The sequence below is a fragment of the Emys orbicularis genome, chromosome 4, assembly GCF_028017835.1.
Source record: "Emys orbicularis isolate rEmyOrb1 chromosome 4, rEmyOrb1.hap1, whole genome shotgun sequence".
In the NCBI taxonomy this organism is placed as follows: Eukaryota; Metazoa; Chordata; order Testudines; family Emydidae; genus Emys; species Emys orbicularis.
In genome coordinates, this window is record NC_088686.1 from 137,155,350 (window position 1) to 137,226,724 (window position 71,375).

Genomic DNA, 71,375 nt, shown 5'->3' on the forward strand with positions numbered 1-71,375 from the left:
GTATGGGTGTAGCTGGGGAGAAAAGGGGTGGGGGTGTGGCCGGGGAGAACGGGGGTGGGGTATGGGTGTGACCAGGGAGAAAAGGGGTGGCGAGTGGCCATGGGGAAAAGGGGTGGGGTGGGGGTGTGGCCAGGGAGAAAAGGGGTGGGGTGGGGTGGTGCTCAGAAGAAAAGGGGTGGGGGTTGGGGGGTGGCTGGGACAGGATTAAGCAGAGTCCTCATCCCCCTAATGAGAGCTCTGTGCTCCCTTTCAGCCTCACTCCTATGGCGGCTGGGTCTCGGCGTCTCATAGATGAAGATTCAGGGAGGCCCTGCACTCCAAGTCCTCCTCATCCCTGCTTACCTCATGTTGATACCCTCTGCACCAGGCAGGTTCAGTCCCTTTCTGGGCTTTGCAGCCAGGGGTAGGGCCTCCCTGAAGGCCACTCGGGATGTTCCAGCCCTTTTTCCTTCTGCTTCCCAACCAAGGATGAAAATACAAAGGTGAGAGGTACAATTTAGCCCCCATGACAGTGCAGGGGAATGCGCAAGAACCAGTCTCCTCTTCTGAGCCGGATCAGGCTCCATCCTCTCACCACAGGGCCCCCATTACCATAGTAACTGAACACCTCATACTCCTTAAGGTATTTATCCTCATCGGGCAGTGCTGTTATCCCCATTTTACAGATGGGAAACTGAGGCACAGAGAGACCAAGGGCCAGATTGCTAAAGGAATTTAGGTGCCTATCTCCCACTCATTTCAATGGGAGTTAGGTGCCTAAAGACCTTTAAAAATCTGGCCCCAAGTGACTTACCCAGTCTCCTGCAGGAAAGCTTGTGGTAGAGCAAGGAATTGAAGCCAGGTATCCTATGTCCCCGCCTATTGCCTCAACTGCTGGACTGTCCTTCCTTTCCTGACCTCGCATTCTGGGTAAATACGGCACCCGGAACCCCACTATCTGCATTGGCCAATTTCGCACCCAAGGTCTGAATTCCTGATGGGAGAATTCCCTGACACTGACTCCTGGCTGACTCCCTGAATAACCTGATTTATAACCTGAGCCAGATCAAGCTGGCCATGGCACGCACGAAGCAGTAGACTGTTGGGGCAGCATGCGAGCATGTTAGCTTACATCCGGGGCTGTAGCCACCACTTGTTCTTTCCCTCTGAATCTGCGTGCTCTGAACAATAGTGAGAGGCACCAGGTGAAAATAAGGGGATGGTGCAGAGAACTGGTACTGGGCTCTGGAGCCTTCACCTCTGGTTATTACTGGATGCCTACTGAACAAAGTGGCATCTGGTGCTGGTGCAAAACCAATGTTCCCAGCCATGCGCCATTCATTCCCCTTTAGCTCTGATGTTGAGTGAAAAGGAGGTCTGACCAGACTGTGCTGCAGTTCAGCAATCTCCAGCTGACATCCAGCCACTTAGGGATATTGCTAGCCAGCATAAATTAGAGCAGACACTAGGCTGCTCTAAGCTATTCTGGAATAGGGTTGACACAGAAGAGGCTGTGAGGATGGCTCTCCCCACAAACATCTTGCATCCAGCAAGATCTCAGTGGAGGAAAGCGATTGCTCTGTGATGTTTGGGGGGGATTTGGGGAAGCATCCAAACTTTTGGACACTTCCCCATTATTCAATCTGAGCTCTTGGCTTTTCATTTGCACCCAGAGCTAAAGAGAAGAAGCAACAAAGAGTTGGGGGCGGGGAGCACCACCAACTGACAGCTGCTATAAACAATGTTTCGCACCAGGGAAAAATGATCTTGCAAAACAAACCAGCCAGGCGGCCCCTCTGTAAGATGAAACTAACTTACCCCACTGTGCTACTTTAGTAAATAAGTGAGGACCACTCATGCCCATAACAATAATGGATGGAGCTGTTCAAACACGGTCTCAAATGCGGCATTGGTTCTGCAGTGAGGTTTGGGCCTGCTCAGAAACACTTTTCTCACTGTGACAGATGAAGGGCTCAGGAAAGAACACTTCAAGAATATCTGCCTTTGTCCTGGGTGCGCCACTTACTATTTTTAAGCTGAGCTGCCTCGTGGTTATCATTGTTGAATGGTGATGGATAGCCACACTGAAATCTCCCTTCCTGCTGAATCAGACAAAGGGCAAATTCCCAGGGAGACATCTCAAAGGCGAGTTCTCCTGGAGGAAACGTATGAAGCTTGCTTCGCCTTTCATCCTCCCTACGTGCTGGTGGATCTCCAGCTACTCCTGATTTACAGCAGAGTGAGTGAGTGGGGAATTAGTCCCAATGCCATTACGCCTGATTTACATTAGGATAATGAGGGGGAATCAGGCTTTTTTAATAAGTATATGACATCAGTCCTCAATCAGGTCTTAATTAACACCCATTGTACGCATCTTTTCTCTTTATATGTAGCTCAATCTTACAAGAACATACGGTCTGATTCAGAGCCCAGTGAAATCAATAGAAAGACATGTGGACCCAGATCCACAAAGGTGCTTAGGTGTCTAAGTCCCCATTAGGGACTTGTAGGTGCTTAAACTCACTCGGCACCTAAGTTTTCAGGGTGACTGTTCCTTTGGTGCCTATGTTTCTGCCTCAGGGCATGCCCACTGCTGCCTCCCTTTAGATGGGTCCTAAACCTGCAGCCATCCGCAGCCTGAAAAGTCTTTCAAAGTTTTTCAAATCTACGCAGGAAAATGCTTTCATCTAGCGGCAAACAAATCTAGGCAAGCGATAAACCCGTTGGTCAGTTTCGTCTCAATCAAGCAATTTAGCAGGCACATTGCATAGAGTTTGCAGTTTATTGGCTAATTTCAAATGAAATGGCTGCATAAAGTCAATTACAACAAGCCCCAAACCACTAAAGACTCACAGCTGGCCTTAGAAAACAGAGGGAAGATTTAGATTGTAAGCACTTAGAGCAGGAGCTTTCTGCTTATTTGGTGTTTGTCCAGCACCTGGCACAATGGGGTCCTGGTCCACCACAGGGACTCCTAGACACTACCACAATACAAATAATACTGATAGCCAGGCTCCCAAAATAGTAAAGCCATAGAAGGTGTTTGATTCACTCCAGGATAGATGTCCTCCAACCTGTGGGCTCCTTAACTGCAGCAGTGAAAACTGTGTAGAAGCCAGATGTGGAGACCCTTATTTGAACAACCTAACAGTTCCTCCAGATGTGGCCAGTTATCTCACTCAAGGAAACACGGGGCCAAGTTCAGAATCTCTTTAGCAGAATCGGTGGGGTGAGAGAGGGAGATGGATGATTTATCATCTGCCGAGATGTGATCGCTGGCCGGGATGAACTAAAAACTCTGACCTCCAAAGCAAACAGCATAAATAACAAGGGGCATGGGACCAAAAATGAAGCCCTGAAGCAAACACCATCAATCCTTCAGTGAGCAATGCCAACAAAACCAAACTGAGCCTACTGAGGATAATGAGGATGGAGGCAAGAGACAGCAGCCCTGGAAACTCCCGCAAAGAGATGCTCCCCTCCTCTCCCCCCCAAATCCAACGGCATCAGATGTACTTGGCAAGAAGAAGAGGATGCAGGGGATGGCAATCAGCTGCAGCTCCCCATTTGGTTGATGTGATCTGTCTCTCTCCATGGCATTGTCTGAATCTGACTGACCTTGGCTGATGCAGCTATTACGCAGACACAGGGACTGGCACTGATTGAACCCCTCACAATCCCATTTGCTCCTGTTCCAGAGTTGTCCGGCTCCCACGCAGCTTGCTGGGAGATTCATAGGGCTGCAGGACGCGAGGGAAGAAAACTCTCCCGCCAGATATTCAACCAGCTGCGATTGCAACCGGGTGACAGTGTAATGCAACAGACACTAGGGGCCAGATCCCCAGAATGTGGTGCAAATCAGTGTTGATCTCTTGATTTGGATGAAGCTCCAGTGATTTACACCTGCTGGGGATATGGCCCCACGGTGGCCCAAATCAGAGAATGGAAGAGGCACTGAGGATTCCTTTTGTAGCTCACGTTCACTTCCACAGAGGCAGTGCAGTCTAGTGGGCAGAGCATTGGCTTGGGAGTCAGGAACCGTAGGTCTATTCCAGGCTCTGCCACTGACTCCTTGGGTGAGTTGACTCCCCGCTCTGTGCCTCATTTCCCCCCCCCCGCCCCATAACACGAGGTAAGATACTGCCTCACCCTAATAAACCACATTGTGATCTACTAGTGAAGCGTGTTCCCATAGGTGTGAGGCCGTAATGAATCACACCCAGCAGTGCTAACTATCTACACCACGGAGTATAGCCATTGTAAGAGGCATCCCAGGAGTGCAATGGGCTAGTAAACTAATTACAGGAAGACAGTTCCGCCCTTGGGTAGGGATAGATTCTAGAAAATATATGGGCCAGGTCCTTGGCTGGTGTAAACTGGCACTGCTCCACTGCAGCCAATGGAGTTATGCTGATTTACACCACCTGAGGATCTGGCCCCATAAGTCCACCTAAGAGAAATAGACCCAGATAGTTAATGGGAGGTAGATCATCACACTCGGAGGGTTTGCCTCAGAATTGAGCTGGGAAGTGCAAGTAGCAGCTTAAGCTTTCTCTCCCTCCGTGGCTATGCGCTGGCAGGTGGGGCTTAGCCCAGTTCCTAGGTGTCCCCACCAACAGAACCACCTCTGCAGCTGACATTTATTCAGAGCTTTGTTGGCAACCTCAGCAGAGAGGCCAAAGATCAAGTGGGCTACGGAGACTGAAGTGTGTGTGCCCACTGCTGGACATCAGTCCCTCACTCCGGTCAGTGTTGAAGTACATTGGCAGGAGGGTGCATGAGAAGGAAATACTTTTTTAAAACAATGCGTTGTTTGGCCTGGGGAACTCACTGCCACAAGGTAGCTTCACCGGCTTGGAAAAGGATTGGATATTTAGATCTGAATACTTATATGGCTAATACTTATATGTGGGTATTTAGGTGGATGATAAGAATATTCAGAGTTAGGAGAGTAAGATTACAAAACACAAGAGGTTTGGAAGGGCTATAAACCCTCCTGCTTCAGGGCATGAGCTGACCTCTAACCAATGGGGGTCAGGAGGAAACTTCCCCTGGAGCAAGTTAGCCCATCACTGTTTATTGAAGGGTTCCTGAAACCTTCCTCTGAAGCAGCAGGTGCTGGCTCCTATTGGAGACAGGATCCTCATGGGCTAGATGGACCCCGATCTGATCTTGATAGTCCCCGTGTTCATACTGATCTGGCACTGCTAGTACTTGCCCTGTGGTTAAACGTAAGGCCGTCAGTCAGTGATCACCTGGTACCTTCCACCGCCACTGAATTCAAATGGTCACCTGGCCACAGAGGCATATGAAGGTGGGAGCATGTGAGACGCTGTGTAACCGTCCTGCCTCTGTAGCATCCTATTTCGAAGATGCAGTTATGCAACTGCTGTGCAGCCTGGAAGCAATCATGCAGGATAAGGAGCACGGTGATGCCAGATACTGCAGGCGCATGATGAAAAGCATGAGGGCTCCCCACACCCCCTTCCCTGAGAGCATCTAGCTGCCCTTCCTGGTGTGCGTGGTATAGCTTTCAGAAAACATTCACTGCTGGCTAATGAAGCCGCATAATTACATCGTCAGCCAGGTTCCTAATGGGCATTTGAGAAGGGTGGCGGGGATTTTATCCCGCTGCTTTCAGAGAGATTGCAAAAAGACTAATAAAAATCTGCATTTAAGGGACAAAGAGAGCTCAGGGCAACCAACACGCCTGGCAGGGTATGTGAACCACCAGCTAAATCAATGGGCATTCAAGGACATGCAAGGCTCCCCCTCGTTCTCTTCTTGTGTACAAGGGGGGCGGGGGGTTGTCATGGGTGAATCTCGCAGCTTTGGCTGGCATCTAGTGGGGAGTCTTAGTATTGTCTTATGAAGTAAGCAGAGCAGGCTGGGAGCTGTTCTCTATCTCAGACGCCATCCGATGGTCCAGGGACATCTACATCGAGCACATCACTGGCCACCGACAGTACCAGGAGGCGTGAGCTAGAGTGACATCGTTCTACCACTACGAGAAAGGGACCAAGTGACCTTCTCCGTTGGATCATATGAACTGGAACCATAAACTCCCTAAACATTAAATCTCACCAAATGAGGGTCAATCCATCCTCATCATCATATCCACTCATTATACTCCACACCCGAACACAACCACTCTGTGAACTTCATACCCTCATATCTCAATGTCTGTACTTTGACCCATCAACCTTTTACCCCCAATTGGGGATATTGCAGATTATGTATTCCTCATGCCACCTGATCTTAAACCAAACTTTGCACCCTCGATAATCTGTATGTTATTCCCTGATAACCAGAAACTTCTATGCTCAAACTCTGTTCACTATTTTTTTTAACATCATCTTAATAAAATTTTTAAATCTTGTCTTACGAAGTAAGCAGAGCAGGCTGGGAGCTGTTCTGTATCAACAATGGGCCAGATCCTCTGCTGGTTTAAATCAGTGCAGCCCTGTTGATTTCTATGCGGACACGGGTTCACACCAGCTGAACTGGTCCTGCATTCTCTACCAGTTTAGATTTACACATGATCCTGATTGACTTTGTTTCTGTTGCTGAGTAGTTTTGGAGGAACTTGTTGTCAGCCTGGGATGCGGTAGGTGTTCCCAGCTGCAATGGGAGAGCTTAAAAGATCTCCAAGAGCTACGTGACTGGAAATGGAGCGTGCACAGCTCGAAATACTCAATGAGGACGTCAGAATCCACATCGGCATTGCCAAACACCTTCCTGCTGTAGGTGTGGAGAAGGATCGGTCGACCTGGAGATGTTTAAATCACCTCCAGCCAAGAACTGGCAGGTCAAGAGTCCGCATGCAGAAATGGGGCTATTCCCACGGTCCAAACACATGTGATTATGGTGAAACACAAACCATGCAATATCTGCCGGTCTGCCAGCTCCTGGAGGAACCGTGCACCATGGAAGATCTTGCCAGGGCTACAGACCCTCTGGGCCATATCATGTACCCAACACTGGAAAAAAATATGATTGTGATGGAAGGACATAGAATCATAGAAACTCAGGGTTGGAAGGGATCTCAGGAGGTCATCTAGTCCAACCCCCTGCTCAAAGCAGGACCAATCCCCAACTAAATCATCCCAGCCAGGGCTTTGTCAAGCCCAGTGGTTCCCAAACTGGGGTTCACGAACCGTTACAGGGGGTTCTCGGGAAAAAATTCCCTAATGGCGGACAGAGCTGTCCCTAGGGACCCCGGGCAGCATGGGACCAGCAGCCCGGAGCCCCTGGACTTCCAAGAACTAAGCAGATCAAAGCAAGCATCTCTATCACACTGAGGAGATTTAAACGTCAAGACTCCTTATAAGAAATGGAAAGGGAGGTGGATATTTTTTGCTATTTTTAAAATTAAATAGACAGCTAGTATTGTTTTTAAAATTATTATGAAGAACAAGTTTAAGCTTTGTTGTAACGTGTGTTGTTTACCTGAACTGCTCACGACCTGAATGCTTGTGTAAGAGGAACTCTTTGAGTTGGCTTCTTAGATACCTTCATGCTGTTTCACATCTGATACTTCTTGATGAAACATAGGAGCCTTGTCTTATAACAGGCTTATTCAAAGTGAAACAAGCTACAAAAGTGAGATCTTGGAAGAGTGTTGCTGTTTTCATAATGTAATAAAAATAGTGTAATGATAAATAATAATTAATAATAGTGTGTAATAAGCATGTCATAAAACAAATTTTATATTTCCAAGATCACTGCTTTTATAATTTATACTTGGGTAAAAGAGAAAATCCCTGGAAATATTCATTTTTAGGAGGGGCTTCGCGAGACTTGACATTTTGGTGAAAGGGGTTCACAGGTTGTTAAAGTTTGGGAACCACTGGTCAAGCCTGACCTTAAAAACCTCTAAGGAAGGAGATTCCACCACATGAGAAGAAGAAGAAGCCTATGATGTAATAAATGGATGACACACAGGCATGCTGGGAAGAACCTGGATTTATCTCCCGAACCCAGTCACCTCCTATGGATCAGAGTTACAAAGGGTTGATAATGCCCATGGTCCATAATGGTGATCAGTATTCACTGACTCCAGTAGCTGTTAACACAGCTGACAGCCTTGCTACAGTGAAATGTGCAAAACTAGGGCCAAATCCCAGTGACTGACAGCAAACTGCAGGTAGCAATTGGGAGACAGATAGCATATCTGGGAGCCATGTGGGAGTGACTGCGCCACCAATGTGATGGAGGAGAGATCGGAACACAGAGGTGCTTTCTACTCCAGCATCTGAAATAGGGCAGAGTGTGACTGATTCCCACAAATGACCACCACAGTCAAAAACACATCTCATCAAAACCAAACAAACACGATAAGGAACAACGGTGATTAGACCAAAGGGACTGAGCGTCGGGATTTTAGAATTCTGTTCCTGACTACGTGGCCTTGATGCAGTCACCTCGCCACTCTGTGCCTCAGTTTCCCCAATGTGTAAAATGTGAATGATGGCACTGACTTTCCTTTGTAAAGTGCTTTGATAGCTGCATGGTCGGGAATGGACAATACTGGGCACAGGGGACTGGACCCCATGCACAGTATGTAGCCTCCTCCTATTTGGTTTGGACATACATGAGACGACTGTCTCTGTTTGTTTGTTTTTTACGCTTATCAGCATGGCCAAGGCCAAGCATTCAAAAATCATCATTCAAGCTCCCAAAAAAATCGTGAGATTTAAAAAAAAAAACACCACATCTGGGGACCTTTTGGTTTCTGTGCTTTAGGGTGCACTTGGGACATGTGTTCAAAGTTTTTCCCTGCAATCAGGAGGGCTAGAAATGAACTTATTTTTTTAATGAAAGCTGAGAGTTTCCTGGACCCACCTGACTCCAGGAGCTGGTGCATTAAGAAGTATGCCAAATATTGCAAGACTCACCATTGCAAGACTTGCCCAGCGTGGCATGCCAAGAAACTCTCACTGAACTGCATTATAATGCGTCTGGAACCACCACCTTCTCAGACTCATTTTCTTGCCCTTGAAAGCATCATTGTTAGAAACAGAATAATTTAAGAGTTCCTGAAAGGCCTTACTTAATTGCAGCCTATGTGGGTATCATAGAACCTGTGAAGTATGCGTTTGCACACCAGTGTGCGCACATCCATCACTGCCCACTGCATGGCATGTGCCAGACCTGCCCAAGTGCTCATTGGTTTGTATTGCTCTCACCTCCTGGGAGCTGGAAGCCTGAAACGAGGACATGAGCCAAGATTTTCAAAAGCTACTCGTGATTTGGGGAGCCTCTATTTTTTTTTTTTTTTTTTTTGGTGCTCACCTGGAGACTCGCTAAAGGGGCTGGATTATGCAGGAAGTGCTGAGCCAGGAAATCCAGCCCTTTTAAGGAGTCTCAAATTGGGCTCCAAAAATCGAGTCACCCAAAGTCATTTTTGTAGTGACTCTCTGCTGCTGAGACCTGCTACCAGATCCCCTTCGTTGGTAGCTCCGGTGTTGAGGCCTGTGTCTGGGGATCTAGAAGATAGTCGGAGTTCTATCCCCAGTGCTGTATGCTGGGGAGGTGATGATCAGTGTCCAGGCAACGCATATGATACACCTCAGTACAAAAGGAGAGGAAAAGGGGTGGTCACTATTTATGGGCATGCCACATCCTGGAGATTGATGACATGCGCTCGTACTACCCAGTGCTGTGACATCTGGCTGCCCAGGCCAGTTGGTCCCTGTGCTGTTCTGCTTCTTTGAGATGGCAGCAGTGAGTAATTGCTGTCCTTGAGTGAGTTGTCCGGCACCCCTGTTGCTCAAGTGCCCGTTGAACATGTGTGTGCCTTGGGGGATGATGGATGGAGGCCGGGGAAGAATGTCTGTGCACGGAGGGAAAGGGGATTTAATGGGACTCGTCAATAACTGAGCATGTGTGTATGCCCATTGAGGCCAGGGTAACCACTTTTGTAAACTGACTTTATGGATGGTTATAAGGGAAGATGGATTTTCTCTTCAAGAAGAGTCTTGCCTAGTGGTTAGCACACTGGAGTGGGAATCAAAAGGCCTGGCTTGGCCAAAGGCCTACTGGGTAACCTCGGGCAAGTCACTGCCCCGCTCGGTGCCTCAGTTTTCCTGTCTGTAAAATAGGGACAATGATGCTGACCTGCTTTGTACAGTGCTATGGGATCTGCTGATGCCGAGCTCGGTATTATTATTTTTTAGCTCTAGCTATGAATCGTCTATCATCAAGCACATGACCTCAGTGCTTATTTTGTAACACAACTGCAGTCTCCCCCTGGTGGTCACTAGGTGATGCTCCAAGACAAACAACGGCATTGCGAGTGCTTTGCTAACATTGATTCCCATAGAGATGAAAGCCCAACTCTCGGAGTCAAGATGAGGAATCGGATCCCGTTCTGGGCGTTTGTTCTTGGTGCTCTGGCTTGGGCTAGTCTCCAGATCCTGACCTCCCCAACGCTCCGCGCTGTGACGCGCCCATCGCGGGTGCTGGGAATGCAGCTGAGCACATGCACTAACACAACACAACCCAGCTTTTGAGTGGACTTTGACCCAGAGGAAAGGCTCGGGCTGAGGTGGAGAGCCCTTAGGAAGCACGGGGGAGTGGGTTAGCCCACAAATTAGGGGCTTCCCCTCCCCCTCCTCCGCTCTGCACCCCAGTCACTGATCTCCCTTCACACACACTTTGGAGTCCTTACACTTGGCCACCTCCGTCCGTCCCCAGACAGCTCCCTCCCTTAGCTCCTGCCACTTCCTAACACTCCATTTTTCCGAGGGAGTTGCCAAAGCCATGCGTCCCACAGAACATACCCCAGGAGGAGAAGGCAATATACAGCATGCTAGGCAGAGGACGTACACTGGGGCCAGCATGGGCTGGAGCAGAGCTCTGTTAATTTTCCCCATGAGCCTTCCTTTTTCCCACTCAAACAGAGCCTTTGTACGTCCCCTTGGCCACCCCCAGCTGCTCTTCCCTTCTTTCTTGTCCTGTTAACGCATCTGCTGATCCATGAAAAGCCCTGCAGCTCAGTGCTCCAGCAAGCATCTTACCACGTTTAGCATTTGCACCATGCGTTCTCTGTGCGTCCTATTTATGTCATCCGCTACCCAATTCACACCCTTTTCAGGTACGGGCCTGCAGTGACTCGATCCACAACCCACTGCCCTGCTGTTGTTAACCTTTGGCTGCCACCTGCATCACGCATCCAGTCCCCGCTATTCATTCTGCAGTGGGATTGCTCTAGCTTTAAATCTGGCCAGGCCTGTGCAGAAGGACAAGAATGTGGGGAGGCATCTTGGCTCTAGAGCGACGTTACTGTACTGCTGTTAAAGCCGCCTTCGCAGCTTGAGCCCCTCTCTCCATCTGAATCCTGCAATTGGAGTCACGCTGGCAGGCTCTTGTGCCAGCCCCGCTGGCTTCAATATGCAAAGGTCCATCTGCATGGCAAGATCGGAGCCCTAGCTGGCCACCGCAGGGGAGTGCCTGGGCTCGGTTTATAGACATCCTAAAGAAGAGGAAGTATCATGATCAAAGCCACTTGCTATGAACTTTTTGGATCCAGACGCTTCCTCAAACCAATTAGCGTTTAAAATAATCTGTCCAAATTAGTCATAATCAAGAGAGTAATAAAGGGGAAGGTTACGGTAAATTCCTTAAACTTTTCCCCTCAAGCAAAATACACTGACTCAGAGGTGGCCAAAAATGAGGAAATGCTGCAATAGGCCAGATTTGACCCTCGGAAGTGAGATCTCGGGCCTAACGGGCCCTGGATTTCCATGCTCCTTGGGCAGCTGGGAAGCAAAATGGAAATACTTTCCATTTCTCAAAGTCCTTCCATTTGAATTTAATCCAAGCACTAAAAGATTGAGCCACACAGCCCCTTCCTGTGAGGATGGGAAGGGTCATGCTTATTTACAGATGGGGAAACTGAGGCATAGAGAGATGGAGTGACTTCGCTGATGATACGCATCCAATCTCTACCAAAGCTTGGAGTAAACCCCACATCTCCAGCATCCTAAGATGCTGCCTCGACCACAGGATCACCTTTCCCCACTGAGCAAGGGTCATAGAAAAGTTCCTTTCTCACAGATGAGCGAAGGCTCTTTCACGTTTTTTCCAGTGGCTTCAGCTCAGCTTGTGGGAGGACTTGCCCTGGGTTTCCTCCTTTGAGCAGCAGGCAAGATCCTTTTTAGGGCCCCATTCTGGTTGGGAATAACCCAGACAGGAGAGAGTTTCAGCTTGTGGAGCTTCCTCCACTGGTGTGTGGACCTGTATATGGTGATGATGGGAGGGGGTTGTCCCATTTCAGAAGAAGCCAAGGGCTGCATTCTCTTAACTTGTAGCTCTTGGGAGTTCCCAGTACTGTCAACCCCAGGTGTTCAAAAATCATGATGCGGGCCTGAAAAGATCATGAGATTGACTTAAACATCATGAGATTTCTTTCATTTTAAATTAATAAATTTGCCTACTAGTTTCAGTGCTTTTAGCTCACACTTGGATCATGTTTCAAGCTTTTCTACACAACCATGAGAGCTAGAAACTTACTTTTTCTTATTAAATGAAAGCTGTGGGTCTCACATAATCATATGACTCCAGGAGCTGGGACTTTAAGGAAACCCCAAATATCAAACTATAAAATCATGAGAGTCAACAACGCTGGGATCCACAAGTGGCAAGGGTCACAATAAATTATTGTTTGCCATTTTATAGAAAGAGAAAAATTATTTTGCTTGTCCAGGAAAGGGGTCCATTAAAGAAAGAGTTCTCAGATACTATGCTGATGAGTACTGTATCAGTACTTTGCTGACTGATAGACAGCATGCTTGGATCAAGGGATGTTGTAGATAGAACAAGAAAAGGAGACTGAAGAGAACAAAGGATGGGGAGAAAGTGTCTCATAAAGCTGCATAGGGCTAATCCCTGATATTTCTCACCATCCCATGGCAGCCCATATTACCCATACATAAGGGTTAGAAAGGTTAGATTTTTATCAGTAAATGTCTGTTTCACCATCCACATACAAACTGACAAAAAAAAAAATCCCACCGATAATCATCTAAATTTACAGGCTGGCAAAGTTAAAAAAAAAAATGCTGCTCGAGAATTTATTAGAGTTTGATTTAAGGATATTTACTTTGTATATCCTGACGTGTGATGTTGACAGTTTGTGTCTTAATGGTTACAAAGGTTGAATCTCAATAATTATTTAACGTCAGTCGATGTTCTCTGACCCCACCCCCCCCCCACCCCCCATAACTGCGTGCAACTGTGAAAACTGAAATCAGTAAAAATCTTTCAATGGCTTAAAAATCAGCATTGATCTTATCTGTCAACATTTATAGATCATATATAGCAAAATCAAATTCGGCCCAGCCTACCCATCATGCAGTCCGGAGCTATGCTGTCATTCTCTGTTTCTGAACTTTCCTGTTCCAGGGCTAGAAATAGCTGGGTTATTAATAGTTAGAGGCTTGTTGCTAGTTTTCAGCCTACGGTCTCTTCCTCTTTATCGCACAGGAAGTCTGCTGGTCTCCAAGGATGAATGGGGCCCCTAGAACAAGCCCAAGACTACATTTGATTAATTCATGGGGTTGATTCCTTGACAAATGAGGGAGCAACAGTCTGGGCTTTTCACTTAAAGGCAGACCTGTGTGTCAGGAGGGAAAGTCGAGGGCCTGGCTGCCCAGACGATCACCTCATGACCAAACCAAAGAAGGAATTCCCCTAATTTCTTTCCCTTTTTCACATAAAACACATTTGTTTGTGGTCTGAAATGTGCTGACACCATCTGTTGAGGAAGCATGCGAAGAGCTGAAGGCATCTACGCTTTAAGACTCTCTCCCCACACGCATTTTCCGCGCACTTCCACCAAACCAATATTAATGGTGTCAGGGTATGTCTACACTGCATTGTAAACTTGCGTCGGCTGATCGGCGGGGCCCATCGGCGGGCGGGAAGCGCTGGGGAAAGGATGGGGGCTGATAGGGGGGCTGCCAGTGGGTGCTCATCCCCGGAGCACCCACAGAGTTGGCGCCTATGCCCTCAGACTCAGTGACTTTCATGCTCAGGCCTGAATGAAGTGCACTCGGTGGAGGACCCAAACTGGGGAGGCAGTATGCTATCTTGGCACTCCCCTGATCCCTGGAGTTCCTGGGGACAGCTCTAAACTGCAGGGTAAGTTAGAGCAGCCTCAGGCCTGCTCTAACTTCCACCCATGTTAATAGGCTCATGGGGGGTTCTTAAAGTATCTGGGGGCCACCAGACTCCAGCCATCCTCTGGCCACATCTCTCCCTCCAGACACACCTCCAATACAGAGGGAGGGGAGGCCAGGCAGGGAGGCATGACACCAGCTATATGCCACCTATGGATTTCCCCATGCCAAAGGCATAGTAAGATGTCCAGTTAGGGCCTCTTTACAGGCTCCAAAACAGTACCAAGAAGTTACAGGTTGCAAAGTGAAGTGCTTACAACTCTGGAAAGCCAAAGTTAAGGCTGCTCACATAACCTTGGCCCTGCCCTTTTGAGCCTGTGCATTACAATAGCTTTTATGGACACAAATGCACATTATTAGAGCTGATTCCACCGAAATGCTTTTCCGTGGAAAAGTACATTCCATTGAAATCAAAATACCTTGTGAAAACAGTTCAGTTGCAATGATTCCGCCCCCCACCCCCAGTGAAAACATTCAAAATTAAAGTAAATTGTTCCTTTCCTTTTGTGCTGCAATTTTCAGTTTGCTTCGGCTTTCGAACATTCAAAGGTTTCCTTTAAACTCGGTCACTAAACAACAGAGAGTTTTTGAAAAGCTTAAAAAGCTGGAGCCTACTGGTGGACACGAGAGAAGAAACTCTATTAACTACTGCAGTGGCTCTCAACCTTTCCAGACGACTGTCCCCCTTTCAGGAGGCTGATTTGTCTTGCGTACTGCCCCCCAAGTTTCATTTAACTTAAAAACTACTTGCTTACAAAATCAGACACCAAAATACAAAAGAGTCACAGCACGTTATTACTGAAAAATGGCTGACTTTCTCATTTTTACCATATCATTATAAAATAAATCCACTATTGTACTTACATTTCAGTGTATAGTATATAGAGCAGTATAAACAAGTCATTGTCTGTATGAAATTTTAGTCTGTACTGACTTCGCTAGTGTTTTTTATGTAGCCTGTTGTAAAACTAGGCGAATATCTAGATGAGTTGATGTACCCCCTGGACGACCTCTGCGCACCCCCACGGGTACATGTACCCCTGGTTGAGACCCACTGATCTACTGTACAATGAGATAGATAAAGTGCTAGCTACTGTACAGAGAGATTAGCAGTCAGACTCCATATAATGAATGTTTCTATAAGAAGGCCCCAGATTTGCGGAAGTAAACGAGGCAATTTCTACCCTATATAAGCCAGTGCCAGCAGTTTGAAGTTCCTTCATGCTTTGGAACCGATGACATATTAACACATCCCAGCAACACCATGAGGAGCAGACCCAGGTGCTTTTTCTGGGGTGAGTACGACACCCAGGGCCAGAGGCCTGGGGAAGGGGATAACATTTTCACTGATCTGTGGGACAATATTTAAAGGTCGTTTTCTCCAGGAATTTTATTGTGTGAAAATTGTTTTTTTAAATCACACTCAATTATTTGATTTTAGGATTATTATAAAATTAGTCTGTTTCTGGGGCCAAAATCTTCTTTTGACCAAAATCTATTTGTCTGTCATCATATGGGACATCTATCTATCTTTCTATCTACATATCCGTCTATAATGACTTAGTCTATTTGTCCATCTGCCTATCTGTCTACCTAGCATCATCATATGAGACATAGTCTTTTATCCCTCTATCAATCCATCTGTCAGGTGGTTATAAATGAATTCAAGAGATTCTAAGATGGGGTCATTTATAATATGCATTTTATTTAAGTTTTTCTAGTCTATAAGGTGATTATAATGTGCTCATCTCCAGAGTATCTGACCACCTTTCAGTAGTTCATTAAGCAATGCAACTAACATCTGTTTCATAATAGCATTGTCTTCCAGCCCCCTCAGCTTGTCAATTACACCAGTTTATACTAGACCCAATTACACCCTTGTAACAGCTTGTGTAACTTACACCTCCTGTTGTGTTAGTGAATATCAGGCCGATTTAACTGATGTCCTGCTCGTGCATGATTCGGATTCCAATACAATACCAGCTCCTTCCCCCCCATTCCCTTCTTTCTAGAACTAAAGCTAAGAGAGCAGCTCCAGAGTGCCTCTGGAATTGCAGCTAGAGACAGCAGCCCAGCAGAGCTTTTCTGGGACCAAAGTTCATTTCAACACACAACACAGCTTTTGTGCAGCTCTTTTCCTACACACCGTTTACTTAAATGCTGCACAGAATAAAAAGGTGTGGTGTAATAAATAACAGCAGAGAGGGGGAGACACTAAAGGGGACAGTATATGCCAGGGAGAAAAGGTGCATTTTCAGGTGCGGTTTGAACACAAATGGAGAACTCATGAGGCAGAAGGAGGCAGGGAGGCGGTTCCAGGCCTCAGAGGTTGCAGAGGAGAAGACTCCTTCACCAGTCGATTGTTCAAAGGGAGTGCGGGGAGGCTGGTAGTAGAGGAGGAGAAGGAACAAAGCAGAGAAGGGAGTACAGAGAAAGACATGAAAATTGGATGGCGTAAGTGGGTTTGAAAAGCAAGGTCAGATTTGAAATGAACGGGGAATAGTGTACAGGACAGAGACTGTGGATAGAATAAAAAGCCCAGTGGTCCTGGAGCTGTCTACAGCAGAGTCCCTTGCCTGCTAAAGTTGGAAGATAGTGAGACTTCCAGTCATTTCAAATGACACATTACCTTTCTTTAAAGAACAAAGGGTCTTGTTGATTAGTACCTAATGGCCCAGCCCCATCAATTGCTCTGGGCCAGGTTAACAAGGGGGAAGCCCTCACAATCTCTGCCCTCATTAACATCTGATTATTATTTAACTGCAGGTCTCGGATTTCTTCTTTTCTGCCGCAAATCAGGTGGGATTATTTTTAACTTTCTGACTTGGGTACATCACCTGAGTTAATTTGCCCATCTATGGGGGAGCTGATCTGGATTTAGCCTGTGCCTATTGGTCTGTACTTGTGGTGAGAAGCAATTATTTTAGCATTTAATCTCTGCTGTGTGCCCAGATACCACCACAATGAGCACAGCATAAATAAAAACCACTCCAGGGCCCGATCTGACCAACATTTATTCACTCCAGAACCAGCTGAAGTTAACAGCACTCCATGTAGGACTAACATGTGGGCTCAGTCCCAAACCCATGGAAGTTTTTCCATTGGCCTCAGTGAGCTTTCCATCAGGCCGTATACAGTACATAGGGCAGCAGCTGTAGGCAGATTTGGGTCCTTAGTTTTGTAAAGCCCTTTTTACTAAGGGCCAGATCCTCAGCTGGTGTTAATCAGTTTAAAGTCAATGGATGGAGCCCAACCCAACTTGCATTGCAATCAATGAGAAAGGGCCCCATTGAGTCCAAGGGGAGTTGAATCAATTGTCCCTTTCATGTCCTTCCCCTGGATGGTTACATATACTCGCAACATGTGCATGTTGCACATTTTATATATGGAGCATCTTAACGTGTACTGGGATTTTTCTTAGCAGCTCTTCCAGGCCATTTACCTTAATGCACTCTGAGATTATTTGCATCCTTTTTCTTTCAACAGCCTTCAGCGGTGATCATTTGACTTGCGACTGTGAGTATGAATTTTAATTCCCTTCAGTTCCTTATTACATTTTAAAAAGAGGGGAAAGGGGCCCAGGCAAACAGCTGGTGGTATTACAAAGGGTCCAACACAAGGTAAAGAGGCAATTCTTAGCACTGAAGTGATACTGGGGATTTGGTAGGCAGTCCCTGTGTGTAGAGCCCAAGAATTCCAGTTGGCAAAGGCTTTTGAGACTTCCAACTCTGGCTCAGTGCCAAATCAGAACAAAAACTGATCATTCTGAAATTCTCCACATAGGAAATTCCAGGAAAAAAAACAACATTTTGGGTCCATCAAAAATGTTTTGTTTGCATTTTGACTTTTTAAAATTGTGTATTGTATTAGAAGCTAATGCATATATCACCTTCTCCTGTTTCCAATGCCAAGCTTCGGTAGGGCTGACTTCTGATGGTTTCTTTGGTACCCAGACTGCCAGCCACCTCAACTCTAGTCTCGTACAAATGAGGAACTGAGGCAGAGAGAGGCTAAGTGAGTTGCCAAAGGTCACGTGGGAAATTCAGTGGCAAAGCAGAGATTTGAACCCTGGTCTCAGGTCATGCCCGAAACCATATATAATAATATATAACACGTTTTTAAAAATTGACATGAAAAGTAATTTCAAAATGAAAAATCAAAATGTTTTGTTCTGAAAACGTCAAATGTTTTGACATTGCCAGGATCTTTTTTTTTCTAGTTTTCTTCCAAAACAAAATTCTGGAATAAATTGACCCAATTTCACAAAGCGTTTTGATGTTGATGGATGTGCATATTCTGAGGAGAACGGAGCCACGGAATGATTGAAGGATTAGAAAACATGCCTTGTAATGAAAATTACAGATACAGACATAAATAGATATTGGCACATGAAGAGAAGGGAGTTACCTTACAAGTGAAGAACCAGTGTTAACAAGGCCAATTCAGTCAGGGTGGATGTGGTCCACTCCCAATAATTGTGACCCAGTGTCAGCAGGCAAATAAAAATAACCCAACATTTATTAGTTTGAAAAATCTCATCGTTTTTCAGTCAATCTCATGATTTTGAGGTGTTTGCTTGCGGTTGGTGATCCCACCCCCACTTACCTACATCGTCCTCTGATGGCTTGGTAGCGTGACCGAGATCAGGTACCTCCTCCCCAGGGCTTTTAAGGGGGTGGTGATAGGCTGCTTCCCCCACATCTTTCCCCCTAATCATAAGTATCTTCCACCACTCATGTCCCAGCCATCATCCTTAACTCTGGACTCTCCTACCCCCACATCATCTGTGTGTGCACATGTCCTGCCCCCTCTGCTCCGCCCAGCTTGAGTCCAGCTCCGCTGCAACCTTCAGCCGGGCCTTCACACCCCTTCCTCTGCAACTTCCTCCTCTGTTCCATGCCCAGCTCCTGGTGTGAGCAGAACACACTGCAGCACAGTGAACTGTGACCACGTTGCCGTTATCCTCGCTCGTCCCTACTGGCTCTCCGTTCCTTTCAGGATCCAGCTCAAAATTGCCCTCTGCCCACCCAAGCTCTGCAAGGAATCTTGCTCCAGTGGGGCAAGGGACAGCAGAACGCTGCCTATGTCCTATCTCTTCCCCCTGCACTGCAGGTGAAAGGGCAGCTGGTCTCGGAGCTCCTCTGCACCAGGGGAATTCCACAGCTGGAGTTCAGCTCCTTGTGTTTTAGACCTTCTCTGGAGTTCCCCCAACCTGCCCCACAGATCTCATCTTCCTCCAGCCCCTCCTCATTCCTGTTCATCTCCTGCTGGCCTCCTCTTTGGCTTGCTCCAGAACCAGGCTACTAACACTGCAAGAACTTTCTTCCCCTCAGCTCCCACCAGTTGAAAGCCCCCCGGAATCTCCCAGCTGAATGCACGCCTTTCCCTCCTGGCCTGCCTCTTTTAATCAAGTCTCCTCTACCTCTGTTTAACTCTGTGAGGGCCTGATCCAAAGCCCATTGGAAAGAGTCTCTAATTGTCCTAGATAGTGCTACATAGCCAGTTGGGATGCACATATCATGAGCTCTAGCAGTCCCCGATCACCGGTGCTGCGGGTGATTCCCTGCCGCTGCCGGCTTCTCCACCAATTCCTCCCCATCGGAGTCTGATCTGGTGCCCGAGAGACAGGGCCAGCAGAACCTGACACTTGTACTGAAACGGGCGGCTTTTTATTGTTCCAGGTTTTCCTCTTGATGATTTTGAAGATGTATATAGCGGGAGTGGCAGCGACCCTGACGTAGACTGTGGCCCCAATGCGGTTCCCTGTAACATCTCTCACTGCATCTGTGAAGACGGGTTCAGGTCCATCTCTGGAAAAGAGCCTTTCCTTGGTACCAGTGAGTCCAGCTGTGAGGGTAAGTGTCACACCAGTACTGTGTCTTTCTGCAGCGTCTTTCATCCAAGGGTCTCCATTCAGGGTGGAATTCACCTCCGTGCAGAGGGCCAGGACAGGTCCATGCATCACTTAAGGCCACGGGACCCTAAATTTGGCTCCAGGGCGTTAGCAGTGAACAAAACCAAAAATCAAGCTGTATTTGTGCTGCACATCGTAACGAGGACAAATGGTCTCACCCTGTTCTTCCCCTGCACAGAAATCCCCCTTCACTGCCGATCAGATTTCATGAGAGAAAATGACTACGTGAAGATGTGTTTGAATGGATCACAGCAGGTAAGTTAGCAATGTCAGGGAGTTAGCATTGTTTCGTGGATGTGAAAATAGCAATGGAGGACACTCGCATGGATAAGACGCCAGTGTGGGACTCACAAAAGCTGAGGTCTGTTTCTGGCTCTGACACTGGCCTACTGGCTGACCTTGGACAAGTCACTGCGCCTCCCCGTGCCTCAGTTTCCCCCTCTGCAAAATAGGTGAATGATGCTGACCTCCTTTGAGATCTATTGATAAAAAGTGCTATATAAGAGCTAGGAATTGTTATCCCCTATTCTAAGTGTCAATGAAGAGCATTGATGATAATTCCCAGGGGTTTCCTGCCCTGACGAGATGAGATAGAAGGGATGGTATAGAATGTATGAGCAATGCAGTTCTTACATTAAAGGTATTTTGTGCCTTCTGCTGATGTAAATCAGTGTAGCTCCACTGGTTTTCATGCAGCTGTATTGATTTACACTAGATTATGTGCACGACTGGCCTTTGCTCCCTGGATGAACCCTAATGACGTGTTTTATCTCTTGTGGTTTCCTAGATTGACTTGGATAATAGGAAAAACAGCTCGTTCTGTTCGCTGGTCAATTCCACCCTCAGCCTCCTGACACCTGCCTGTGAGAACATCAGCTTGACCACTTCCCTAGAGGTCAGAAATGTTCCATTGTTAGAGAGACCCACCTTTAACACTGGGACACCCAGGTCTCTGCCAAGACTGGTGTAGTTCCCTGACTGACACAGGTTGAGCCTGTATAGACTCCTCTTGTAGCACACCACTTTAGGAACAATGGCCCAGAGCCTCAAAGGTATTGAATGCCTAACTCCCATTGACATCAAATTTATCCCTGCGCAGAGGGCCAGCAAAAGGCGTATGTGTCACTTACATCCTGTAGGATTTATAGGAAACTTAAACAAGCCTTGTTCTGGTCTTCTGCACAGGGGTGGCTATCACTCGACAGGACAGTCCCTGTCAGTCTGTCTGTCTGCCTATCCATCTGAATAGATTTTCCCCACAGATTTTTGGACTATCCTTCACTGATTTGGTAGCTCCATAAGTACTTGAATCGTCTCCTAGGACCTGATCCCAAAGGCCACAGAAATCAGTGGGCTGCAACCCACCACACAGCCACTGCTTCCCACCAGGAGTTCCACGCTTAAGTGCGTGGAGCTGGATAGAGGGAACGTAGCCCCCGTTGAAATGCAGGGGAAAGCCGGAGACTTTCCCAACAGTCATGATGCAGGCTCTGATCCCCGAACCCTCTAGGAGACAGCGCCATCCTTCGAACACGTCCTTGCTGACAGCTCCCTCTGGAGCGTCGAAAGCAAGGAGGAAGTTGCTTCTGCTGCGACGCTGTTTCTGCAGAGTTTGGGGTCGGCCGCAGTGACAGCTGCCCTCGCCTCTCCGGAGAACCAAACCCAGACTGTGACCACCAAGCTAATGGGTAAGAAGTAAAGACTGGGCCCGAGCCATGAAATTCACATAGGTGTTGGGGGCCAGGTTTTTAACCACTTACCCCCAGCTTTTTGGGTTGTTCAGTACAGGGTTATGATTAAAGATCAGTCTGGGGATTGGTCCTGCTTTGAGCAGGGGGTTGGACTAGATGACCTCCTGAGGTCCCTTCCAAACCTGATTTTCCATGATTCTATAGAGGCTCTACATTCAGCCCTGGATCCAGGTATGGATTTAGAGGCTGGAGTTGCCCAGAGAAGACAGGAACTAGCTTTTTGACAGGATCCCTTGGGGGCTGGTCCATGAACAGAGATATTGCCGTTGAAGTTACTTTGATTGTAAGAGCACTGGGGCAGGGACTGTCTCCTCCTACATGTCTGTCAGTGTTCAACACCCAGCAGAGTGGGGCCTTGATCCCTAACTGGGGGCCTCTGGGTGCTACTGTAATACAACTAATAAATGTGTATGAGAAATACTGAGTTACCCAAGCCCCTTTCTCTTGGCACCTTTCAGCGATTCAGACGAAGCTCACCGATGAGAACTGTAGTCTGCAGAGCGAGGTACTTGGGTTCCATGCTCACGAAGACAGAATGGATATTCACTGCACTGCCATCACTGACGCTGACATGGAAGGTACCATGGAGACATCCCTGCAACCCACCAATCATAACTACGTTCCTCTCCGGTGCCTTGTAGTTCAGGGCTCATGAATATAAAACTGGCACCCTCATGGAGTAGTAACTTGCCCATGGCAAGTTGGTCCTTACTCTGTGAATGGCGCCATGAGGTCGACAGGACTCCTTGGGGAGCAATTTACTATCCGTTGTCTTCAATGGGTTGACAACAGTGAGTTTGATCCCATATGAGTAAAGGGGCAGTATCCAGCCTGTAGTGTGGGGACCAGCCATGCTGTGCGAGTCCCCTAGTAATGAAATCACAGAAGCAGAGAAATGTAGGGCTGGAAGCGACCTCAAGAGGTCACCTGTCCATCCCTCCACACGGAGGCAGGGTGAAATATACCTAGACCAGCCCTGACAGGTGTTTGTCCAACCTGTTCTTAACCCCCCCCAATGATGGGGATTCCACAACCTCCCTAGGTCACCTGTTCCAGTGCTGAGCCATCCTTAGAGTTAAACAGATTTTCCTAATTTCTGACCTGAAGCTCCCTGGCTGCAAAAGCTGAATCCTTCCTGTCCTGCCCTCGGTGGACGTGGAGAATAATTGATCACCATCCTCTGTATAGCAATCTTGTATATATTGAAAGACTGTTATCAGGTCCCCTCTCAGCCTTCTCTCTGAACTAAATATTCACAATTCTTTCTCATAGGCAGTTTTCTAAATGGGCGTCTCAGTGATTTCTTGGCTCCCGCTGTCCCCAGTGTTAATGCACCGACAACGGGCCCTGATCCTGCTCAGCACCCTCAGCTTTCACTGATTCCTCAGGGTCAGGCCCAGGTCTTCCATTCCTTAAAAGGCCCTTCTTTCCTGTTCTTATAGGATCAAACCCTAAAGTTCCCCACTGCGTTTTTAACTCAGCTCTTCCTCAGGCACTGAGGTCAAGGCAAGTTTGCCCAAGTAAGGACTCAGTGGGTACTTTCAAAGTTCGCTGTGCGGGCAAGAATGTCATATGGGCCTGATCAAAAGCCAGTCCCAGACAGTGGAGAGGCTTTTAAACCATTAAACCTAGCAGAGAAAGGCCTGGCAAGAACAAACAGCTGGGCGTTAAAGCCGGACACATTCAAATTAGAAATAAAGCACAGATTTTTAACAGAGGACAATTAGCCATTGGCACAAACTGCCAAGGGAAGTGGTGGATTTCTCATCTCTTGATAGATCCAGACGGCTACCTTTCTGGAAGAGATGTTTTAGCCAAACCCAAGTGATTGGGCTCAGTACAGGAATAACAGGGTGAAATTCTCTGGCCAAGTCAGACTAGAAGATCTAATGGTCCTTTCTGGTCTTACGGTCTGTGAATATTGTCCAATCGGATTCTATTTGACCCCAGTCCTGTTAACATAAGAACAGCTGTGCTGCATCAGACCAATGTTCCATCTAGCCCAGTATCCTGTCTCTGACAGTGGCCAATGCCAGAGCTTCACAGGGAGTGTAACAAACAGGGCAATTTGGAGAAATCAACCCCTGTCTTCCCCTCCTGGTTTCTGTAACTCAGAGGTTTAGGATAGCCACAAGCTGAGTGTCCCCCTGAAGTTAGTGAAATTTGTGGGCACCTTGCAGAGCTGGGCTCTGTGCTATCTACCTTAAGCAACATGTCCAGGAAATCATTTTTACCTGTTGGTTCAGCCATTTTCTGGAAGCTGTTGGAAACATTTTTTTTCCCTGCAGAAAATGGCTTTTTTGATAAAATGGCATCTTGAGCAAAAAATGTCAGTTGTTGTTGGAAAATTTTCCCTTTTTTGACAAAAACACAAAAAATTGAAGGAAACTGGGGGGAAAGGGTCATTTTCATCACAATTTTTTGCAGGAAGAAAACAAAACTCCCCAACCAGCCCTACCATCTGCCCCTAAGCTGTTCCACCCGCCCCCCCTTTGCTGCTTGCAGGTTCTGCTGCTGTCGCTTTTATCTCCTACGTGGGGCTGGAGTCCCTACTGGGAGGGAGATTTTTGCAGGATGAAAATCCAGGGAGCGAGGCAAGACCAGAACAGGTTCATGTGAACTCCAGAGTGGTGAGCGCCTCCACCAGCACCTGGAAGAAGAAGCTTTCCAGTCCCATCAACCTCACCTTCCAGCACCTCAAGGTGGGTCAACGATGTGTGTCCTCAATATGTAACAGCATGAGTTGGGGAAAAGAGAGTCCGTTATCAACCCATCTTGTCTGTTATGGTCCCTTGCAGAGTATGTCAGGACATAAAGGCCCAAACCATGACCCTGGGTCTCTGAGAGCCCTCAGGGAGTTTTGGAGCTGGATTCGCCTCTAGATCGGAACTCCATGACTTGGGCCCAGCTTTAGATGCTGCAGCAGTTCAGCCAGAGTGGTGGTAATGGGTTTGCCACCTCTCAGGTATGAAAAACCAGGACACGTGGGATGATGCTGTGCCCATACCACTGGGCAGCTGGCCGTGTGCACCGAGCACCCTTACAGATCTCCCAGGGCAGCCACCTCAAAAGGGGGGCGATCCTGAGGAAACCCGGACAGGTGGCAACCCCAGGTGATAGCTCAAGACAAGAATCTCTGTCTTCCTGGCCTCATGCCCTGTGGTGGTGAAAGGCTCAGAGAGGGGGGAGGATACTGGGGAAGTATCATATGATGAAGTGTTCACCACGGCTCCCCCCGGAAATGGCAGGGATGGCTGGCCATGGGATCCCACTGGCGTGGCACTGCAGGTCATGGAATGTATTTGGCAGGGCAAGTCATAGGATCCCATTGGCAAGTCATGTCCTGGGATACCCTCTGCTTGGCATGGAAGCACCTGGGATCCCAACAGTGCGGCAGGAGCTGGGGGAAGGGCACCACCAGACTCACGGTTTATTTTAGCCTGTGGCTAGGCACAGAGCTCCGCCTGCCACTGGCCTTTGTGCAGTCACTGCTGCATCCCTGTATCCCATGGTGCTGCCCAGCTGCCCTAGGCTTCTGTGAGGTCACTGCCTCACCCCCTGGACTGTATCACAGGCCCACTGAGGCTGCTGCCTGGCTCCTCTGTTTCCTGGGGGCTGCTGGCCTGACATGGACTGGGATACAATCAGCACACCCAGCCCTCTCTCCCTCTCCAGCCTCTCAGTCTCTCTCCCACTCCCTGGCCTCCCCATCCCCAGGAACCTATGAGCAGGTGGATGTTTTCATTCTCTTTGCAGTGGGTTTTCGGGGGGGAGGGGCTCTCATTGGGTTGGGTTCATTTAATTTTGCTTGGTCGTGATCCATCATTGAACAATCCCAATTCTAGAGGAGGGGCCAGACCCAAAGCCTGGACCAAATACCCCCAAGTTTTAGGATCCATCCCCAAAAGCTGCGCCTTGGGCCCATTTCTTGCAATGACTATTTGTAACCGCTCTGGGCTGAATACTAAGACTCAAATTCATCCTGGTGTAGCTCAGCTGATGCCATTGGATGAACTAACCCTGTCTTCCCATCACCTTTCCTCCCCCCGGTGTTTGTCCATAGCCCTCATTTGGTCTCTTCTTATGTGTTAAGCTCTTTGGGGCATGGATCCTGTATGTCTCTACCAGGCAGTAGGGAATATAAAAAGCAAGATTTCAGACTGGCACTCCGGAGATGCGGATTCTACTCCAGGGTCTTCTGTGGATTTGCTGGGTGAACTTGGACAAATTACTTAACTGCTCTGTTCCTCAGTTTCCCCATCTGTAAAATCAGGTTAATCCAATTGACCTTCATTTAAGGTCCTTGGATAAAAATAATTATTGCTGGTGCTATAAAAATATGTATTATTAATAATAACAATAACCCTGTGTTTGGCACCACTGCTGTAGTAGAGTGCCAAGATGTGGGTCTTAAGGGTACTTTATGCCAGTCCATTATTTCTGCTGCCTGAAATTAGCCGAGGACTGGTCCCATGGGCTCTCATCCCCTGAGATCTATGAAAGACCAAACACATCAGAGGATCCCAGGGACACATGACTGGCTGTAGCAATTCAGCCCATGTGTCCGTCAAGGCAGCATCCTTCCTGATGAGTCTAGCTGTTTGTGTGATGCAGAGCATGGTGGAGAGAGAGAAACTCCTGCTTGACCCTAATCACCACCTCCTGGAGTGAATCCATGAGCTCAGAACTCATCCCTGTGTTGATTTGCTGTTAAAGGCTCTGCTGTTGCTTAATATGGTCTGAACACCCTTTCTATCCGTGATTGCAAATCCTTGCAGGACAAGACTCTGCTGGATAGGGCCATCTGCGTCCACTGGAACTCTACAGGCCAGGATGGTGGCTGGTCCCCCCAGGGCTGCCAGCACCTTCACTCCAATGTCACTCACACACGGTGCAGCTGTCGCTACCTGGCCAGCTTTGCGGTGCTGATGGCGCCTGGTATCATTCAGGTATTTGGGGCTTTGGGCTTGAAATCAGGTGTCTCTAGAAGTGTCAGTGCATGGGATGCTGGGCTCCCCACTGTGCATAACTATGTCCCTGTGGCCCAAGCAGTTGGCCAATACTCAGGGCCTTGCAGGGTGGAGAAATTGATGCTACTGCTCAGGTCTGTACTTCAGTGTAATCTTGTTTATGTACAAAACATGTACACAAAGTCCTATTTTCCTGAACACAGGACAAACAAAGAACAGGTAGTTTTCTGGCTCATAAATCTCCACGCCTGCCACTCCAGCAAGCTCTGTGCCCAAGAAGTTCTGTCTCTCTGCTGCCTCTCAGAGTCACGCTGACAACTGCTTCTCAGGGCTTTCTACCTCCAACATACACAGGCTGCAAAACCAAACTCCTAGACCCTGCATCTGCAGCCAGTGAAACTCCTCAGCCCACATGGCTCAGCTCTGACCTGCCACGTGCTTTGGGCAGTCCCTCCATTGTTCGTAGCTGTGTCTGCTACATAAACACGATCGGACTTTAACAGCAGCAGCAGCAACAACAGCTCCAGCCCATCTCAACTGACGTCTTCTCTTTTCCCCAGGGACAGCAGGATCAGGCCTCAGGGCAGGGGCCGGCTCTAGGCACCAGCAAAACAAGCTGGTGCTTGGGGCGGCACATTTTTAGGGGCGGCACGGCCGGCGCCAGAATGCCGCCCCTAAAAATGTGCCCCGGCCGCCCTAGCTCACCTCCGCTGCTGCTGCCGCTCGCGCGCCGCTACTCGCCCTCCCTCCCAGGCTTGAGAGCCTGGGAGGGAAGGGGAGCAGCGGCGCGCGAAACAGCTGTTTCGCGCGCCGCGGCCGCTCGGGGTCTCCCCCTCCCTCCCAGGCTCTCAAACCTGGGAGGGAGGGGGAGATCCCGAGCGGCCGCGGCGCGGGCGCCGCTTCTCCCCCTCCCTCCCTCCCTCCTAGGCTTGAGAGCCTGGGGGGAGGAAGCAGGGCTGGGGATTTGGGGAAGGGGAGGAGTTGAGGTGGGGCCGGGGGTGGGGTAATTAAAAAACAGGGGGAGGCGGCCAAAATTGTTTTTGCTTGGGGCGGCAAAAATCCTAGAGCCGGCCCTGCCTCAGGGGCAGAAATCCAAACCTGCATTCATTCCTGTCAAACCCAATCTCCACTGCACCCAACACACCTAGCATTGCCATGCAAACATCACTGCAGGTTTCCTGCTGTCTTGGAGATCTTGGACCCTTTCTGTAGAGTCTGAGAGTTTGGACTGACAGAATTCGATATTTACAACCCAGACTCCTCTGGGCTCACCCACCCTAGTACCACTGACTCACAAAGCAGGGTTGTCCTCTAGCTCAGACAGAGGACTTGGGAGGAAGGATTGTCTCTTACCATGTGCCTGTACATCACCAGCACAATGGGCCCTGATCTTAGTGGGGGCTTCTGGGTGCTGTTGTAATAGAAATTCCTCTTTGCTGCTGCGTCTTCCTCTTTGTGACGAAAATAAGATTGTTTTACTGTTAACCCTACTGAGCCAGTGCGGCTAGATTTGCGTGTGACTCGTGCAGAATCAGCAGAACTGGTCACTAGATTCCAGTAGCAGAATCTTTGCTGTGAGTGATGCACGCTGCAGAAGGAACCCTGCTAGATGCTCTGACCCCAAGCTGAGTTTGCAGGACCGGGAGTTAGACAAATATTTCTTTTGACCCGTCCACTGAGCAGCACGGTTAATAGGGTCACAGAGATGCTAAACATAGCGCCATTTCTGCGTAGACCCACACTTTAGTCGAGGTGATCAGCAGATGATAAGACCCATTCTGGGCACCTTTAATCCTATACACCTTGAAAATCTAAAAACATGAGCAATTTTCTTTGTATAAGGTATAGTTAAAAACAACTCCACGTTGCCATGAACCTGAAATTCTGTTTTTTAGTATTGGGGTTTGTGACAGGGCATTATTCCACTCCTGTCTCTTTTCTAGCCACAAACCGCTTGGAGACCATACACTCCATAGCTCACTCAGCCAAGGGCAGGGGCACAAAGAGATCTTTTCTGGCTCCGACTCTAAAAGCGTAGGATTTGGTGTCATGTCATATCATGTCATGTCCCGTCCCCCACCATCACCCGCACTTTTCTATTTTCTGGGCTAATGGCTTGATTAGCCCTGTAGCTTACTCCAGCCTGTGCCCAATCTATCAATTAGGCACAACTTTGCTCCTTAGATTTAATTGATGATCCAGTGATCAGACTGCTGGTTAAAGACCATAGCGATAACCAAGAGATCATCAACCTCTATTTTCCATTAGGGTTATAATTTTAAATACTGACAGCTAGACATATTAGTATAGGCCAGCTTGTAGGATGTTGTGCATCTTTCCACCAGGGGGCGATGTTGCTTTGGCAAATTCAAAGCAAGCAAATAAAGAGACAAGCAAATCTAGGGAAGAAAGAAACAATTCCCTTCCTTTGAAGGCAGTTAACATTAGGGTGACCAGATGTCCCAATTTTATAGGGACAGTCCTGATATTTGGAGCTTTTTCTTATATAGGTGCCTATTACCTCCCACCCCATCCCGATTTTTCACACTTGCTATCTGGTCACCCTAGTTAACATGTTACAGGAGGGGAGGGCTATGCTCATCATGATGGCAGAGAAAATACTGCATCTAATAATCCAGAAAAATCCCTTGCCATTTTCTCATTATATCTAAAAAATAAAAACAAAAAACAAACCAACCAACCTCTAGGCCAGATCCTCAGCTGGTGTAATCAACATAGCTCCATTGAACTCAGTGAAGTCAGAGTTGTGCCCATTTACACCCGCTGAGGATCCAGGCCTATAAATGAATTGCAATTAACTCACTGGATAAACTGAACTAATGAATTTCTCTCCAAAGGGGCCTTCGCAAACCACTGTAAAATGAGCCAGTCCAGTGTACAGTCTAGTTCTTGCTTCTCTAGTCCTGGGCCGTAATAAAATGTCATGCTAATCCACCCAAGACAGTCAGTGTCCCATGAGAATCCACTGAATTTAGATCATGGCCATCATGCTAATATAGCAGACATAGGGTTGGGGCAATTTACAGCAATTCTCACGTGTCTTACGCAGCGTGTGTAGAGGAATTGCTTCTCTTGCCTCTGAAATGCAGCTGCCTCTTGGGTGGAAGGCATCTCTGAAAATCAAGCCACTAGAACGTCAGCTCCAAAAGCTCAGGCCTCTGCCGCTTTAGCTAAAGGAAAATGTCTGTGGCCACTGTTATACCAGGCCCCTTACGCACGCTTTGGGCAGCCACTAGAAGAGTAGTTTTCAAACTTTTTTTCTGGCGACCCAGTTGAAGAAAATTTTTGACGCCTGTGACCCAACGGAGCTGGGGATGAGGGGTTCAGGGTGTGGGAGGGGGCTCAGGGCTGGGGCAGCGGGTTGGGATGCAAGAGGGGGTCCAGGTTCTGGGCGGGGGTGAAGAGGCTCTGGGGTGGGGCCGGGGATGAGAGCTTTGGGGTGCAGGATGGGGCTCCGGGTTTCGGGGGGGGCTCAGGGTTGGGGTAGGGGATTGGGGCGCGGGGGTGAGGTGCAGGCTTACCTGTGGCAGCTCCCGGTCAGCGGCACAGCGGGGGTGCTAAGGCAGGCTTCCTGCCTGTCCTGGCACTGCGGACCGTGCTGCGCCCTGGAAGTGGCCAGCAGCAGGTCTGGCTCCTAGGCGGAGGCGTGCAAGCGGCTTTGCGCGGCTCTCGCCTGCAGGCACCACCACCCCTCAGCTCCCATTGGCAGTTTCCTGGCCAGTGGGAGTGCAGAGCCAGTGCTTGGGGCTGAGGCAGCGCGTGGAGCCCCATAGCGCTCCCGCCTAGGAGCTGGACCTGCTGCTGGCCGCTTCCGGGGCGCAGTGTGGTGTCAGAACAGGTAGGGACTAGCCTGCCTTAGCCAGGCAGCACCGCCGACGGGACTTTTAACGGCCCAGTCGGTGGTGCTGACCAGATTCAACGCGACCCAGTGCCTTCCATTCCATGACCCAGTACTGCCCTGGAAGGTGAGATGGCTAAGTTGCTCGTGCACCTAAAACCAGCATGATGCAGTGGGAAGGGTATAGTTCCCAGACAGACTAGAAGCACCAAAGGCCTTGCTTAGCAGGGGTGCAGGTGAGTGGGGAGCAACCCATGGCCCTGACTTCAGCTGTTCTGTGTCGCAGGTGGATTTTGCCCTGTTCGTTATCAGCCAAACCGGGCTCATCATCTCCCTGATCTGTCTTGTCCTGGCTATCGTCACCTTCCTCTTCTGCCACCCCATCCGTAACACCAGCAGCACCTTCCTCCACCTGCAGCTCAGCATATGCCTCTTCCTGGCCGATCTCCTCTTCATAGTGGGAATAGACAAGACTTACAACAAGGTACAGTAGGCGCAGAATTCTCCAGGCACTGTTCACAGCTCCCGTCGTGGTTTCTTCACCTACCCGCGTTGGGATCTCACATATGTTGGGCTGACTCCCAACTGGGCCCAGATCTGCTTCCATTTACGCTCCGCTATTTCAGTGGAGTTACTCCTGATTTACACCAGGGTGAGTGAGAGGAGAATCAGGTCAATGGACTGCAGTAGAGACTGCACCACCCAGGGATGATTTTAGACACAACAAATCCTGCATCACGGTAGGGGGTTAGACTAGATGACCCTTGTGGTCCCTTCTACTTCTATGGTTCTATGATTCTGTGACCTATTGTAACTGCGACCTTTTCTGGGTAAAACCTCAATAATCTAACCCGCACCCAGTTGCCCCAGGTTAGAGGCTTCCTTCCAACCCCACAACTGGGCTGAGTTCGGTGAATCTGGGCTGATATTTGGAGCAGGCTGGAACTGATTCCATCCCAATGCAAATCTCAGCAGGTATGAAATAAAGCCAAAGCCTGCTCTGACCCCGCTGAGACAAGATCCCCAGATTTCCACTGGCTGTATCTATAATGAAGCATTGAGCGGGGACAGTGCTTCTCACACCAGGTGTTCGACAGACTTAGGGTCAGTTTCAGTTTCCCACCGTAAGCGTTTGCCTGGCCATAATCTAGGTGCATCCTCCCAAGGCAGGAAGAGAGCTCATCTCATCAAATAACCCTGGACTGACTTTCCATTCCTCCTCCAGCTCATGTGTTCCATCACCGCCGGCTTGCTGCATTACCTCTTCCTGGCTTGCTTTGCCTGGATGTTTCTGGAAGCGGTGAGTCTGTACCTCATCGTCAGGAATCTGAAGGTGAAAAATTATGCAGGCACGGGCAGATGCACAAGAAAATGCATGTACGCCTTTGGCTACGGACTCCCAGCAGTGATTGTGATCACGTCTGCAGCCAGCGCGCCCAGCAGCTATGGAACTCCTTATCAGTAAGTCCTGTGTGGCAAGGCGGAGCTTTGTCTCAGTATGGAGAATCTGTGCCAGAGCCCTGTGCCTAGGAGCACTTGTGCATCCTCCAGGTACTGGGGTGAATTCCATTCACACTGACTGTGTAAAGACCCCCATCTTAGATCAGCAGTGGCAACTCACCTTAGTCCTTCAGGGCAAAAGCCCAGGCCTCTACCACTTGAGCTAAAGGATCAAGTCCATTAGGTGGGAGCAATAGTAGGCTCTTATCCTCTATGTGGACCAGCCACTGGGTGGTGGTGGGGACACAACACATTTAGCTAGCATGTTACAATTGCTCTCGGCAGGTTTCCTGTTCTGCTTGCTGTGTCCTAATCCCTCCTCCATGTGGGGGGCTGGATTAGATGACTTCTTGAGGCGCCTTCCAGCCCTCAGTTTCTATGAATCTTGTTTATAGAGAGTGTGCTGACAGAGAGTGTAAACAGGAAGCAGACAATGCACTGCACATCTTACAGTCCGCATGAGTTGTAAATACCCTGTGTGGAGACATTCGATCCTGCACGCCCCTAACACTACCCGAGCTCACCCCAAATCCCAGACCTCTACCCTCTTCCTTCCAAATCCCAGCCTGGGCCTATACCTACATCTTTCCCCACAGCTCTCAGCCTCCCAGTCTGAATCCAGGCTTGGGGTTCTCTCCACATATGGAAGCCCCTGACTCTTCTCCCTGGGCACACTTCCATCGTCTCTATAACAATACATTCCTTGGTTTCCGTTGGTTACTACCCATCTCTGTTGGGTGCTGCTTGAGCTCCTGAAACCGATGTACTCATTGCCCTGTTCCAAGTCCTGGTGACCAAATGGAACTGGATCTTCCCCTTTCAGTCTCAGCCTTTAAACTGTCCCATTTTTGAACCCTGTTATCCTGAAGTCTGACTGGATTCCACTTGTAGGTCTATTAGCAGAACTGGGGGATGGGGGCATACCTGGCAATGCCAGTGCCACCAGCTCACACGGCAGTGGTGCAGAGGTAGCAAATGCAGGCCGTACAGGTCTTGCCAGGGTTCTGCTAATGGCCTTTCTCTCTTTCTTCGTAGCTGCTGGCTCAATCCTGATAACGGTTTTAGATGGAATTTCCTTGGGCCTGTCTGCGCCGTGGTTGTGGTGGGTACCGCAGGGTCTCGGGTTTCCCAGAGCAGCAGAACCAGAGGGCTGTGGTAGAATCTCTCACAGATGGGAACACCGAAGAGATGGGGCCCAGACCAGAGTTGCTAGGAGGAGGCGGGTCTGAGGCGCCCGTGGTCTGGAGCCTGAAAGCGTACAACCCGACCTGACCAAGGAGATTTTGCAAAATGAATGTATGGCTACCCCATTTTGGGAATGGCAGCCCCCCGAGGAGCAGCTGGCGTAATTCCAGAGCCCTGGCCCCTACACGTCCTCAGTGAGGCTAGCAGTGACAGACACCCCAGAGAGACAAGCCTCCTAAGGAGAGCTATCGCCTATGGTGTGGGTGAGCTGGGGGGATGGGCCGTCTAGAACATAAAGAACAAGATTGTTCAGAGCCGTCTGAGCAACAGAGTGGGCCTGATTCTCCTCACACCCGTCTCCCTCCATTGTCTTCAGTGGAGTTCCTCCTGATTTACACTGGCGTGAGGGAGAGGGGAAACAGGCCCAATGGAGTTACTCCTGGTTTACACCAGGCTGAGGGAGAGGGGAATCAGGCACCACCGTGTATTTATGACATTCATTGATGTTCAATATTCTCACGGTCCAGAACATTTCCTGGCCCGTTTAGGTTCCCCCCCGTATATCATCGATCGGCACAAGGCCTGGGGACTGGAGCAGCAAAGTGCTGGGGCTGCAGGTCAGCTGTAAGGCATTTCTCTGGGACACTAGGCCATCTCAAACCACCGGCCAAAACTAATTCTAACCCCAGGGTCCAATTTAATGTTCCATCCCACAGGCCAGATCCTCAACCGGTTGGTACTTGGTTACAGTCCAGTCAGGCGCTAGGCTGAGTTACACTAGGTGGGGCTCTGGAGCCTGAGGTTGAAATGAAATGTATGAGGGACTCCTTTGGTTTGTCTCTTTACAGGTAAATTTAGTATTTTTCTGCCTTACTCTGAAGCTTTTGCGAGAGCATCTTTCCTCCCTCAATGCAGAGCTGTCTACTCTGAGGAACACCAGGCAAGATTCCTAGGGGGGAAATGGATAATCTCTCTCTAGGTTCTTACGTGGGCCCTGTCACCATAGTGGCTGAACACCTCACAGATGTACTGATAGTTTTAGCCTCTCAACACCTCTGGGCGGTGGGGGAAATACTACTCACCTAGTCCCAGATAGGGAAACTGAGGCATGGACTAGGGTTGCCAACTTTCTACTCTCACAAAACTGAACACCCTTGCCCCACCCCTTAGCCGAGGCCCCGCCCCCTGCTCACTCCATCCCCCCTCCCTCTGTCGCTTGCTCTCCGCACCCTCACTCACTTTCTCATTTTCACCGGGCTGGCTCAGGGGGCGGGAAGGGGTGAGGGCTCCGGCTGAGGGTGCGGGCTTCCAGGGTGGGGCCAGGTCTGCGGGGTTCAGAGTGCAGGAGGGGGCTCTGGGCTGAGGATTGAGGCCCAGGAGGGGGTCAGGAGTACAGGCTTTGGGTGGCGCTTACCTCAAGCAGCTCCCAGAAGCAGCGGCATGTCCCCCCTCTGACTCCCATGTGGAGGCGTGGCCAGGCGGCTCTGGTTCCTTGCCAATGGGAGTTGCGGGGGTGGCGCTTGGGATGGGGGCAGCGCATGGAGCCCCCCTGGCTGCCCCTATGTGTAGGAGCCAGAGGGGGAACATGCCAGCTACATCCCAGGACCTGCATGGCACCGCCAACCGGACAGTCAACGGCCCGGTCAGCAGTGCTGACCGGAGCCGCCAGGATCCCTTTTTGACCAGGTGTTCCAGTCGAAAACTGGACACCTGGTCACCTTAGCATGGAGCAATCACATGATTTGCCCACAGGGAGTCTGTGGCTGAAACAGGACTTGAACCCAGATCACCTGAGTCCAAGTCCTGTGCCTTAGCCACAAGACCTACCTTCCTCCCCTGCTGCCTATGACGTTTTAACCACCCTCCTGGCCCCTGGCGCAGGTTAGTCTATTGTCCCCATTGCCTCCTGTAATAATACTTCGCTCTTTTTTAGCACTTTCCATCTGTAAATCTCAAAGTGCTTCACAAAGGGGAGGTCAGGATCATTATCGCTAGCTTTACAGATGGAGAAACTGAGGCACAGAGAAGGGACGTGACTTGCCCAAGGTCATGCAGCAGGCCAGTGCCAGAGCCGGGAATAGAACCCAGTCCCCGTCGGGTGCTCTGTGCACTAGGCCGTGCTGCCTCCCATACACACTCCACTCCTGGGGCTGGTGGTAACCTCTTTCTTGCTCTTCACTGAGTGTGGGGGATACATTTTCAAGGGATCTGAAATGAAAACTAGGGGGGAGATTCTGCTCTCATGTCCCAGCCCCTCTGCTTTCCCTGCCAGTGCCAATATCCCAGTGGCTGTCACACAGTTGTTTTTCTCCCCATTTCAGGTCACTGACTTTTAAAGCCCTGGCTCATCTCTTAGTCCTGGGCCTCACGTGGGGGCTGGGCACCTTCCAGTTTGGCCCGCTGGCCACGGTGATGGGGTACCTGTTCACCATCACCAACAGCATGCTGGGAACCTTCATCTTCGTGGTGCACTGCCTGCTGAACAGAAAGGTGATGCCTGCATGCCCCCAGCCTACGGGCAGCAGGTGTGGGCTGGATCTGAGCTTTTACTGTGGGTTGCAAAGGGGTGGGGGAAAGAGAGAAATGAAGGGAGAGGAAAAGGGGAGGGGAAGGGAGAGCAGTACGGTGCTGTGAGGCAGCAGTAGGGTGCTGAAATGCAGCCACCTCGGGGCAAAGCATGGTAGCTGTTTAGCAGCATACAGCAACACAGCACAACTCTTTAGCGCCGGAACAGCTGGGCTGGATCCTCCGTGGGGGTATTTGGGATAACGCCTTTGGAGTCAAACATCAGCTGAGGACCTGGCCTGGGGAATGGAATTACCTGCACTGGGATTTGGCCAGCATGCTGGGATTGATTGGTGTGTGTTTGTGGGATTTAGCATGTCAAGATGTGGTCAGGGACTTGTGTTTACATCCCTGCTCAGACCCCGTGAGTGACGGGGGATTTTCAACCCTCAGGTGAGAGAGGAGTATTGGAAATTATTTACCAGGCTTCGACGGTCAAAGGAAGAACCTTCGTCTTCCAATATAACTATGTCTGCTCTCGCCTCCAGCACAGCCACGGTAAGAGAGAATTGAGATGCATGGCTGCCCAGCATGAGCAGCCATGTACTAACCTCGACCCTCCCACCTCTGTCCCTCTCTCTCACTTTAATTAGCTCCATCGATAAGGTATTGCAAGCAGCGCCAACGCTCACACGGTCCATACATCAAGTCTCCTTGTAGAGGGCAGAGTTCCACACTGGTAATGCTCAGCCCTGGGTTTTGCCCCCTTTGTGGTAAAACCGATTGGGTTAGGCCATCGGAAGCAAAATGCAGAACAACCTTTTGCAAAGGTTTTAAAGAAAAATTGTCACCAACATTTTGAATTTCCGAAGCGTTGTGACCACCCAGGAAGTTAGTATAAAAAAAACCCAACAGTCACAAATGTTGGCAAAGTGTTTTGACGCATTTTTGGTGCCAAATTTTTGCTACCTTTCCACCAAAACTAAATTGTGCCAAATTTTTGTCAAAAATATTACGTCACATTTTTGCAAAAGAAAAAAGTGCCAATTTTTTGCCAGAAAAAAATGTTGACAAATGTTTGCACATTTAAAAATGTCCGATCATCTCTAGCCGGCAGATAATTTCAGTAATGGCTTTATTGGAGGACTGAATGTCACCAGTGGCTTTTTAATGCAGAGGATACCTACAGAGCGTTATCATTTTATAGCCAGATTCGCCCGCCCTGATGTCCACATTGTGCTGCTGGTGTGTAAGGCCAGTCCTGCACTCAAGACATCTATCTCCAGTGCCTGATTCATGCTTTGCTTCCTTTTCTTTCTGTTCCAGGATCCTCAGCAAAACAGTGTCCCATCCTACCTGCAGAAGGCGGCGAGGGATTGATCTCTGTCGCCTGGCCTCTCTTTATGGGTTTTCCACTTTGTTCTCCTCCCCTGGTCCCAGATGCAGAGGAAAGGGGTTGGCACAGTCTCATTAAATGCTCCTGCTGTGTCACCAAAGAATGTCTCCATTCTCAAGCCCACGAGCAACAAAGCCGTAAACTGGTGGATTCTGAGCCACCAGGCAAAACTATGATACTTCAGGAGACCAGAGCTACGAAATCCGGGTCTCCAAGCCCTTCTCCCTGTGTTCAGTTCAGGTTTGGCTTAAGGAAGGCTCAGGTTGGAGCTTAAAAATTTAATTGAACCAATTCACCCAGTGGCCCAGTGTGTGCCTTGTTTGAGCCTTATCCTGAAACTGATTCTAAACTAGGATCTAGAGGCTGGCCTTAAGGCCCCAAATTTGGATCCAGATCTGGTTTTTTCCACATCTTGGCATTTGGAAGGGTGTGAGAGATCCAGGGGTTCATCTTAGCCCATCTTTTGTTCTTTGCTTTACGTAATCCTGTATCATTCTCACTGCAATACCGATTCCTTTGTACTAGTCAGGCATGAATCTAGGACCCAGATACTATGGTGGTAGATACATAAGGTGGAATCCTGGCTCCATTGACGTTAATGGCAAAACCCCCATTGGCTTGAGTGGGGTGGGAATTCACCCACAGATTGTATTGTCAGTGGGTTTCTTTTTGTATTATAGCTGGAGATGGAGCCACGGATAAGGTTAAGGTTGCCCAATTGTTTCCATTCCAAGCCCCTGTTTTCAAGTGTTCATTCATAATTTTAAACGTTTCCTTTTCTGAAACATTTACTTTTGGGGCTAACATTTTCCAGGCCTGCTAAATGATTCTGGAAAGTTTGAGCAAAATATATGGTCTAATACGCTATTTGTACTATTTGAGAAACAGTTTGTGATCATGTGATTAAAGATGGTCTTATACAGGTAATGTTTAGACAGAAGGTGTCAGAGTTAAGGTTGCATGTTCAGGCTTAACTTTGCCATTCCCTGACTTTGGAGTGATTAGCTGAGCAGCGTTAATGTTCTCTTGATGTAGTTTTTCTATATGGAATATAGGCCATTATGGGTCTGATTTGATGATGAATAGCAGCTTACATCATAGGCCACGGAGCCTGGGAGGGCCAACCGGGCCATGGCCTGACCACCTTTTGGCAAGGCCAAACCTGAGCAGTGATGTGACCCTGCAGGCCAAGTTGCAACGCCACTCAGATTTGGAAGGGGGTAGCTGTAGGAGCTCCCGGGTTGGAGGGCGTCAGGGGAAGAGGAGAGTCAGGCACTGGGGGGCGGGGAACCAATTCCTCTACACACTTTAAATGACAATCTGCAGGCCCTGCCTTACTTCAGCAGCCATCTTGCTAAGGAAGGGTGGTCCAGTGGTTAGGGCCCTGATGTATGACTTGGGGGAGCTGGGGTCAGGGCCTGGCTCTACACAGATTTTCTGTGTGACCTTGGGCAAGTCACTTAGGACCAGATTTTTAAAGGGAATTAATCCCCTAATTTAATTCCTAACTTGCTTTTGAAAATGAGTTAGGCGTTGCAATGCTGAACAGAACAATGCCTGAATACCTTGAACAATCGGGGCGCTAGCCCTTCTGCGCCTCAGTTCCCCATGTGCAAAAGGTGGATAATAGCACCTAAGATACAGCCAGATTTTCAGGTGATGAAAGGTGGCATCACTCCCTTGACTTCAATGAAGCATTGGTGATTGACAATTGCTGAGGATCCAGCCCATGGACTTCAGTGCATCTGCTTGGAGACTAAGGTGCTACTCAGTGTGAGGGTATCAGCCTCTGGCTGTATAAACTGTTTGAACTTTGGGCTGTTCTATTGCTTACTTTGCATATAAACCAATGTGTCTTTAACAAATTCTAAACTATCGATGCTTTATTTATTTTTTAATATAACTATGTCACCAACTACAGACCAGGCAGAGTGTCCTCAGAGACATCATCACAGGTTACTGCAACCTTATTAGTCGTTAAAATACAATCGTACCACCATTGATTGCATGAGGAATCGCAGCACTCACTGTTTGTTAATGTCACAGTGGTTCCCGTGTGTACAGTGCCCCTCTGCGCTCTTGCATTGCTTGGGGAAAGGTTCCCTCTCGTACCTGGTTTGCATAGGCCAAAGGAATCAGAGGAAACTGCATCCTGTTGATGACAAAGACAACATCAGGCACAGTGGGCAGGTTGCTGCAGGTAATGTCATACTAGAGGGGACAAGAAGGGAATCCTCTTATGAAAGAAACAACGAGCCCACCGTGCTGAGCATAAAAGATGGAGCTGGACAAGCTTCACAGGGTTTGGCTTTAGCCTGAAATCTTCATGATTTGTTTGAACAAAGCTTGAACAGGAACCCATCCCACGCGCTGATGGCAAGTTACAAGAATAAACAATCCAGACAATCGTCAGCACCCCGTCCTGATGGTTGGTAATCCATCGCTGACGGTGACGACAATATTGTCACAGTTCTCATCTATAGCTACGCATACGACTCTGAAGCCCAAACCCTGATACACGGAGGGATTGGGAAGTCCGTATCTGGGACGTTTGATGATGCAACTCTGCGGTGCCTTTCAGCCTGGAGATGATTTTGTCGATGCTGCTCGAACCTGTTACATGCTGATCTTGTCAGAGATGGCCAGTGAGTCCTGTTCTGAGCCATTTGCTCGGGTTCCTGGAGACTGAGCCCAGCCCACTGGAGCCTGCTCTTCAGGTTACCCAATCCTGATAATCATCCCATAAATAACTAAACAACCACAGATATAATGGAGATAACAAAATATACCCAGACCTTCTGGTCCTCAGCTCACCCCCTCGCGCAAAAGCCCAATATTGGACTCAGATCATGTAGTGTTTAAAATATGGTCTGGGGCCAAATTCCTCCCCTAGTTCTACTGGTGTAACCCCAGTGATGTCACTGGTGTAACGGAATGGGGGTGTTACTGTTTTCCCATGCACAGAGACTTATTTGCAAAGGGCTATAAAATACTTCAGAGGCAATTGCTGTTTAAGATGACAGAAAGGAACAAGAAGAGCCCAATGGGGGAGCACCGGGGCAGTAACAGACAGCAGGAGCTCTGAGAACAAACTGAACGCTGAACTCGGCACATAGACTATCCCAAGCTGGCAGACTCTAAGGGCACTGCAATAAAAGCTCCCCGGCACAGCTGCAGCTGGCCTGAGGCAGCTGACTTGGGCTTGAAGGGCTCGGGCTGCAGGGCTATAAAATTGCAGTATAGACGTTTGGACTCGAGTTCGAGCCTGGGCTCTGAGACCCTGCAAGAGAGGAGGGTCTCAAAGCCTGGGTCCACCTGAGTATCTATACTGCCATTTTTAGCCCCACAGGCTGAACCCCATGAGCCTGGGTCAGCTGCCCAGGCTCTGAGGCTTGGTGCAATGTTGTTTTTTTTATTGCAGTGTAGACTTGTGTACCCTTGTGATGGACTGTTCACTCCACACTTCCCCTGAAGGGGTTAAGGTAGCGTGGAAGGGGGTCATTAACTTAGTAGGCTGCACCTGGGGGAGAATTAGGCTGGCTGGCCTAATGGCAGATGAAGTTCAGCTGAGCAGGCGTAGGCTGGGCTGGGATAAAGCTAGAAAGGGCTGTAGGAGAAGTAGCCTGGGAGTTTGAGTTGGGCCAGAACACCGAGAAGGGAAGGCGTGATGAGGTCTGGGAGTAAGCAGACTCTGCTTGCTGGACAGAGAATCCTTGTGCTGGAGCCTGGGGCAACGGGCAGGCCTGTGTTCCCCTACCTGCCATGGGGAAAGTGGCACAGTCTTAGGTTAGAGGATGGCCTGGAGAGACTTTGCTACGCACCACAAGGGAAAGCATGAAGTGACCTGGCTGGAAGACTAAGCCATGAAGAAGGAGCAGCCAAGTCACGCAGAGGGAGCTTGCTGAGTCCTAGTGAGTGAGTGGGGCTGTGGTCAGAGCAAACAAAGGAAGGGGGCATCAGACCTGGATGGAGCCAATCCCCAGAGCAGCCAGAAGGAGGTGCCCTAGCGGTGAGTGAGCCCCGGTTTAGAAATGCTGGACTCTTCTGCTGAGTTGCTCAACTCAGGCACTAAAACCCTGTGTTTCAGTGCAGGGTAACTACTGCTGAGTCACACTGGCTGGAGGGCCCCATTCACTCCAGAGAGAGAATGAGGCCTCGTCTACAGGGAGAGTTCTACTGGTGGAATTATACTGGTATAGTTATATTGGCATAATCCCCAATCCGGACCACTCTCATTCCGGAATAAACTGAACCAACTGACAAACTAAAAAGACACATCCTGGAATAAACGTGTCTACACAGAAGGGTACACTGATACTACTCTATCACTTTACATTTGCATTTTAGCTTCTACTGGTATAACTTTACCATGCAGACCAGCCCTGAGATCCTTTCAATAGGCACGGACTATTAGAAAAGGGGGTGTCACTCCACTGAAGTCAATGGGGGATGCTTAAGCAATGGGTCAGTCACTCCAGGTTTGAAAATCATTCTCTGATCAGAAAGTCAGGAGTAAACGGGCTAGAGTGGAACTAGTGAATAGAGAATAGGCCAATAGACCATTTTGTGGGGCAGGTTCTGCCATGGGACATTCACACATGCAGTAATTTAATAAGGCTACTAAAGGAAGCTCATCTGAGATGCACAGCGACTCGAAGCCCAGACAGTCCCCCATTTATCTGATGGCTGCCACCTTGGCCAACTCCCCTGGGATTGAACCTGGCACCTCCAGAGCTAAAGAAGCAAGATTCTGCAGCTAGGCCTGTAACAGATTCATTGCGACAGATATGGCAATTTCCTGCAATACCTTTGGGAGATGTTACTGAATTGAGTTTAAATAATTTTGGAGTCCACTTTATTATAAATGCGAAGTTTATGTATTGTTCAGGGATTTAATGTAGCTTCTCTAGTGGGGAGATGTGGCCATTATGAACGTTGGGAAGGTCTACGAGCATCATAGGACTATTTAACACAGGCAAGTTTTACAGTCACACTTCTGACTGCAGTGTAGATACAACCTGAGGCTGAGGGCCTGATCCTGTCAGCCCTCCACCAAAGTCAACCAGGTTTGGGCCCAGAATGAACTAAAGCAAGACCAGGTGGATTTCTCTTTTGCTAACTGACTTTTACTGTTACTGGGTTCATCAATTCTTGCAGTGAAGCAAATGCACTCATGATAAAATGCTGAGGCTAATTTACTTGGTGGTTTGAGGCTGGATTTTTTTATATAGATATTACATGCACTGTTTTTGCATCAAATATTAATAACTAGAACATCAATTTATAATGATATGCGGAGCTTTCAGCTTCAATCCCAGGCATGCATTTGATGACTTTCAAAGAGGGAAAACTTTTCTGGTATATCAGAAGCAACCTGGGTTTGCAACGATGGGGCTTCACCTTGGAAAGAGAACATGTGCAGGAGAACTGAGCTTGGCATGTCAATAAACTATGCAATTAACCTCTAGTTAGCAGACTTTGATACCCTTGATGATGAGATTCTATTGATTTCCCTGCCAGGAGGACATGGGTTCTTGCTTCATTGTTTGTTCTTTTTTTCCACACAGAGGATAGATGTGCGTAATTGCTCATCCATCCCTCAGGTTTTCTCTTGGGATCACCAACAAGGTTCTACGTGTCCCCCTCATGTTGTGAAGATAGTGTGATTTCCCAGGTATCCCAGGTGAGCTAGGGAAATGGCTGATAGAAATCTGGCTAAATCTAAACCTGAACAAAATGAAGGTGATGCTGATAGATCAGGGGAAACATCTAGAGAGTATGGTGGAGATGCAGACTTACCCCTACCCCTCTTCACCACAGGCTATAGATGCGTCTGGATCCCTGATTCCTCCTGCAGTCTCAGGTAGCATCGCTTGGGGGTGATAAAGTATCAATTTCCATCTGCGTTTGGTTAGACATTGCTCTCTGATCCAGGCCTTGCCATAATTATTCACGCCTCTCTGAGCCCCAGACAGCGTTACTGCTTTGTGCCCTACTTGTCCTTACACTGTCAGAAGCTGCAGTGTTTGGGACCATCACAGTAGAATACAGAAGCACTTATTTATTAGGCTATTAATATTTATTTATAGCACTTACTTCTGAAGATCATCCAGAGGCTACAGCTACTGCAGAACATGACTCTCCCCATTCAGTGGACCACTGTGTGGGGAGCATATTACACTAATTCTCCCCCAGCTTTACATTCATTTCTGGGTGCATTTCATGGTGTTGATTTTTATCTTCAAAACTCTCCAGGTTTGGGTCCTGACTCGAGCAGGGCGCATAACTGACTTTTAGATTCACTGGCACTCCTGAAAAATTAGGGGGGTGGGAAATCTGTTTGGGTTGAACCAAAACCGTTTGGAATTTTCAGCTAATCAGAAAAGTTTATTTTTTTAAAAATGTAGGTCCGATGAAATGTTTGGGTTTTTTTTTTTAAATATAAGTAAAAGAAATGAAGGGCTAGATTCACAAAACAGCCAGAGGACGTGTCCCCACTTAGAGAGTCCCTCAGGTTTGCAAATCTGAAATGGCCCCAGCATTTGGTACTGCTAGGTGTCTTGAAAAGAGTTACATGGGAGATAATCATTACTAACCTAGGCCAGGTTCAGACAGTGAACTAGAGGGAGAAATGTCTTTATTCATGATGTATTTATACAGCCTTAGTACACTTGACTCTTGTACTGCTTTTCATCGTAAAGGCACCTGTTGCTGAGCATTAGGTTGATGCGCTGGCCAGCTGCTTGCTTACCCACAAAACGGGCAAAGTCTGCAGATCATCTAAAGAGAGCAGGAGATAAAATTGTCTTGGTCCTGTTGCCAAAGATGGGGCAGGGGGCACTTCTCAAAAGAAAGAAGTAACCTCACATCCTGCCATGAGCCACAAATGCTTCTAGTCCCGGGAGGCTGTGCCTGAAATCGATTTATCTGAAACAAACTTAGAAAGCGCTATACAGACACATGCCAATGATTTGCCTCTGGAAAGGAGAGTTCATCTGTCTTGAGTTTCTGATGGAGGGTGGAATCTCATGTGAAAAAAGATTGTTTGTTAAACACACGCTAGTTAAATAATTGAATTAACCAGTTACCTCTCCTAGGTTTTTTCCCCCCACTGTTCTCTGGATCTGTGTTCCTTAGCTAAAGAACAGACTGGAGAATTAATAGAAATGTATGAGTGTCCATAGGGTTACCAGATAGCAACTGTGAAAAAAGGTACAGGGGGTGTGGGGTAATAGGCGCCTATATAAGAAAAAGTCCCCAAAAATGGGACTGTCCCTTTAAAAATGGCACATCTGGTCACCCTAAGTGTCTGTAGCCAAAATAGCTTTATCCTAGTTCTATTCTAATCTGGGCAAGTGATTTACAGTACCCACATGGAAATATGGATCCTAATTTACTTCCAGTCAGGCTTATCTGCCAGTGGAATTATGGGACTGCTTTTGTCTGTTCAACCAAAACAATCTAAAGTAGGAGTTAGACATGTAAACAAGTTACTAGAATGTCAGTTTGGTTCAAAATTACCTTGCCCAACTGATGCTATGAGCCAACCTTTGCCACTTATGCAAGCAAGACTGTCACGTGAAACCCAAAACAAAATATGAAGGTAGTAATTTTGACACTATTCTAAATTCTCTGGAATTTCATCTTTGCTGTAAGCTCTTATGCTGCTCTAATCAAAGATTCAATTAGTGGTAAAATTTTTAGTTTATGAGCCAATTCAAAGCATCTTCCTCTTTTGTCTAAGAAGCTGTTGGTTCCCTTCACCACAATTCTCTTGTGTACATATAACTTAACCACATTTCTATTTAAAATAGGGAGCATGTTCTAAGCTATCTGCAGTATTTTTGTGGTCACGTTGCCTTCCTAGATGACAAAAAAATCCTCAGATTGAGGGGGTTTCTTACAGAACACCTTTAGATAACTTTAATTTTCTGAAACAGTTTCTTAAATATTGACATCTTTCAGATTTCTGTATCTAATAACATTTTACCTTATGATACAGTAGATCAAGCTATACTATTTGATACGGTATCTGTTACAAATTATAAGTTTAAAGCTTGTAAAATTGAAGACAAAGGTAAAAGAGGAAGTTACTTCACAACTTAGCAAGAGTATGTCGTTAAGTCTAACTAGTTAGCAGTTATAGTTACTCAACCTACATCTTCTGTGTGTGAAACACAGACAGCATCTGCTGTCTTACATGTTTTATAGGCTTAGGACTAAATTATGCCAAGGATTTTGACCTATAGGTGGGTGTATATAACACTATTCTTAATAAGCTCCTTAGCTTCTGTATTGTCATGACAACCGGTTTCTTTGAATACAGTTTTTAGTGGCACACCTTTCTGAAAGATGGTGGAGCCAAAATTGCTAGAGACCTGTAAGTTTCTGCTTGATGGGTACCTATTGGAGATGGTCTAGAAAATGCCATATTCTGGGTTCTTTCCAGTCCTAATGTAAATCTGTGACCAGCATGTTCATGTGTCTGTCTTTTTAAGGGTTTATGTAATTCAGTCTCCTCTATGTTAGGTGTCTAAATGCTATAATGTTGCTACTCTATTCAGTTTTCATACATACATACAGGGATGCTCATAAAATGCCATAGATTCAGAGGTGCTGGAACAGTTTTTATAGTGGGGGTGCTGAGAGCCATTTAACCAAACAATAAGCCCTGTATATGATGGAAACCACTTCAAGCCAGGAGGTGCAGCAGCACCCCTAATTCCAGTATCTATGCATAGATTAGCTTTCTGGATAATTCCAAGTTCTCCTAGGTCTTCGCTTCAAAACAGTTGAAGAATAAAGTGCTTCCTCCACTAGGTGGCAAAAGAAACAAGTGTGTGTTAGATAAAGGAAAATGTCTGGAGTAAGATAAGTGACTAAGGATGACCGGTATGTCCACTATGCATGTAGAATAGAGCTAGTCAATGTTTTATGACTGAAAAATGGGGTTTTACAGGAAAATGTTACTTCTGGCTACATTTTTTTTTCAATGGGAAATGTTTAAATGCAACAATGTTTTTGGTTTGAGGTGCACTTTTCATCTTGTTTTTTTTTTCCAAAACTGAAATGAAACAACAATTTCTATTAGAATTGAAATGAAACAAATTTTCAGACTTCCTGTGAAAAGTGTGTGTGGGGATGGGGGAGAAACAAAATAAAAAAACCCTGAAATTTCTTGCAGGGAAAACCCCCCTCAGTTTTACAACCAGTCCTCATGTCTGGTGAAATTCATCCCCGTGCAGAGGGATGGCATGAGACCTAGGTATGATCCTAGTCTCATTTAAGCCCTTAGGGTGACTTTAAAGACCATAATCCCTTATGGGGGTGTATGTCATTGTGAAACTGTATTGCTCTTTTTTTCTGCATAGTGCACTTTTTTAAAATGTCAAAGAACTCCACCTATGTGCAGAGCTAGTGGCCATTTTGTTTTTAGCATTACGGCAGCTTGTTTGAGGGGGGCTCACACACTGTGCTCTCTCTCACCTGCACCCCAAACTTTACTTCTGTTCATTCTTGTTGTTGTTTTCTTTAATTTTAAGTCATTCTGACTAAATGCAAAATTCTACAGGGGTAAGTGGATAGCACTCCCTTGAATTCAATGGAGTTGCTTTCATTTACACCAGCATAGAATCTGGCCCTGAAAGTGTATCTTGGTGTGCAAAACAAAATAAGAAACTCAGAGCAGAACGTGACAACACATACCCTGCTAGTAACAGCTGGTACATCATAGGGTAACAACCTACTTCTGCTACAGTCTAATGGTCTTACTCCTTTAGCTCAAGCACAGCCCTTTAGTTCAAGCCCTACTAACCATACATACAGGGAATCATTCTACTAACACTTATTTTATTTGGTTCCAACAATGAATTAGGATTCACATGGCATGTCCCCAAAAAAGTGCCAGATAAGGATCACATCAGCTCACTCACCTAGTATAACACTAAAGATGATGTATCCTAGTCAATAAGACTCTGCCACCCAGTATCTCATCTGATGTTCCAGATAAAATTAAGTGGAAAGAGAAATAGATACGACCTTTCTCTCACCCTTTTCCTGCCTTGTCTAGTTAGATTGTAAACTCTGAGTAAGGACTGTCTTTTATTCTATATTTGTACAGCACAATAGGGTCCCAATAGCAGTTGCAGTCCTGTAGGTGCTACCATAATACAAATGAATGATACAGTGCTGAACGAGACTGTATAAAGATTGAGACATCAAAACACAGTTTTACCATTATGTTTATCATAATAGAGTCAAATGCACAGTTTTCCCATGTACATAATATTACAAGCAGAATGTTATTTTCCCAGTGAACAGAGTTTTTGTATCAATTCCAAAAATACGTTTTGCATTTTAGCATTGCTTCGATCTTCTTGGAAACAAACCTCCATTTTGCAATAACTGCTAAAATGAAACCAGAAATGAAGATCAAATGACACAGAAGGATCTTAAACAGGCCTTTAGAAAGGGCAAGTGCATTCAGGCCTCTGAACTGATGGCCTTTCCTGAAGGTAACGTACCACATGTATTAGTGAACAATATTTAATTGTATTTAATATACTCTTGGAGTGAGATTGACAGACATAAATGTGAAGACCAGCCTGTGATATCGTAATGATAGGATATCTGAAGCTTACGCAGATGCTGAGTAGGGTGTGAATAACTAAGCCTTTCCTTATATAGTACGTACTTTCCCTAAGGACTGATTCAAAACCTACTGAAGTCAATGGAGATACTGCAACTGACCTGAATGGACTTTGGTTCAAGCTCCTCGTGAATAAATGCTAGACTTAACTGAATCATTACAATAAAGGCTTGTATCAGGGTGAGCACCTAAAGGGAAAACAAACCGTTCAATAATTAAAGGGACACAGTATTAAAAACATGGGTTGGATTGGTTTAAACTAGTGTCAATGGTGGATTCTCTGTAACTTGGAGTCTTTAAACCATGATTTGAGGACTTCGGTAACTCAGCCAGAGGTTAGGGGTCTGTTACAGGAGTGGGTGGGTGAGGTTCTGTGGCCTGCAATGTGCAGGAGGTCAGACTAGATGATCATGATGGTCCATTCTGGCCTTAAAGTCTGTCTTTCCACTCTTACCCATGTTGAGTAGTCACTGATTCTGCAAACAATTCCATTAAGAACGAATAGGACTGCTTGTGCTGCTCCACAACATGTGTATGGATGCTAGCATCTGGTCCTCTACTTAAAAAACCTAACTGTTAATAATTACAGCTTGGATTAACAGCTGTTCAGAGGATAGAAGTTCTGTTTTGTGTAGGATTTTGAGACTTCAACATTTAGCTTTGTTCTAAATCGGAGTAAAAACCCACCATTCTGAAATTCTCTGTGAATGACGCATTCATTTCAGGTTGGTTTAAACAATACATTATGACACAATTGTTTAATTTTGACTCTTGTCATTTCATTTTATTATATTTTAATATAATACAAGTCACCACCACAAAACAAAAATCAAAATGTTTTATTCTGAAAATGTCAATCCCATTTTGATATTGTTGGAGCTTTTACCCCCGATTCTCTTCTAAAAGGAAATTCCACTGCAAACAATCAAGTCTTGCAAAGCATTTTGATTTGATGGACCTGTTTGTTCTCACAAAATATGGTTCTATCAAAGTTTCTCTGGCCAGCTGAGACTTTCAAAAATGAAATGGAAAAAAGAATTTACACTATTTAGTTTGCAATGTTGTTGTAGCTGTGTGGGTCCTAGGATATGAGAGAGAGAGACACACACACAGGGGTGAGGTAATAGCTTTCATTGGACCAACTTCAGTTTGGTGACAGAGACCAGTTTTTGAGCTCCACAGCACTGTTCTTCAGTTTAGCATTTCACTGTGGTTGGTTAATGAAACTATGCTGGTTAATTTCACCTGCTGTTTATTTTCCGTTTCAGTTCCTGTTCCCCTGTACTAGCCTGATTGTAAAGCCTGTACTCGCCCTGATCAGTACTTGCTCCCAGAGCAGACCCACTGGATACAACAGGACTGCATGGAGCAGCTGTTGTTGGTGTGCAGGGATGTGGGGTTTGGCTGCAGAGGCCAAAGTTCATCCTCCATTTGCAAGGTGGAGCTCTGGTGTAGACAGCACAGAGCAGATCAGACAGTGGATGTCATAAGCTGCAGCCTGCCTCTGCCTCCGGTCTTATATTATTTTTATTCAAGCATCCCATAACTGTTAAGTATGAGCTCCATCCTTAATAAGAATAACAGCACAGGGGTTAGAAGCAACAGAGGGTCCTGTGGCACCTTTAAGACTAACAGAAGTATTGGGGCATAAGCTTTCGTGGGTGAATGCCCACTTCATCAGACGCAAGCACAGGGGTTATTTGTGTGAGAAAGCACTTAACCAGATGAGTGAGGGTTACACAATTTGCCCTAGCTTTTTAATCTTGAAAACCTTTCTTTCTAGTAAAACCCCTTTGTTCCACTATATAAAATAAATGTTGGGTCTGAAGTATTGTTGACAGCATCCCTTTTGTTACATGCAAAGTGACATTTTCAGAAGATGTTGGGGGAGATTTTCAAAGGGCAGTTAGGCACCCAACTCATTGAAAGTCAATGGGAGTTAGGCGAGTGTGCACAGGCTAGTGGACAAAGCACTGGACTTGGCCTCAGGAGACCAAGGTGCTATTCCTGGCTCTGCCACTGCTCTGCTGAGTGACCATGGGTAAGTCACTTTGCCTACTTGTGCCTCAGTTTCCCCCATCTATAAAATGGGGATAATGATCCTAACCTCTTTAGTAATGCACTTTGAGATCTACTGAGGGCAGTGCTAAACCAGTGCTCAATGTTATTTGTGCCTTTGAAAATCTCCCTCTGCCCAAATTTTGTCTTTACACTCACTGTGTAGAATACGTGGTGATGGCAAAGAGAAATAAAGAGGCATTGGGTGGTGCTCATTTCAGAGAGCAGTGCTGCCCGGTTCTCCAGCTGGGAAGGGCTCTGAAGTGACATCCTGTTTGCTAAAAGTCTATGTTCTTGAAGTCTACTGAACACCGGAATCGGCCATCCATGAACCTGGAGCATATAAAGTTTGGCAAACACGGGCAGGTGTGGTGTTGGCGTTTTCCAAGGAAAGGGACCTTGAGCAGAAAATGGAAGAGACAAAAGACACCACAAAGAATGTCAGAACTTCAACCACAGAGCAATGCTAGGAAAATCCTTGGCTGGGTGAAACAGACTCCTCCCTATCTTCCTGTAGGGGTTTCATGTCCAGTGACAATGGGCCAAATCCTGAAGTTCTTTACTCTGGCCCCAATCCAGCAAAGCACTTAAGCTAATGGATAATGTTGGCCATGTGAGTAATTCCCACTGGCTTCAATAGGACTGATCAGGTGCAGTATTGTCAGTGCCAGGTGTTCAAAACTCAGGAGTCAAGCCCCCAAAACTCAGGAACTTGGCTGGACAAATCACAAGCCTTTTAAAAAAGGATTGGCTTATTTAATTAGCCTCCTAGTTTGAGTTTTTAGGGGGCACCCGGGTCTTGTTTAACCAGCTTTTCTCTACAACCATGGGGGTTAGCAACTGCCTCTTTTTAAAATGGAAGCTGAGGTTCTCACATAATGGCATGACTCCAAGAGCTGGGGCCTTGTGAAAAAACACCCACTGCTACCCCACTGGAAAATAAAATGGTCAGAGTTGGCAACCCTGCAAATCAAAGCCTAATCCCCCTCGCTGACAATGGGATTCCTGGCAAGAGTAAAGGGTTGCAGGATTGGGTGCTTGATCCTGACTCGGGTATCCTCATTAAGCTCATTTGGACCAAAGCCATCTGAGGCTCTCAACTCAAAACTCCTTAGTCATGAGTGAATTTAGCCTGGCAACTCTTGGGAGTAGGTTGACCAGGTGTCTGGTTTTGGACCGGAAAACCCAGTCAAAAAGGGATCCTGGTGGCTCCAGTCAGCACTGCTGACTTTGCCGTTAGCTGTCCGGTTGGCAGTGCCACCCCGCCATGTAGCAGGGCTGGCAGGCTCCCTGTTAGCCACCACGCCACGCGGCTCCCAGGTCGGGAAGCAGCCGCCATGTCCGGCGCCTAGCCTTAGGAGTGGCTGGGGGGGGGGGGTGCTGCCCCACCTGCAGGCGCAACTCCCATTGGCTGGGTCAGGGCAGGTGAGGAACTAGCGTGAACACGACTCGTGAGCGCTCAGCAGGCGGCTGTTGAGGGGTCATCGGGTGTCTTGATTGTACAGGTGGAGAAATACAGTTCCCCTTCAGATCCTCCCTTAAAACATGCTAGTTTCACAGCCCTGCCTGCATGATCCCCTGCCCAGCCCTTCCACACTATCTGCAGCTTGGGCTGTCCTCTCACATGCATCGGTGTTAGGCTGTCATCCCTTAGGGATGGGGGCCTGGTCGCTGTACGTGTTCTGAACAGAGCTCCCCGTGCTCTGTCGTCAAGTAGAGCCCCATTCAGTGCCTTGCAGTACATTGCACGGCGAGTCATGAGCTGAGCTGGGAACAGAACCCAAGGGCCCTGCGTCAGAGCCCACTGCTTTCACTAGTGGACAATGCTGCCTCTTTCCCTTGAATCTAGAAACCAGCATTTTCACACTGGGGTGCGTAAAGTTAGGCCTTTAAAGTGGGGGTGGAGGGGCTAAGGCACTCAATTCCCCTTGAAAGTCACTTTGGCTTCTTTGACAATCCCAGTGGGCAGTGACCTAAGAACAGCTTGACTTTCAGAGATGCTGGGGCCTGCAGGAGGCCCCCCATCTGTTTGTCTCATTCTGTTCTAGTTCACTTTTCATAGATTTAGAGATTCCAAGGCCAGAAGGGACCACTGTGATCCTCTAGTCTGACTCGCTGTATCTCAGAGGCTAGAGAACTGCCCCATAATAATTCCTAGAGCAGATCTGGTAGGAAAACATCCATCGTGATTTTAAAATGGTCAGTGATGGAGAATCCACTGTGACCCTTGGTAAATTGTTTCAGTGGTTAATTACCTCCCCTGTTAAAAAATGTATGCCTTATTCCCAGCCTGAATTTGTCTAGCTTCAACTTCCTCCCTGTTGTTACAGGGACCGGAGAGCCAGACCCTCCGCTGGTGTAGCTCCATTGAAGTCAGCCATGCTGCCTGCATTCGGACCCACCCGCAATGCGTACACATCATTCCCACGAGAGTTCACTGAACTTTAACATCAGAATCCCATTTATATACTTGGCAAACTCCACCTTCAAATCACTTGGGTTGTTTGACTCCCCACTATTTTTACTGGGAGGCTGTTCCAGAACCTCTGTCCTCTGATGATTAGAAACCTGCTTCTAATTTCCAGCCTCAGTTTATTCCTGGCCAGTTTATCCTCAGTTGTTCTTGTACCAATGCTGTCCATTAGCTTCAACAGTTCTTCTTCCTCCCTGATATTTATCCCCTGATGTATTTAGAGAGCCCTGGGAACCCCTTGACTGTCTGTAATATATAATCTCAGGCAAGCTCTCTGCTTTCCCCGGGATGGTTCAAATTTGCTTCTAAGCCTTCACCTGCCACTCAAACTGCTGAGTCATTGCTCCATCTCCTGGTGGATTTAGCACTCACTAGAGAGTAGTGGCTGGGCCCCATGTAAGTTAACTGGGTTTTGCTGTTGATTTTTTGGGGGGCAAGGGTCAGGATTTCACCCCTGGGTTCTATTCCTAACTCCACCAGTGGCTGCGTGACTCTAGGCTATGCAGTGTTGTAGCTGTGTCGGTCCTAGGACATTGGAGAGACGAGATGGGTGAGCTAATATCTCTTATTAGTAAGAGAGACCTGCTTTTGAGCCACAGTTGCTCAAGCTTGTCTCTCGTCTCCCCCCCCCCCCCCCCCCAGAAGTTGGTCCAATAAAAGATATCACCTTGCCCATCTCATCTCTCTGATCCTGGGCTACTCACTTAGGGCTAGATGTTCAAAAGAACATGGCATCTGTTTGGGCGGTAGAATAAACGGACAGATTTCTGCAACAGCTTGGCACACTGGCCCCAGCTGTGCCCTTGGCAATGCTGGCCTGGAGCCTCTGATTATGCAGCCATTACAGGAGTAGTCTCATTGAATAAAGGTTGCAGAATCTAGACCACTGTGCCTCAGTTTCCCCTAGCTTTAACATGCGGATAATGCCTCCCTCAGGGGGAGACTTATACAGCACATGGAGGGCTTCAATAATGAAAGGGGCTGAGCGGGGCAAATTATTGGGATAAACTATCCCTTGGCTATCAGCAGCAATCGTTTAGCTGTTTTTGCTGAAAATTAGGGGACACCATGAGATTCAACATTAGAACAGCCAGGGTGGAAAGGGCCTGGATTCCCCAATGTCTTCAACTTCCTCCTTCGCCTCTCCTCCATTTGTCCTTCTCATCCCCCATCCTCTCTCCCTCCTTTCTGGTATTAAATGGAAAGGTGAGGAGCTGATAGATGTTTATCTCCTGTCTTTTCAAAACAATCCCTTATGAAATTTAAGCCTCGAGAATTTATCTTTATTTCCCCTTCGCAGTGATTTTAATAAAGTCTGATCCCTTTTGAATCTTCCCCATCTCCTGCAGGCTGATCCCGGGCAGAAAGCCCTGCATTGTTTACTGAGTCTCCCTCCCATGAGATCAATATCTGAGGAGTTATTAGCAGAGTCCCTCAAAGGCCTTAGCAACTGGCGCTAAGTACTCCCACTTTGGGGTAATCCTAAGGCTTTTGTGTTGCGTGCTGGACAAAGCCACCGAGTTTTGAAGGTTCACAGACGTTATCCTGGCTTCTGGTTTGCTTTGTTGAGTATTTAAGTGACAAAAGCACCTTTCTTTAAATAAACTGAATGCACAGATTGAGCCCCCTGGAGCCACGTGCACCGCACTAGTTGAGCTGTTAAACAGGCTTGTACAGCTCTGGCCATAGGTCAGCTGTGACCTGTAGAAGCTGTGACAGGTTGATGTTAGTAGAGTGCTGTTTGAGGATCTAGCTGGAAGCGCGAGTGGTCATGGTAGGGGAAGCCGGGTGTCAGGACTCCTGGATTCTCTTTTCAGCTCTGCACGTTTGGGTAAGCCTCTGTGTGCTGATGCAAATATGGGGAAACCGAGGCACAGATTAGGCACCACAGGCCATGCAGGGATTCTCTCAGAGTTTGAGAGCAGAGCCCAGGGTGCTTGGGTCCCAGACCAGTGCCTGCCCCACTGGCATATACATCCACAGATGGATGGCATTGTGCATCCTGATCCCTGAAAGTCCTTCAGACTACAGCGTGGTATATTAAACTGTAAAAATTACAAGCTGTCACTTTAAATCCTAAGGGGTTTCCTGGTCTTGCTAGTAGGCTAGGGGGCTTTGTAGGGACGTCTGCAATTGGAGTCCCACTGCAGAGAGCCAGTCTAGAGTAAGCTAGGATGAGTTGTGCCTCTGTTTTAGGGAGCAGCCTGTTTTCTCTCTTTCTCTTTTTGGATTCTTCTATGTTTATCAAGAGATAAGGTTACGTTGCAACCTTCCTGCAAGAGAATTCTCTGTGTATGCCATGAACATACCTTATAGTATCTGGTTAGCAGGGTTATAGCACTGCCTAGACTAATGCGATGTGCCATTTTTTAAAAAAAAAGCTAGCTTTGAACTCATCCCTCCCAAAGAAGAGTAGATCTAGAAAATATAGATGCAGCAGTATTGAAAAAGATCAGCCCCTGGGCCATTGCTTAGACTAGGCTGTGAAAGGGTTAAGGCTGCTGGGCCATACCTTGTGACTGAATGGGTGGCATTCATCTCCTTCCTGTCCCAGCGGAGTGCACATCCTGAGCCCTCGAAGCCACAGGCTGATTGCACAGCATGTCCCGGCTCCACACTGCAGATCCCTCTCACACGCCTAATGGGGAGGCAAAACAACACCAATTAGCCAGAGGTGCATTCAGATAGGCTTTAGTGTGTGCCAGGGAAAATTCCTGTTCCAGGAGGATAGGTAAATAAGTCAAGCTGAGCTGGGCTGGCAAGCGCTTCAAAGACCGGCATCAATTCTTAATCGGAACAAGAGACACTTTAAAAGCCACACATCTCAGGTTAAGTTGATGAGGGCTTGTGATGAGAGCGAGAATCCGATTCTGTCTAGAACGGCTTTACATGAGCTCTTCTGACGCGTTCAGGACTCAGATGCCAACAGAGAGGAAAGGTCTTTGTGCTCCTGAGGCTGACAATTATGATATACAAGGTGAGCTAGGGAAGCCATCCATGCTGAGTTCAGGACAGCCCAGCATTAAACCAATGGCTACATAATAAAATAGTCACTTATTTGTTTGCATTACAGTCAGGGATCAGGACCCTGGCGGAAATCAGTGTTGCTCCCATTGAAATTAACAGCCATGCTGATTTACACCGGCTGAGGATCTGGCCCCAAATCTTTCAATCTCCAGAATCTGGGAGCTGAAAGCTGGGAACAGGTAACATGTAACTGAAGCTCATGGTTCTAGGCCCAAATATTCTAGGAAATGCTGAGAGCTAAAGGAAGTTATTTTCTTTTGACAATCTGTACAGATTTTAACTTTGGAAAGTAGGGATCCAATTATGTGTTTGATTTGAAAAGTGTCCCGACCTGGCATTCTTATTTCCTGTATCCAAAATCACCAAGCTACTGTACGGTGCAGAGTGACAGAATGCTCCACTTACACTGGTTTGAGACATTTGGCTAATATCAAGCAAGCTGATACCAATTAGGGAGACCAGACAGCAAGTGTGAAAAATCAGGACTGGGGTGCGGGGGTAATAGGAGCCTATATAGGAAAAAGCCCCAAATATCAGGACTGTCCCTATAAAATCGGTACATCCGGTCACCCTAATACCAATCAATGGGATATTGGCCTGAGAAAGGGCCGCAGGTTTTAGCTTCTCAGCTGCTAAAATTACATGTATGGCTAGAATCTGATCCCCTCCCTCACACAGCCTTTATTTCACAAGTGATCCTATTGAAATCAGTGGGAGTTTTTTGCTGCTTTTGAGAATCTTTACAGTTTACTTGGTGGTGGAGTGTCATAATTCTAGGGCTAACTTTTTTTTTTTTTTTTTTTTTTTTTTTTAGTGTACCATTTAGGAATGGATGAAATGAAGTGAAAAAGGCCTTTGTTCTGTGTGCTTTATCAGATTAAGAATAGCCACTAGATTTTAAAAGGAAGAATATTGGAGTTCCCAACGGAAACCAGTGGGATAGGATTGCAATCTCTTCTGGAGTATTTGCGTGTGTGTGTATTGAGAGAGACAGACAGAGGAACTATAAAAGTTTCCATTTTTAAAACAAACTAGATTTGATCAGTAAGGTATAAAAAATGTAAGCCTTTTAGAAGGAGAGCCTGATGCTGATCCTATTTAAGTCAATGGTAAAACTCCCAGCGGTGGGACCAGGATAGGGCTCAAATTGCACAGAAAGGCAGGTGTGAATTTATTTTTTTGCGGGGGCGGGGGGAAACAAATTATACATTCCTTTTTTGAAATGAAGTTCTCTTCTTTAAACAATTTCTTGGACATAAGAAGTCTCCACTACAAATTTATTTGCAGGGAGAAGAAAGGGATAGTCTAGGATTTGCTTTCTGTCATGAGAAAGTGAATCTGCTTTTTTGTATTTTAATCCTTTTCCGAATTCATGTCTCTGAAATGGAAAACAAGGGAAGCCAGGAGTTTGAAATGTAAAGAAACGTAAGGGGCTGTGGAGTGATGCTCAGGAATCTCACTATTCCTCTGTGCTTGGACTTCAGCCTGGCCCCTCCAACAGCTCAGAGTTCACTGTAACCCAAGAGCAGTTTAATAATATCATGCTCTCACATAAGCAGAATTTATACAATGCAAATGAACACTATTTAAATACATTAGGATACATTTTGCCTCTCTCCTTTTCTCTTTAAATTTGGATCTTTTCTCTTGAGAGAAACTCTTAATTCTTTGGCTATAAATTAACGAGACTGACATTAATTAGGACGCCAGGGCAGATAGGCTACATTGGCTTCCATGGAGCTAGGACAGTTTATGCCAGCTGAGGATCAGGGCCTCTTTCTGAAGGTGCTCTGTTCCTATCACATCTAGTGAAGTCAGTGACGGTTTGGGATGCTCAGTACCTCCTGAGATCAAAGCCCCCAAAATGCTCATGGGCCGGTGTCTATTAACACATCCTGACCTTTGTGTTGAGTTTGTTAGAACTTGATATTTTTCTCAGCTTGAAAACTTTTTAACATTTCTCCCCTCCCCTCTTTGACTCAAATACCAGTTTATGGCATGCTAGTGTTATGAACAAGAGCCAACAATTCCCCAGCCTGATTTTTATCTGCATACATTTCTCTCTCTGGATTCATAGCTGCTAGAGTATAAAAGATTATCAGTGAGTAAGAATTTAGTGTTTAGTCTAACTCATAAAAAGTACTGGATTCTTGTATCATTCAGCCAGCCTTGTCTCATTTTGGAAAGAATTTAATTAGATACGAGTGATCAGAGCTCAAAAAAAATCATGTATAATTAAAACAATTATTTGTGTTACTAATAAACCTCTACAGAAACCAAACAAATGTAAAAATCATAACACATTTTCCCATATTTATTCTATTTCTTTAATTTTTTTCTATAACTTTCTGCTCAAATGCAGGGGTGGGGAATCAAGTCTGTTTCACTTTTGTTTATAGTGAGTGTCACTTTCAGATTCACTGAGCAGCAAGGGCTGCTGGAGGAATGTTGATTTAGTTCAAACTAAGAGTTTCCATCAGAAATAGAAAATTAAAACCACGCAAGCATTTCTCTTGGGTTTAGGATTGCTTATTTTTTATCACTGATATGTTGGGACCAAAATGTGAGCTAATACACACATAATGATATTTCATTATAAAAACATGCTTTGAAGATATAAGCACAGTATACATTTTTGCTGTTCGTATTCTTATTTGAGCTTTCAGGAGGAAATTCTTTTCTGAATTACAGAAAATAAATATTTTCACTGCTAGAAGATGTGATTTCTTCTCCGATCTTAGGGAATCTTGTACCACCCACATCTCAGAAGGAATACAAGATCTCAAACATGTTCAGATGTCACATTAGATAGGCAAGAAAGTCAGACTTACCCCAGTGATGACTGCACATTTGTAAAAAGTTATTAAAAGGAATAAGCACAAGATTTGGATGACCGTTTTCATGGTGACTAGGAAAATAAGGAAACTCTTTTCTCTCTGGTGTGTCAGAATAACAGTGCGGTGTTTGAAGTCCTTGTCCCCTTTCTCCTCGCTCTCCTCCTGATGAGATCTGAGAGCACCCTCCCTCGCCTGGCTCTGTATATAACATCTCAGCCCCTTCAATCTCCTTCACTGATGTGATGTTTTTTCTGATGATCTCAGAATAGGCAGATGAGACCCGACTCTGCTGATGTAAAAAAAAAACAAAAATTAATAAACTAGAATGAGGAGAAGACGATCATTCTACCCTTACAAATTCTGCAGTTTTTAAATGATTTAGAAATATCTGGATTTGTTTTAAAGTGTCCTCCTATAGCCACTATAAATTTGTGTTAGAATAAAATTAAGGGTTTGCACCTTTTTGCAAAAACAAAGTCACAATTAGGCTGATTCCCCCCCTCCCTCCAAAATGCTAGTGCAGAACGTGCAAAGTGTTGGTATCTGTGATAAGTGTATTTAGCATGTCGTGTGTGTGGGGGGGGAGAATTATGAGATTAGATTACATCTGAATATAGTATGTAAATATCCGAATGTAGGTTTGAAAATATTCTGTGTCTGTTTATATATGAAATACCTTCCAAAACATTTTAAGTCCAGGAAACAATATGAACCACACACTTGTTTAAATAGATAAATGGATACATAGACAGATAAGAGAATTATAACCTGTGAAAAGTCATATTGGTATTTCACATGATGGTCCAATGGACGGAGAACCCAGCTGGGTTTCAGGAGACTTCTATTCTATTTCCGACTCTGCCACTGACCTGCTTTGTGACCCTAGCCAAGTCTTTTCACCACGCTGTGCCTCAGTTTTCCTTCCCTCTAATGCTGGTCGAAATTCAGAATTTCTATTCCGTGGGAAATTTCAAAATTTGTTTTCATTCCAAACTGGAACAAACCCAAAAAGTTGCCCACAAAATGAAATTATTTCAAAGAATGATTTCAGGTCCATCCAAATGTTTTTATTTCTTACAAAACCAAAAAGTTTCGTTCTGATTTTGACTTTTCCATTTTGTTGAATATGTTAAAAAGAATATAATTTCAAATCGTAAAGTCATTTAAAAAAAAAAAAATCAAAACGTTCCATTCTGAGGCAGTTGAAACAGAATGTTTCATCCTTATCTAAACACTTTCACTCTCCACCCCCAATGAAATGATGTTGAAATTGACACATTGCAATGGAAAGCCTCACTTTCGACAACCGGGCATTTTCACTGGAGAGAATTTCTGACCGCTCTACCTCCCCTGCGTTGCCTGTCTTGTCTACTTAGACTGTAAGTTCTTTGGGCTGGGGCTCTGTCTCTCAGGCCTTGTCAACACTTGTGGCAGTGTGGAGGGAGTGTGTGGCAACACGCAGCAGTGAAAAGCAACCTGCGTCCATGCTGTGTTGTGTAGCAACACGCAGCCATGAAAGACTCCGGCAGCAGGAGCTACACTGCTTAAAATAATAACAGTGTAGGCATGGGTGGCACTTCCTGAGTGTGTAGAGAGCCGTGTAGGGTAGATGCTCTAAGTGTTCAGGTGTGTCTGTACTCATCTAAGCAGTGCCTCCCTGTCTACACTGTTCTTTAGCCCCATGCTAAGGGTGCATACCATGTATGTTCCTTACATACCGCTGTATGTGTACATAGAGCCTTACTCTATGTATGTGCAACACCGGTACGAAAGGGACCTGATCTCAGATTTGGCCTGTAGGCACCACTGTGATGAAAACAATAATAATAAGACAGGGATAATTACACTGCCCTTCCTTTGTTAAACGCTTTGAGATTTACAGATACAAAAGCTCTAGCTAAGAGGTAAGTATTACTGAGGCTGACGTTTGGGGGTTTTCCAAGGTGCCTGAATCCCATTGGGAGTTAGACACCTAACTCCCATAGGTTCCCTTTTGAAAATTCCTGTCTGTAGGGGCTTTCCTGTCCTAATGAGAGGAACCTAGAAGCCAGATGCAGACCTGGGTTCCAATGTTCACTGGAGTCAGTGAGTCTTCCTAGTGACTTCAGTGGGCTTTGGAGCAGGAGCCTGGAGACGACCACATTTGTCTGTATCGGGTCCTATCGCCAGGTTGTATTCGTAAGTGGGCTTGGCAGAATTCTATTTCTGGTGGGCTTTTTATAATTTCAACAGATAATGTCAATGTTCATTTTTAAGCATTTCCCCCCCCCCCGAATTTTTATCAGTTTAGGTTTTCACAGTTGCAGGAAATTATGGGGGTGTCAGGCATTAAGGGGGGGGGGGGTGAGACCATTATTTAATGACAGAAGACATTGTGATTTGAAAAGTTAAGGCTTTTTAACCCTTAACATACACGCTGTCATCATCACGTGTCAAAATATACCAAGTAAACAGCCCTCAATGAAACTCGAGTAAGTTCTCAACCCTATTTTTCTTACTTTGCCTAGCTGTAAATTTCAATTCGCATTCATAGAAATATTTGTGCGTACAGTGAAATCGACACCTGACCCACATTTACCAATAAAAATCGAATCCTTCCAAGCGTCTTCATAAGCGTATTAATAGCTGCGTTTTTATTCCTTAACCCTTATAAAACCCACATAGCGGCATGAGCAAGAACTGCTACCCATGAGCCTCGCTCTAGGGGCATGGCAAACCGTTCCCTTCCCCTTTCATTTTCCCAGCTTCCCTTCTACCATTCTCCCCGTACCCAGATGCTGCATGCTGTCCCCTCCCCATCACCTCTCTCGTCCCACTTTTGTCCAAGTGTATTTTTTTTTGTTGCATCATTTTCTCCAAGAAAAGGTTAAAGCATCCAATAAAAGGTTCCGACGGAACAGTCCAAAAACCTAGTGGATGGAACAATTAACAAGCTGCGGCTCCAATCCTGCAAGGTGTTCTTCTGGGTGGGAAGATCCCTGCACCTACATAGAGCCCTATTAACCTCGATGAGCAGAATAACTTGCAGGAGAGGGGTCTCCTCCTGAGAAGAGGGGAAATGTTCTGAAGTGCTGGTCAAGGCTCAGATGGGCATATTCGTCCCATGGATATTAGAACATTTCCATTGCTCATCTCATAGCCTGACGCATTAGCAGGGTCAGAGGCAGGCCAGCATCGCTGCAGGATGATTCGGTCCCGTAAGGATATCAAGAATTATCTCCATTCGCGTTAGCAAAGGCGGCTTGGGTGACGTCTGTGCTAGCTAATTCTCTGCGCGACTCACTCTTGCAGCATTAAATTGTCTCCTAAAATGGATCACCGCTTGTTAACGAGCCCTCTGTTTCTCTGTGCCTGCCAGCCACTGTCTGCTGTAGACAGAAGTCCTCCCATTTGAGATGGGGACATGTGTTGGCTTGCTCTAGGAAACACTGGGGCAGGCTTCAGCGGGTGACACTGTCTTCTCTGAGAGGAAGGAGGCTCTGTGGTTAAGGCACTGGCCTGAGCTGCAGGGGATCTGGGTTTAATTTCTGGTTTTGCTACTGACTTCCTGTGTGACCCTGGGCATATCATTTCACCTCTCTGAGCCTCAGTTATTCATCTCTAAAATGGGGATGACAATACTTTAGTCTGTATTGCCTATTTTTATTAATTGTTTTTATTACCATAGCACCCATGGAACCCATTGTGCAAGGTGCTGTACAAACAGAACAGATGGTCCCCGATTGCAAGCTTTTGGGGGCCAGGCACTGTCTCTAAGTAGGTGCATGTAAAGTGCCTAGCACAGGGAGGCCCTCATGAGAGCCTCTTTGGAATTTTCTGACAGTGTTTCTCTCTCAATTTCAAAACATTTTCTAAATGAAGAGTTTCATTGTCCAGTCTGAAGTGACTGTTCATTTAAAAATTTTAGTTCTGACTTTCAAAAAAAAAAAAAAAAAGTTTGTAAAAACTTTTGATTTTGACTTTTAAAAAATAATTAAACACATCTTTTGAAATTACTGAAACAAAACATTTAATATGATCCTAATGCAGTTTTGTTTCTGATTATCAGTTCACAAAATATTTCAAGATCTGACATGGGTGGGAGTGGATTTTAAAATCTCCAGCTCTTGTAGGATTGGAAAACCTTCCCCATCCCCAAATCTAACCCCGATCTCCATTGACACCTCCCAGGGCTACTGGAATACAACTAATATTGTAGGGATATCTAGGGGGTCACCAAATGAAATTAATAGGCAGCAGGTTTAAAACAAATAAAAGGAAGCATTTCTTCACACAACACACAGTCAACCTGTGGAACTCCTTGCCAGAGGATGTTGTGAAGGCCAAGACCATAACAGGGTTCAAAAAAGAACTAGATAAATTCACTGAGGATAGGTCCATCAATGGGTATTAGCCAGGATGGGCAGGAATGGTGTCCCTAGCCGCTGTTTGCCAGAAGCTGGGAATGAGCAACAGGGGATGGATCACTTGATTATTCCCTGTTCTGTTCTTTCCCTCTGGGGCACCTGGCACTGGCCACTGTCGGAAGACAGGATACTGGGCTAGATGGACCTTTGGTCTGACCCAGTAGGGCCATTCTTAACTAATACCAACAGTACCGACAGACTTAGCCCCTGAATGTAGGCTTTTTAAAAAGCACTGTTCCCAGTTCCTATCCCATGCACATTCGGGGGTCCCTGAGCTACTTGGGACTGCTCATCTCATTTCTCTGTGCTGTTCCTCTCACACTGGTGGGGTTCATCCCTTGCCTCTGCTCCCCCGGGCTCTGGTGAGCTGGGACAGAGAAGACTCACAAGGATTGTTTGGGGAACATGAGGGAAATGTTCTAGAAGGCAGGATGGAAACTCAAAGCTGCAGCCTTAATTAAATTGCTGCTCCACAGTATCTGTGGTAATATGTAAAAGGGGGGGAAATGACACCAGACACTAATGGAATGAGAAGGAGTGATGGGCTTCAATTAGCAGCAGCACTATTCAGCTGGGGGGGGGGGGGGGAGGGACAATGTTAAGGGGAAGGACGCTCATCGCAGAGCAGAACAATTTGCCTAAGGAGGGGAGTCTAGCCAACGCTTAGGGGAGAGGCCGATCTTGCTTGATGTAGAACCCTGGGGCAGGTGATCTCGAAAGGCTGCTTGTAATCCATGGGTCAAATTCTCTATTGGGGAAACACTGGGTTTATACTGCAGCAACAGCCAGTACGTCCACATGTGCAGCTCAGGTACGTCTACACATGCAGACCTACCCAGAGAGCACAATCTGGCTCATGGGCTTTACAGGGTTGTAACATGGTTTATAGCACTTAATTTGGTCCAGTCCAGGCAAAGCAGAACTAAGTTATCATGGTTAAGGCACTGACTATTGCATTACCATGGTATACCCTGACACAGTAAATATGAGTGAGTAAATTTGACCCTATGGATATAAAGCCCTAAGAGGATCGGTCCTCCTTGCTATATTAAGGGAAAGTGGGTGGGTCAGCTTTTGTGGCCTGCATCATGCGGGAGGTCAGACTAGATGACCACAATGGTCCCTTCTGACCTTAAAATCTATGAATCTATGAATCTATTTAAGGTACCTGATTCTGACCTTACTCACGTTGGTTTTGTACTGGGGCCGATCCAGTGCTTTTGTTACGAGAGTGCTAGGTCTGGAGAGAGGTAAGCAGTTAGTTAACAGAAAACGTGCCGGTAGATGGTGCTAAGGAATATGTAGCATCGTCCAGGGGCTGAGCGAACCCACCATTTGCTAGCGCTGGGCCCTGCAAATTCCTTCCTTTTTGCTGCTCTTTACAGACCTCACTGGAATTACTCCTGCTTTGCACGGGCAGGAGTGAGCCAACCCAGCACGGTTAGTCTCCCTAAGCCTTGCATTGATGCCACCTGCCTGTTAGAGAGCCCACAGTAGCATCTTAGGTTGGTGGATAATCATGATCATCACCACTGGTCCATTATTTCCTTCTCCTTCTCCTTTGTTCTGTGTCAGTGCCTCTCTTTGCTCTCTTAGCCCAGGGCTTTAGGAAGACGGTACCTTTGTTTCAGCACCCTGAGCACCGGGGCAGGAAAAGGGGAGTGGATGTGCTTCACGAAGGCACCCAGAGCCAAATCCTCCTCTTACACTGCTCCAGCTTGCACCCGAGTGATGGAGAAGAGAATCTGGCCCTTGATATTATTAATTAGAGATGTTGAACCACAAAAATTCAGGCCCCAAACCAGATTTCAAATCCAACCCCCCCAGAATTCAGGGACTGCCCTTATAAATCACAAGACTGGCCATCCCTCCCCGGCCACATGCGTTCTTCATTTGGAACCATCTCTGCTATGGATACTAATACGAACAAGCATTGCACTAGTAAGTGGAAATACAGGAAGGACCTGCTTCAAAAAGCCCATCAAAGTGAGTTGGAGTCTTTGCATTGATTTCTTCAGGCTTCTGGGCTCAGGTGTAGAGTGAAATGACTAGAAAGAAACAAATCCTGCATCTTGGCCGGGGCTTAGACTAGATGACCCTTGTGGTCCCTTCTAACCCTTTGATTCTGTGCTTCTAAAGTGAAACTGACCAGCTTTAGTCTAAGTCACCATATAAGATGAGTGAATTACAAATAAAGTACATGAACAGCAGAGAGAAAAAAGCGCATCCCTCCTGTTTGAATTAATCTAAGTGATGCAGAAAAGGGATTTTTAATATATAGGATTTTTATGTTGGCAGTGTCCCTTTCAAAAAGCACATGGGGAAATCCAAAGAGCAAAATGACATAAACAAAGGGGGCTGTGGAGCACTGGAAATCTAGGGTGGAATTCATCCCTGGGCTGTGGACCAATGCCAGGCTTCAAAATTGGCATGAGGTGGGACTTAAGTGGTACCTAGGATGTGTGCTGGCCCTCTGAGTGAATCTCCCCCTAAGAGCTTTCAGAGGTCTGATGATATACACGGCGTCGACGCACGTTGGGAAAAGTCTGTTTATGCAGCGGACGTGTTCCTTTCCTCATGCAGAGAAGGAGTGGGTCCGACCCTGTTTGATTAGAACAGACAGGTACAAGAGAGGCTCTAGCTGGCTGGGCAGAGGGATCACTTACATCCAGCCCAGTTGCCACTGAACACGTGACAGAAGTCTGCTCTTGGGTTCCACTAGGCAAAATTACCCCCTGTGCAGAAGGCCAAAGTGCAAAGCCCAGACACCAATTAAACCCCAGTTAAGCTTCCAAAATAGGATGTAAGTGATGCTGAGGCCTCTCTGGCCCCTCTGCATTGTGAAGAATGTATCTCTTTGCACACTCAGGGCACAGGCTCGTCCCCCACCCGCACCACACACACACTGGTCCTTTCCTTTCAGATTTTAAGCACCCACTGTAGGCCCTGAATCTGCTATTTTCAAAAGTGCCTAAGAGAATTAGGTACCCAGTTCTCCCTGAAAAATCAGTGGGAGTTGGGTGCCTGGCTCTCATAGCGTGCTTTGAAAACCCCAGCCTCACCACTTATCGCACACTTACTGGCCTGCCCATATTAATCACAGCCCCATCACACTCAGCAGTCACATCAATAATCCACCAATGAACTGCCTAGCAAGTTAACTGCGGGGAGGCCACGTTTCCAGTTTGCCAGAAAGAGCCGCTTGTGGCCATTGATGTATTAACCTCAGACAAGATGTGTGATAAACCCTACAGGCATCTGCATTGCTCCCCAGGGGCTTGTGGGGCCAGGGCTGGCCGTTAATCAGCTACCAGCCTGTCTCTATTCAGCTCCGTAGCGTTTGCTTTACGGTGACATTTACTCATTCATGAGCACGGCTGCCTCTCACCACTGGTGCAGTCAGCAAGCTTGTCCGGTACCTGGGCAAGCCCAGTATTATTATTATTAAGTATAGGGAGCTGTAAATTTGCACGGCACTTTACAGACAGCAAAACACTTCCATGCCTGCCCCCTGGGTAAAAATCCTGGCTCTGAGGCTGAGATCCTCAGTGGTGAATGTCAGTATCTCTCTATCGGCTTCAATGGAGTTATGCTGATTTATATTAGCTGCGGATCTGACTGCCAGGCTGTAGAATTCAGCGCATCCCCTGGAGACAAGCCTATACCCCTAGCCCCCTATTCTCTGCATTGCCCTGCAAGCCCTTGGACAGCACAGGGATAATGTCATCCAGGGGTTCCTCCAACCAACAGCTCTCCCAGGGATGCCTCTCAAGAGCGAGGCAAACCACAGCTGGGGTAGCAGCATAAGCTATCTGCCAAGCCTACTGGTGGGTGGGGGGGCTGATTTTTGGGCAGGGGTAGGGGAGAGAATTCGTCAGGATCCATTTCCTTGTCTGCTATCTCAGACAGATTGTATGTGGGCGGCTAGCCCGTGCCTCTGTGGCTACACTAATTTTCCTGGGCTAACTCATGTCTGGCTACCCGCGCTGGGATTTACAGCTCCCTGCCTCAGTGTAGATGTACCCACAGAGAGTCTGATATGAAACAAACCGGACCCAGGTGTAACGATGCGGTTCTGGCGGGACCCAACTGAGAGTGCCAATTCAGGACAAATTGCTAAAATGGGGCAGTCACAGCCCAAGGCTAGGGTTTTTCCACCTCTAAGGCAAATCAAACCAGCCAGACTAAGAGGACTTTGGTCTCACCCCACTGGCTAACCACAAGTCTCACAAGCAATTCCCTTAGACACTCCAGTTTCCCAGTATCACCACCAGTGCCACTCGTTATGGGGACAAATGGTTAGGAAAACCAATGCCCCAGTAAAAGGAAAAAGGTTCTCTCGATCCCAAAGGACCAAGCCCCAGACCCAGGTCAATATACAAATCAGATCTTACCCACAAATCACGCTGTTGCCAATCCTTTAGAATCTAAAATCTAAAGGTTTATTCATAAAAGGAAAAAGATATAGATGAGAGTTAGAATTGGTTAAATGGAATCAATTACATACAGTAATGGCAAAGTTCTTGGTTCAGGCTTGCAGCAGCGATAGAATAAACTGCAGGTTCAAATCAAGTCTCTGGAATACATCCACAGCTGGGATGGGTCATTTAGTCCTTTGTGTAGAGCTTCCATTTGTAGCAAAGTCCCTCCAGAGGTAAGAAGCAGGATTGAAGACAAGACGGAAATGAGGCATCAGCCTTTTATAGTCTTTTCCAGGTGTAAGAACACCTCTTTGTCCTTACTGTGGAAAATTACAGCAAAATGGAGTCTGGAGTCACATGGGCAAGTTCCTGCATACTTTGCTGAGTTGCAAGGCGTATCTGCCTTCTCTCAATGGGTCAATTGTATAGCTGATGGTCCTTAATGGGCCATCAAGCAGGCTAGGCAGAGCTAACACCAACTTGTCTGGGATGTTTCCCAGAAGCATAGCATAAGTTTGAAATACAGAGAGTATAGAGCCAATATTCACAACTTCAACTACAAAATTGATACACACATACAGACAGCATAATCATAACCAGCAAACCATAACCTTGTCTTAGACACCTCATTTGACCCCCTTTTTACAAGATTTGGTGCCACTACAGGACTTTGGTTGCAACCATGTTCTATATGGTCCCAGATTATGTCAGTAACATCACACCACAGCCCAGAGCAGTGCTCTAGCCACAGGCCCATCCTCCCTTCCTAGCCACAAGATCACCCGTCCACTCTGCTAATGGTTCCCCGTGGCTTTCTCCCCACATTCCATGTCGAGGGTTGACCTGTGGGTGGGGCTCTTACCTGTCCTGTTGGGAGAGCATCTCCCAAGGCTTTGGTGATGGGATCGTCACCTCGCACCTAACTCCAGGCCTCCTAAACCATGAAGCACGTGAGACGCCGGCTCGCCACTCCGTGTTTCTCATAACGTTCTGGTGCGGGGATATATCACTGCAATTACTTCCCAGCCAAATGGGCTTCACCGGAGCCGCTCTCGATCTCAAGTTGATTGGCCCGTCCTTCCATCTCACGCTCTGTTCCTCCAGAGCTACTCAGGAATTATTTTTGCTTTTGCTCTTGAGCGATAGCAGCTAAAACAGGCGAGCGCAGGAGATACATTAACACGCTCAGGGTCGTGTACCTGTAAAGAACAGCAGGAGGGTTTCTGTTAGGGTGACCAGATAGAGGTGTGAAAAATCGGGATGGGGGTGGGAGGTAACAGGCCTCTATATAAGAAAAAGCCCCAAATATCGGGACTGTCCCTATAAAATCGGGACATCTGGTCACCCTAGTTTCTGTCAAAGTTCGAAACTGCCAGAGCTCTAAGGCCCGGATCTAAAACTCACCAAAGTCCATGGGAGTCTTTCCATGAACTCCAATAGGCTTTGGATCAGGTCCTAAGTAGAGTGGGAGATCTCATGCAATGCAGAGAGAGCTCCTGACCTGGGAATCAGAGCACAGGGGGGATGGGGAAAAGGGGGGTCAACAATGCAAAACAGGGGTTGATGGTAACGCCCATCAATGTGAACTGTTTGCTGGACACCTCCTTCTCCATTGCTAAGTGGAATCGCAACCTCAAGAGATTTTTAAAGCCCTCAATTATTATATATTTATATTGCGATAGGATCTAGAGGCCAACCTGGCTGGAACCGTTGGGTGCTGCACAAACATCTAGAAAATGACAATCCGTGTCTTGACAAGCCTGTGTCCATTTAGTGGATGTGGATATATTGACCGTAGGCTAAACAGGCTCATATCTGAAAGCAAGCACCCATGTGCATAGAATCCCATTCACGCAGGAACTCTGCATACCTTTAAAGCTTCCTGTTGCTCTGCTGCATTATTAGGCCTGGTGTTACTTAATTAACTCAATGATTAAGACAGAAGGGGCAAATTCATAAGAATGGCCACAGGGGGTCAAACCAATGGTCCATCTAGCCCAGTATCCTGTCTTTTGACAGTGGCCAATGCCAGGTGCCCCAGAGGGAATGAACAGAACAGGGAATCATCAAACAGAGGCTAGGGACACCATCTCTGCCCATCCTGGCTAATAGCCATGGATGGACCTATCCTCCATGAACTTATCTAGTTCTTTTTTGAACCCCGTTATAGTCTTGGCCTTCACAACATCCTCTGGCAAAGAGTTCCACAGGTTGACTGTGCGCTGTATGAACAAATACTTCCTTTTATTCATTTTAAACCTGTTGCCTATTAATTTCATTTGGTGACCCCTAGTTCTTGTGTTCTGTGAAGGGATAAATAACACTTCCTTATTTACTTTCTCCACACCAGTCATGATTTTATAGACCTCTATCATATCCCCACTTAGTCGTCTCTTTTCCAAGCAGAAAAGTCCCAGACTTATTAATCTCTCCTCATATGGAAGCTGTTCCATACCCCTAATCATTTTTGTTGCCCTTTTCTGAACCTTTTCCAATTCCAATATATAGAGGCAATATGATATTTTCTGTCTTATTATCCATCCCTTTCTTAATGATTCCCAACATTCTGTTTGCTTTTTTGACTGCCACTGCACATTGAGTGGATGTTTTCAGAGAACTACCCACAATGACTCCAAGCTCTCTTTCTTGAGTGGTAACAGCTAATTTAGACCCGATCATTTTATACGTATACTTGGGATTATGAATTTCATCTGCCATTTTGTTGCTCAGTCACCCAGTGAGATTCCTTTGTAACTCTTCGCAGTCGGCTTTGGACTTAACTGTCTTGAGTAGTTTTGTATCATCTGCAAATTCCAATCTCATTTACATTGGTGTAAATCCAGAACAACCCTACAGGTACCCTACCCTAATTTACAGCAGCGTGAGATAGGAATCTAGCCGAGGACAATCTCTGCTCCACTCCACTCTCTCCTCACTGTGCAAAGGCCTTTCTCCTTTAACCCCTTGCCTACACTCCTCACTTGGACCCCCCTCCCATTGTCATTAATAGTTATTGTTTGTATTGCACTAGGGCCTAGCTGCCCCAGGCAGGTTTTAGGGCCCCATTGTGCTAGGTGCTGTGCAAATATCCCCTGGAAAGACAGCCCTCTTGCCCCAAAAAGCTGACAGCCTGACACATCGGGGCTAATTCTTTTCTGTGAAAGAGATTAAAACGATGGGCCCAGATTCACCAGTATGCTCTGGCTGCAAAACTACTGTAATCCCAGTTTAACTGGCCAGTTCAGCCGGGTTTATGGCTGCTTGGCCTGGCTGGAGTAGCACAAAGCAGGTGGAGTGGACCAGTGAATCTGAATTATTGAGCACAAGTCCTCCCCGGCCCCGGGGTAACTCAGTTGATACTGATGGAGGAACTTGGCCTAGGCTGTTGGGTGGTGTCTGTGAAATTGAGTCAGATGGATGGACAAAGCGAGTGAAAGAGAATGATACCTCTGCAGCTCACTCTGTATATTTCAGCCGGATTTTTCCACTGGGAGCAGAACTCCTTTCTGTGAGACTGTCATCGAGATGCTGAATTGTCTATATATTTAATTAGTCTGTGGCCTAAAAATACCCTAGCAGTTTTCTGCACTGGAGTCCAGTCATTCCTTTGAAGCAGCAGCTGCTCTAATTCGTCCTAGTGCTTTAATAAGGTCGAACCCACGTGGGCCCCAACTAATTACTTCCAACCACAAAGAAAACAAGGCAGTAAAGGCCTGGCCCAGGGAATGACCTGAAATCAATCGCTCCAATGATTTCTCCCCTCAAGGATTCCTGTGGGGCAGAGAAGACCTGGGCCCTGGACCGAATCATGCAACTGGGGTTTTTCAGTCCTTTTTGTTTGTCTTGTTTCCTTCGGCTATTTTCTGGTCCTAGATTCCAAGGCCAAAAAGGACCAGTTTGACCTCCTGTATAACACAGGCCATTGAACTTCCTCAAACTAATTCCTAGAGCAGATCCCTTTCCTCTGGCTCAGGACTTTCCAAGCCTTTTGCGGGTGTCTCTTGCCCTAGAGATGGCATCAGACAAAGTGAGTCAGTTCTGCGACATCTGCTGTTGGAAAGCAGTGTGAAAGCTGCACCAGCTCTGCTGACGGATGGCATTTCTCAAAACCATTAAAAAAAATTCCTTAACTTCCCCTATCAATAACATTTTAATTTTCTCCTCTGACAAGCCAAGATCTATTGAAAGGAGATGGGTGAAATGACTGCAGCAAGCGCCTTATTTTGTATCTCTGAGGCTCTCCCTAGTACTCTCCATAAATCA

The 71,375-nt window shown here is 46.9% G+C and overlaps 2 protein-coding genes across 2 annotated transcripts; one reads left to right on the top strand and one right to left on the bottom strand.

Moving 5' to 3' along the window:
* The first annotated feature begins 15,426 nt into the window (after window positions 1-15,426).
* LOC135878570 (adhesion G protein-coupled receptor E2-like) lies at window positions 15,427-37,226 on the top strand. The gene is made up of 17 exons (XM_065404274.1): window positions 15,427-15,457; window positions 16,929-16,961; window positions 17,649-17,678; window positions 19,844-20,017; window positions 20,255-20,331; window positions 20,864-20,971; window positions 21,587-21,764; window positions 22,286-22,405; window positions 24,333-24,529; window positions 26,606-26,776; window positions 30,943-31,140; window positions 31,882-32,117; window positions 33,192-33,258; window positions 34,190-34,281; window positions 35,663-35,831; window positions 36,300-36,404; window positions 37,173-37,226. Exons 1-17 carry the CDS (start codon window positions 15,427-15,429, stop codon window positions 37,224-37,226), a joined length of 2,040 nt encoding a protein of 679 aa, XP_065260346.1.
* A 13,000-nt stretch (window positions 37,227-50,226) lies between these two features.
* PROK1 (prokineticin 1) lies at window positions 50,227-58,351 on the bottom strand. Its single transcript, XM_065404363.1, has 3 exons — window positions 58,280-58,351; window positions 54,934-55,059; window positions 50,227-50,346 (listed from the first exon to the last, which is right to left on the bottom strand). The coding sequence occupies exons 1-3, from the start codon at window positions 58,349-58,351 to the stop codon at window positions 50,227-50,229; spliced, it is 318 nt and encodes a 105-aa protein (XP_065260435.1).
* Window positions 58,352-71,375: the final 13,024 nt, after the last annotated feature.

Excerpts from the sequence above, each read along its gene's own strand:
- LOC135878570 (XM_065404274.1), top strand. The coding sequence starts at position 15,427 with ATGAGGAGCAGACCCAGGTGCTTTTTCTGGG. Across the intron at positions 15,458-16,928 it reads ACCCAGGTGCTTTTTCTGGG|GTCTCGGATTTCTTCTTTTC; the intron begins GTGAGTACGACA and ends ATTTAACTGCAG. Across the intron at positions 36,405-37,172 it reads TCGCCTCCAGCACAGCCACG|GATCCTCAGCAAAACAGTGT; the intron begins GTAAGAGAGAAT and ends TTTCTGTTCCAG.
- PROK1 (XM_065404363.1), bottom strand. The coding sequence starts at position 58,351 with ATGAAAACGGTCATCCAAATCTTGTGCTTATTCCTTTTAATAACTTTT. Across the intron at positions 55,060-58,279 it reads AATGTGCAGTCATCACTGGG|GCGTGTGAGAGGGATCTGCA; the intron begins GTAAGTCTGACT and ends CCTCCCCATTAG. Across the intron at positions 50,347-54,933 it reads GCCACCCATTCAGTCACAAG|GTCCCTTTCCTTGGAAAACG; the intron begins GTATGGCCCAGC and ends TTTCTGCTCAAG.